The 71,838-nt window shown below is 49.7% G+C and overlaps 1 pseudogene; it reads left to right on the top strand.

Moving 5' to 3' along the window:
• The first annotated feature begins 20,769 nt into the window (after positions 1 to 20,769).
• On the top strand, positions 20,770 to 66,781 carry LOC131477949 (paired box protein Pax-7-like; annotated as a pseudogene).
• Positions 66,782 to 71,838: the final 5,057 nt, after the last annotated feature.

Here is a 71,838-nt window from a genome sequence, read left to right as displayed (position 1 = left end):
TCTGTATTTCCTTCTCTGTGTGTATCTGCCTTTCCAATAAAAAATATTATAAAATAAAATCTAAAAAATTATTAAATATAAACTTAATGCTGTGTGCTAAACTTAAAACATATCCTATATAACTATAATCTTGTTTTATTCTTTCTAAAAATTCTGAAGCAATAATTATTAAGCAAAACAATTACCATTGCATACATGCACAGTTGTTTGTTAATGTGTGTGTGTATGTGTGTGGTATTTTATATCCCTGAAAAATTCAACCAAAGTGTAAACTCTCCAAAATAGAAGTTTCTATTGGAATATTATTCAAGAAGTGAATAATATTCACTTTTGAGTGAATATTATTGACCTTTGAGTCAGTACAATTCCCTCTTTCTTTGTGGCATGAGCCGTTTCAATTATTTTGGTGAAACAAATAAAGATGAGCAGAAATTTTAAATATGTGCGGATGCTTTGCTTTTTCCTTGACTTCTCCCATTTTTATGATCCCATGTCTCAAGGAACGGTTGTTCCTAGATTACTATTTAGCAGATCTGAACCAATCTGGAGCCAAACTCCACTAGACCAGAGGGAAAAGCAGAGCTTTGCAACACAGTTAGCAAAGTCTGAGCTGATATGACATCGATGAGTGTGAAAATAGGTGCAGGAATAAAATTTGGGGGAACTGCTTCTTCCATGTGCTTCTTCTGCCTTCTGAGCATGCAAAATAGATTCAGGATATGTTTTATTATTATTATTATAATTATTATTATTATTTTATTTTTATTTTTATTAGAAAGCCGGATATACAGAGAGGAAGAGAGACAGAGAGGAAGATCTTCCATCCGATGTTTCACTCCCCAAGTGAGCCACGACGGGCTGGAACGCACTGATCCAATGCCGGGACCAGGAACCTCTGCCAGGTCTCCCACATGGGTACAGGGTCCCAATGCATTGGGCCGTCCTTGACTGCTTTCCCAGGCCACAAGCAGGGAGCTGGATGGGAAGTGGAGCTGCCGGGATTAGAACCGGCGCCCATATAGGATCCCGGGGCTTTCAAGGCGAGGACTTTAGCCACTAGACCACGCCGCCGGGCCCCAGGATATGTTTTATCAGATGGATTATTTTGGTTAATGAAACTAATATAACATTAAGAAACATTTAGGTCAGTTGGAATATCTCATCATCCCTGCAGAACTATGCTTGTTCTCCATCGTGCACCATCAAGATATAATTGCTGTTTGTCTGGACTTAATGCTGACCCTTATGCTCTAAGCATTCCGCTCTGCCATCATCCAGTCAGGTAGGAGACACCTTGTCATCCATGATACATCTCCTCAGTGGCCCATCATTGCCTCTCAGGCAAACATTTAATAACTGTTAGAAAGAAAACTGTGTTTCTTCTTACTGCTCTGTGCCCATCAGCAACCAGACATCCAAGGCAGGTTTCTGTCTTTCTGTTTGTGACTCATCATTAATGGCCTTACAATTTGCTGTGTTGTATTCTTTTTATAGCGGTCATTTTTCTTTCTCACTCTGCTGTGTTCAGCTTAAATTACAAGAATCCCTCAGTCTTTGGGCAAAGACATTCATTCCTGACAGTAAGAGAGATAGATGGTTTGTGTAAGACACTGTCCCTCTCTAGGCCACAATGCAGTTTATTGCTGCGGTGGACATAGATCCCTTTTCCTTGCAGAGGTTTAATTGTTGGTGATAAAAAGCCACAGAAGAACAATGATGCTACTGATTCTGAAGATGATTGTCATATACTAAATAGTAGGACTGCCAATGAAACTGCTGAATGTTCTTGACAATAAGATGCTGGACTCTCTGCCATTGTCCATGCCTAATATCAGGAAACACTTAAATAGCAGGATGATGTATTTATGGTTGATTGTAAAAAAAAAAACTGTACTGTTGTAATGACAGGGGAAAAATAAAAGGGATGGGGATCTGGGGAAGGAGAAAGAGAAATCTAAGAGCCAACGGGACTGTATCATGGAATAATAAAATAAATAAATTTTTTTAAAGGGAGTATATAGTTATGGATGATTTGAGTAAATCCTTTTAGTTTCTTCAGTCGCTGTTAGGTGCATTTCCTAGAATAGGAGTCCATTCCCTTTTCTTTTATTTTTAGGTTTATTTATTTTTATTGCAAAGTCAGATATACAGATAGGAGGAGAGACAGAGAGGAAGATCTTCCTTCCGATGGTTCACTCCCCAAGTGGCCACAATGGCAGTGCTAAGCCAATCTGAAGCCAGGAGCCAGGAGCCAGGAACCTCTTCCGGGTCTCCCAGGTGGCTGCAGGGACCCAAAGCTTTGGGCCGTCCTCGAGTGCTTTCCCAGGCCACAAGCAGTGAGGTGGATGGGAAACAGAGCTGCCAGGATTTGAACTGGCGCCCATTTGGGAGCCCAACATGTGCAAGGTGAGGACTTTAGCTGCTAGGCCACCATGCCGAGCCCTGAAGAAGTACATTTTCTAACTAACAAAACCTGTCACATGTACAGCCATGTTCCTGTATGTCATCTTGGTAACAGGAATTCCCAAGCTTAACTTTGTGGTAGCCACTTCAAGCAGGACAGAAAAGTAGTTTAGGACTGTGACTATTTAAGTGGTAAGTCAAATTGCTGACAACTTTGGATCAAAAGAGCATTGCTGATTTAATACGTACTTTTATGATATGCCATACAATATAATACGGTGAAAGAGTCAACAAAAGAATTCACTTAACAAAACTATATGACCCATTTGCCTCCTCAATTTTTGAGACAGAGCAGTTAAGTCATTTCCAAACCAGCAATGAGACACTTTCAACGATTAAGTAAACAAGGTAATAACCATCCTCAGGATTTAATCTCATCATAGGTTCTGCTAAAAATTCTGGTTTTCGAGAGAATACCAGGAATATGAATGTCTTAAGAGTGCTCACAGAGAAGACAGCAATGGGAAGAGCCTCGTCCTGAAACACCAATAGTTCTGTTCACTGAAAACATGATGCATCTTCAAAGAGCTCATGGAAGTGCATAGTTTCAAACAAATATGCATAGTTCTTTGTGCCAAAATAAGTACATATTTTGTTTACATTTTTTTCTCACAAACTTTTTGAAATAGCAATATATCCCTTGAACTGCTAGTAGGTATACATTGTTTTTCAGGTGGAGCTAAATCTTGATTTTCTGAGATAGACATCGGCTACGTTGATTTTGATGAGCACTTGTGATGTCTGAATCCCAGATCGGAGTGTCTGGTTGGACCCCTGGGTCCTCTGCTTCCCACCCAGCTCCCTGCGAAGGCGTTCTCTGGGAGACGGCAGGTGGTGCTCCAAATACTTGGGAGCCTGCCATCATGTTGGGACACCTACACTAGGCTGCAGGCTGCCCTTTGGCCTGTCCCACTTCTGGCTGTTGTGAGATTTTGAGGAGTGAACCTCTCTGTATGTCTGTCTGTTTGTTCCTCTGCCTTTCAAATTAAATGAAAACACAAATTAAAAAAAAACTGACACAAAATTGCTTTCCTTAGTAATGAAATTACAACATATTTAATGAAATAGAGAATGGCTGCTGATGACCTTTTTGGAAAGCTTTAAAATACTAATAACTGCTGTTTGATTTATTACATGGATCACTTAGTTTTATACATTTATATAGGAAATAGCATGAAGAGCTAGTTATTGAATTTCTCATAATTGATCATTACTGTCACTGGAATTTGCATGTGAGTTAATGGAGAGGTTTGCTCTTCTAAGAAAAATCCAGGGTCTGTTCTATAAAGAAGAGTGAAGGAGTCTGCTATGAGTCTATACTGCCACAATAAAGGACTGTGTGTTAAACATACTGGTGGACAGGATAGAAATAGGTGTATTGAAGGTTGGATTTTATAAGCTATCTGAGTTTATCTCAGTGGCTGCAGATGCAGGAAACATTTGGCTGCTGTGGTTTGTTCACACAGCATCCTTTCAGGTAAAGACAACTATCTTTTCTCTCCATGACCCATAGAATGAGCTACAGCTTCCTGATGGAGTCAGGGGTGAGAAGAGAATTCCTGTGCAGTTTGTACCTGCAGTGAACCAGTAGGTGGCACTGAGTCTACAGACCTGGGATAAACCCAAGCTGCCCGCCACTGACAGCTTCTGGGCAGGGTGTGAAGGCGCACCTCTTGCATGGGCTCCTCTAGTATAAATTTGTCACTCATGTTTGATCCTCCACTATACCTCACATCAGCTGCTGTTTCTATTATGCCATGCGTTTTTGTCACCTCTGACCCTTGCTGGTTGCTTCAGTGTCAGACATTTTTGCATAGCAGATGGCAGGGTTTGAGTAGACTGTGAAGTACAAAGCATGCAGACGCAGCCTGTGAGTACTGTTCTTACTATGACATTCTTTGATGGCTGTTGACTCTTCTTCAACATGAAACACATCTGCAGTAATGAACTCCTCGGTACAGACACTGGGAGAAGAAAATAGACCATATCTCATCTCTACTGCTAAAGAAAGCTAGTGTTAGCTAAAACTGAAAATTCTTCAAATATTCCTCCTGTCAATAAAAATTAAATTTGTTATAGATACCCATGAATAATTAGGAATAGAATATAAATTCACGATGCTGAAAGATGCCGTTAATATGTTTTCATCATGAACTGGTAGAGTGGAAAAACATTTAATCAAATATTGAATATTGAATGGGATCTTATTTTTTCTAATAAGTGCTATAATGGTATGTTAAATGAGACTCGTAAATTTGTAATCTCATTGTGTGGATTAGATATCACATGAAAAAAATTAATCATTTATCTGTATCTCTCAAGACTTTGTCAAACACGATTCCACAGAATTGTCTAGTTAGCCACGCACTTCACACTAATCTCTATTGTCAGTATGTCTTATCTGACTGCCTTGCTAGAGTCTGATGGCTTCTGGAGTCTTTGTAACTGCTACCTTTCATACACTGAACTCACCCACGTCAGTCTCCCATGGTTCTGCATGTTGGGCAGTGATACTACAATTAATAGCTATACTAATGCAAATGTATGTCAGAAATTTTTGGATAAATTCTTGTTTTTTTTTTTTCATTTGGAATCTATGCTTAGCACACTACAGGGCATATCTAAGCTATAGTATCCTAAATATCTTTACTGCAATAAAAATAGCTTGCATATGGGCACCAGCTCCATAGTTCAACAAGCTAATCCTTCACCTTCAAGTGTCAGCATCACATAGGGGCACCTCGGTGTCCCAGCTGCTTCACTCCAAATCCAGCTCTTTTCCTGTGGCCTGGAAAAGCAGTAGACAATGTCTGTAGTCCTCCACACCCACATGAGAGACCCAAAAGAGGCTCCTGGGTCCCGGGTCCTGGCTTTGGCGGGGCACAGCTGCAGCCGTTTGACTAATGGCGAAATGAAACAGGGAATGGAAGATCATTTTCTGTTTCTGCTTCTCTGTAAATCTGTCTTTCCAACAAAAATCAATGATTCTTTAAAACATGCTTTCATAAAGTTTTTTTTGGCTATCTTGGCTTATCATCTAGCCATGAGTCATGTTTTTGATAGTCATTTTGGGTTTGATCTTCGACTCTAAGGCTTTTTGAGGCACTTCACACCCTTTATGATGCCAGAACACTGCATAACAATTGGAGAAGCTTTGAAATAAATCAAGGTTTTATTTCCTGTCTGTGTACAGATTTAGATTTGTCTGCTTTCTTTAATTCTGTTTTGTGAGTTTGAAAAAAGTTACAATAAAACTAGACAACGCTATAAGTTGTTTTTTTCTACTAGATAGAGCAAAAGGTTAAACTTGTGTTTGACATCGTAAACCACAGAAAACCTTTGTCCAGAAATTTGTTGGGACTTCTACTTTTTGTTGTATATATTAATTGCTAAGTCAACCCTACCCACTCCATCAACCACCTTTTGATCAAATGAAATTGAGGAAAATGAATAAACAACAAAAAAGAAAAAATATATTTATATACTCCTGCAAGAATTAACAAATAACATTCTGGTTCAATAAAAAGAACAAAATTGAAAAATGAAACTCTGTGCAGGAAAGAGATCCATGATATAAAATTATATTTCATGTTTTGCATACCAGGTAATTCAAAAAGTGTATGGAAAATGCAATAACGGTTAATATGGTCCAAACAAAGATTGAATTACATGTACAGGCAGTCTTCAAAAAATCAAAGAAAATAAATATCACGAAAAAAACTATGCTTACGTTTCAAAAGTGTTTGTTAAAAATATATGTAATTCATTTATTGTTCAATGATTTTTCTCTTCTAAAAATATTCAAGAGAGAGAAAGAGAGATTCAGAAAGAAAACATAGTTCTCATTGCTGTTTCTTCCTCTGAAATGTCCATAGCATTCAGGACTCAGCCTGGTTGAATGTGAGAGGTAACTCATCCAGGGTTCCCACATGAGGATTGGGACCCAGCTGTTTGAACATCACCTGCTGCCTCCCAGAACCTGCACAGGCAGGTTGCTGGAATCAAAAGCCAAATACTTCATCGGCATCTTAACTACTAGAACAAATGCCTGCCAGTCTGAACTTTAAGTACTCTGGATAGCTGAGGGTGTAGATGGTCCCTAACAGTACTCAGAATTAACTCAACAACCAACTCTTGTTGCCCAAAACCTGTTCCGAAGATACTAAAGACTGCTTGTCAATGTCTAAAGTCAGCTATGACCTGCCCTTGAACAAATTTCTTTTAAAAAATGGTAAATATATCTATCAATTCTCATTAGTAAGTTACAGAATCCATCTCCCCATTGCCACAAAACAAGAAACATGGGTAAGTGGCTTGAAAGACTGAGCTGGCTAATTGTACTAAATAACAGCATGTCTCTAAAATTACACTGAATCAGCTTTCTGTATCAGTAAAGGGCATAGATTTTGTAGTTATAAATTGTTTAATAAGCCAAATTCTGCAACTACCTGGAGGTGTTATAATTCTGGATCAATGATCACTTCTGAACTTTAGTTTACTTTGATGTAATAAATGAGATGGTCACAACTTTCCGTGGTGTTCTCTGCCCATATTCCCTGAGGAGCACCTGTCTTTTTCTCCTCAAAGTTCTCTCCAGTGCTTTCTCTAAGTGAGTGTAGGCTACCCCTGGGAACACCTGCCATCCCACACTTTTCAAAACTCACTCCCGGGAAGTGATGTATTGCTGCCTCCTCATCTCCTCCCCATACTATCAGAGAGGCCCTTTATACCTTCATATCAGGCCACTGGCATATTATTCGTACCGGCTCCTTCATCGTTTCTATTCCTTTACTGATGTTTTAAAGAGTCAGGTCACAGGCTACTTCTTTTACCTATCCTGGCAGAATTTTAAGTAATTTTTATGTTTATAAGAACAGCTCTCCAGCAGCCTGACTTCTCACCCCTTAAGCCCTTGTCTTACTTCAAGCAACAACTTGACAAATCCTTCAGGATGCTTTTAATTAATTGTTCTTTAGCTCAGCCAGCCACCCCCCCCCCGAAAAAAAAGGCCAATTCTTGGGCAAACAGAATGAAAGTCACTGGTTTTTTGCCAAACTATTATGTGATAAATGCACAATAATATTCCAGAAGTAAAAATAATACATATCAAGAGATTTTCCTCAATCACAATTGTTCTGTATAAGAAAGGTTCTACAATAGAAGGGCAAGATCAAGGAATGTGTGCACAGAACACACTGGACTGTGAAACAAAATTTATGTTTCTGAGCTAAAAACATTTTTTGAGGATTTATATAGATTAACTTTGTCCCTGGAATTTCTTATGCAATGAAACTCTATAGACGGTCCTGCTGTTGAACCAAAGATGCACACACCTCTTGTAAGTTTCTCTAAACAGACTGAGTAAAACTCTAAAATGCTGTTAAAATACACGCAAGGGTAAGATGTCTGACATGGTTAACCCAGCTTGGGTCAACATTTCAGGCTGAGTTGGAGTCCTGACTCTACTCTTGATTTCACCATTTTATTGTTGCAGATTCTGGAAGACAGCAGTGGCTGCCCACTACCACCCAGATAGCTCTGCATTTAGTTGTGGGCTCTCAGCTTGGCCTGTTCTGTCCTGGCAGTTATGTATATTTTAAGAGTGATCCAGTCACAAGGAATGTTCTCTCTCTGTCTCTCTCTTTTTTTCTTTCTTTCAAGTGTCTCTGTTTTTGTTAGTTTATTTATTTATTTTAATATATAGATAGGATGTATAAGGAATTACAGAGAGGGGAAGAGGATATATCTACCTTTCAAATATGTACGACAGGTTGGGCTAGCTGAGACCAACAGCCAGCAACCCAGAAATCTGGGCTTCCCACCAGAGTGGCAGCCCCCAAGGTAGCTGAGACATCATCTTCTGCCTTCCAGGTATGAGTAAAGGAAATGACTTTAGAAGCAAAATCACTGAACTATAGGATATAAGTATCCCAAAACAGGGTCTTAACCACTGCATCAAATGCCTGTCCTTACCTCTCCAAATATAAATAAGTGAAACTTGAAAAAAACAAAAACACACACACATAGTACGTATATAGTAGTAAATAAAATCCAATATTTCTTTTGTTTGTGTAAATTTAATGTCTTTTGTTTTAGCAGTTTTTAAAAAATAATTATTCATGTATTTGAAATTGTAACAGTGAGGAGAATCTTCCATCTGTTGATTCACTCCCCAAATAACCATTAAGTTTCTTCCAGGTCTCCCACTTGGGGGCAGCTGCCCTCTCAAGCTAATTAGCAGGGAGCTGAATTGGAAGTGAGGAAGCCAGGATTCAAATCATGTGGGATGCTGACATCATAGGTAGAAGACTTTACTTACTACACCAAACCACTGGCTCATATTTAGCTTTGTTACACCACTTACACAATGCATGCTGTGTAGTAATTTGCATGTGTTTAATGAGACCCATCACATAGAGCTGTTAGAAGGGTATAAATGCAACCATAAACATGGAATGCTGCCAAATTTGAATTCCAAGCAAGCCAGATAGTGGAAGCTGTCTCTTGGGGTTGAATGAGTCAAGCGAATTTCCAAACGTCACCGTTCACACACAGTTGCACAAAAGCCTAATATTTTCAGAGGCTAACTTCAAAGTACACCTGAATTCAACTCCTTTTCCTTACTTACACTACAGTTGTCTTCATATGGGGAAGAACCTTTAGCTCTCACCCCCTCACTCCAGAAACATCTTGGTAGATTTCTCTTCTTAATCCCTAAAGCTCAGTCTTCTAGACAATAACCCTAGTGATCCATTTATCAATGTAAATCAGATAATATCATCCCACAAACCAGACATGCTTCACCAAACTAAAGAAAGAGGTGAAAATCTGTCATGACTCATGAATGTTTCTACATGATCATGCCCGTGGCACCTCTCCATCCCTAATCTTGGCCACTTATCACACCTGACATTTTATCTGATGTGTAACAAAATGTGTGTGTGTGTGTGTGATATCTTAGTTTATTGTCTCTTTTCTAATAAAATGCAAAAATCCAAGCAGGAGTTTTTGTCTGTTTTGTACATTGTTATAAGTCAATGACTCCAAACAGGAAATACTCAAAACCTAATTGATGGATGAATGAATGAGTTCCCAAGGGACATTTCCCAGGCACAGCTGGATCAGACGTGGAGCAACCAGGATGTGAACCAATGCCCATAAGAATGCTGATGCCTCAGGTGGAGGATTAGCTTGCTATACCACCTTGCTGGCCACTACAAAGATCACTTCAATGCCTCTAAGACCCTAATCTACTGACCTCTCTCTCTTATTGCAGATCTTGCATCCTATAATCCATATTCAGTTTAAAGATCTAGCACTGCATCCATTTGTACCATCTTACAAAATATTTGTGCTCTCCTTATACTCTCAGAAAATCTATAAGGCTTAAATTATTAATATCTTATATCTATAATCAAGCATTGATGTGTTGCAAGAAACATCTGGAAACATTATTTAATTTGGTTTCTCTATTTAGGTTGGAACTATTCTCATAAAATGTTGTCTGGCTGGTTCCAGCATACTTACCCCACTTCACTTTTTCCCATGCCCACTATACCCAGCCTGCGTTAAGACATCTTTCTTTTTCTTGAAAAGAATGTCCATTTTAGCCTTAGCACCTTTGCCCTTGTCATTTCCTTTATCAGTCTCCTTTTTTTAAAGACTTATCATTTCATTTTAATTTCTATTTTCTTTTTAATATTGTTTACATAGTTGAAAGGAATGCATGTCCATATAGAGCTCTGATTGGGGTGGGAAGGTTCAGGCATGGAAGAAGATGGATGAGACTAAAGTTTAAGCATTTGTTTTTTATCCTTCTGTGTCTGGAAGGGAGGAGAGGAACGGGGCCACTCCTGGTTGTCAAGCTACATCAGCAGCTGGGACAGAGAATAGTCTTGTTGTTGTTGTTTTCTGATGCCTTAAAAACCCTGATGTGTGCAAGAGTGTCTCAAGGGTGTTACTTGAGTGCTTTTGATCATTCTGAGAAGTTATTGCTTCAGGGCTGAGAAAATCTTTCCAAGGTCTACTTGTTGACATAGTCCACCGTAGTATATCCACAGATACAGAAATATGCTACAAAACTTGTCCGGAAGAATTGTTCAACCTGTTCCATTTTCCAACTTCTGTAGAGCAGACAATGTACCCCTGCCTCCCTAGATGAGCTGACCATATTTGAAAGTCAGAGTTACAGCAGAAGAGAGGGGAAGAAACAGAAAGAGATCTTCCATCCAGTGCTTCAGGCGCCAAATGACCACTACTGGGATCAGAAGCCATGATCTGGGAGCTTCTCCTAGGTTTCCTATACGGACATAGAATTCCAAGCACTGGAGACATCTTTTGTTGCTTTTCTAGGCACATCGGCCTAGAGTGAGCTGGATTGGAAGTACAGTAGCTGAAACCTGAACCTGCACCTGTATGGGATGCCAGTACTACAGGTGACGCTCTCACCCATTGCAGCACAGTGCCAGCCCTGTGCTTTCCTCATATTCCAACCTGGCTTGTTTCTTCTTTTCACTCAGATATTAACTCAAGTATTAATTCCTTAGAGTATTCCCTGATCTTCTGACGTTTTTCAGCATTGAAGCCTTTTTAAGAGAACCAAATGGCAGATTCATTATTTGCTTTTTCTATGTAATTTGAAGTTAAATAACTGGATTACAGTATAAACTTTTGCCCACAATGTAAACAGAACCTTGCTCAGATACCTGAAATTCCTGCTTTGAAAATGACATTGGTTATCATTGCCATTTCTTGCCTTATCAGGGAAACAAGATTAAATCTTCTCAGCATGATCTTAATCAAAGGATACATACAAGTTCACATAATTGATGCAACTTGGCTTCCAAATGGCCGCATTCAAGAGATATTAATGAAAAATGACACAAGCTTCCACTTCCTGGAGATCAACATTAAACAAGTGTAAATTAGATGTCTCGTTGTCCTTTTTTTCCAAACAACTTAGTTCCAGTTGTTTGAAAGATGATCATTGATCACCTAAAAAACCATGGTGAATTCATAAATTAGTTTCAGTCTGGTATTACTTTGTATACAAACAGAACAACTTGTAAACCTTAGGCATTACTGTTTGTTCAGAGTATGAAATAGCTTAAGTATCTGCTAAATTATCAATGGTTGTGTACTGACCAAAGATAGCAGTCTTCATCCTGAAAACCTGTCAGTGTGCAATTTTGCATTAAAAGGGACTCTGCAGCTATTGAGGTGGGAAGATGATCCTCATTAACTGCATGGGTTCAATGTACTCACAAAGTTTCTTACAAGAACTGTGCAGAGACAGAGGACCAAGCATTGTAGAAGTAAGACATGCTTTTTGATGATGGAGGAAGAGGCCACCAGCCAAAAGAAAACTTATTTGACCTGTACGATTAAGAAAAGATAAGCAAACGGATCTTGCTTGAAGAGATGAGCCCTGAAGCAGACATTTTCATGTTTGTTCAATCAAGTCTGAGTTTAGATTTATATGTTCTGGAATTTTAACAGAAGAAATTCTTGCTTTTTAAGCTGAAAAAAAAATGTGTGGCACTTTATACAATTGCATTAGAGAATTGATATAACCGTCTAGTATATAACTTCAAAGTGGGGCTGAATTTTCAACAATGATAACAGTTTTAAAGATATTTTTAATAATAATTGAAACAGCAAATATTTCTCATTATTATAATACCTGGATGGTAGATACTATGCCAAGGATTTCACATCCCCATCTCATGCAATCCTCATTACAACTTCATGCATAAGCAGTACTTAAAATCCCCACTTCTTACAGGAGAAGCCTAAATTAGAGAGGTCTAATAGCTCAGATTTTGGTAAACTCAGATACTGTTCTGCAATAATTATTACAGAAAGGAAAAAATAAGCCAGAATGTGTTGAACATAACTTTAATTTGCACAAGGTGGGGCATTTTTAAAGGAGAATGGGGAAATGAGGAAAGGATGAGAAGAAGCTTAGTGTATCAGGGAAGTGAAAAATTACAAAAGGTTAGTTTGAGCAAATTCAGTTAGGTCAGCTATATATAGTAGCTGGAAATTTTTAAGTTAAATTCTGTATTTCTACAGATACTGAGAAATTGAGATAGTACCCCATGATATTGATATGAGCCTAATGTGAGAGCCTAGTGGCTGAATCCTTGCCTTTAATGCACAAGATCCCATATGGGTGCTGGTTCATGTCCTGGTTGCTCCACTTCCCATCTAGCTCCTTGCTTGTGGCCTGGAAAAGCAGTAGAGGATGACCCAAATCCTTGGGACCCTGCACCTGTGTGAGAGACCTGCAAGAAGCTCCTGGCTTCAGATAGGCTCAGCTTCAACCATGGCAGCAACTTGGGGAGTGAACTATCGGATGGAAGATCTTCCTCTCTGTCTCTCCTTTTCTCTGTGAATTTAACTTTAGAGTCAAAATAAATAAACCTTAAAAACATGTGAGTATACTTCAAAAAGTGTATTGATAGTATGGTATGGGGAAAAAAGCAAAGTATGCATGGATTTCAGTCTTTCTTTGCACCAGAATAAGCTCATCTCTTTTACTCCATTTTCCATGAACATTCTGAAGCAGCCTTGTAAATTCCTTCATTAACCTTGAGTTTTCTTAGGCAGGCAAAGTAAAAAAAGATGAGCTTGGAGACACTGAAAATTATAGTAGTGTTTGATCAAATCTTGCAGACGAAGATGGAGGCCGACTCAAGAACAGGGAGTTCAAAGAAGCCTATTTTTCAGTTGAGGAGATAATCTTTGTCATTAAATATTTGCCACTAAAAAGGCTTTCATTTTTCGGTGATTGTATGTGACACATGCGTGTTTATGTGATAAGAAGTTAGAATTCAATGACTGTTCAATCTCCCAGATGAACACAGGGATATACAGATGCTAGCTGTCAAACTTCCTGCTTGGGACAGAGGTAAGGATTGCTTCTTCCCATGAAATAAATGCATAACCAGGTCAGAGAGAAGCTGTGCCATCTGTCAGGATTTCCCACCCGGAAAAGGCCTTGGAAACCCCACTTCCTATGTGAACTGTCACTCACTGAAACTGGAGTATTATAATATTCTTTTTTTCCCTCCTTTTTCATTTTATTATTTTTTAATCTTGCTTATTTATTATTTTTATTATTTTATGATGCAGTTCCATAGGCTGCTGGGATTTTCCTTATCCCCTCCCCGATTACCTACCCCCCACGAGTTCCGCTCTATCATTATTGTAGTATAGTTCTTCATACACAGTCATATGTCCATCACTTCAGGCATGAACAATGGCAGAGAGTCCAGCATCCTATTGTCAAGATATAGTGAACAGTTTCAATGTAAGTCCATCTTTGTCTGGAAGTAGAGATGCATACAACATTGTATCCTCACATCTGGATATGTTAGCCTCCATTTCACAGTTATTGTACATCCCCTTAAATGAAAAGTCACAATACAAATCAACAATCTGAAGAAAAATAGAAATTTACAATGCCATGAAGCTAAATAACATGTTACTGAATGACTAATGTGTCACTGAAGAAATGAAAAAGAAAATCAAGAACCTTCTTGAAGAAAATGATGCTACTGTATGATGTATGAGTTATTGAAGAATTTAATCAGAAGAAACTGCTTTGAAGAGATGAAACTAACAAATACAAAAAAAATCAAAATCCATGAGACATAGCTTCTGCTGATTTTTGTTGGTGAAATGTGTCTCTCCTGGACAAAAAATAGATGAGTTTTGTTTTTTAATCAGTTTATTAATCTATGACATTTGCTTGAGCATAAGCCATTTACATTCAGGATTAATATATATGGGTGGTATTTTGGTCCTGTCATTTTAGGAATGGGTTGTTCATTGATTTGGTGTTCTGTTGTCATTTTACTGGGATGTTCTTCATATTTGCCTTTGGTTTTGGTTTTGTTGGGTACTATTCCTCTTCTATGTCAAGAGAACATCTTGAGGTATCATTTGTAGGGCAGGTTTGGAAGAGGCAAATTCTTTTAACTTTACTGTGGAAGAATTTTATTTCATTTTCAAAGACAAAGGAAAGATTTGTTGGATATGTTATCCTGGGCTGACAATTTTTTTTCTTTTAGAATCTGGAATATGTCACTCCATTCTCTTCTTGCCTGTAGAGTTTCCTGTGAGAGATCTCCTGTGAGTTTAATCGTCATTCCTTTATATGTCAATTGATTTTTTCATGTGCACATTTAAGGATCTTTTCCTTACATTCGATTGAAGAGAGTTGGATGATCGTGTGTCATGGTAAAGATGACTTTTGATCAGTCTGTTGGGAGTTCTGTGCCCCTCCTGGATGTTGTTTTCCAACTCTTTCTCTAGATTAGGAAAATTTCCTCTTATTGTTTCATTAAATATATTTGTAAAACCAGTTTCTCTTTCTGCACCTTCTGAGACTCCAATAACTCTTATGTTAGGCCTCTTATTAGTGTCTTTCAATTCTTGAATACTTTCTTTGGCCTGATCCAGCTCTGCTTCCAGCTTTGTGTTTGCATCCCCCTGATGACAGGAAATATCTTCTAATTCTGAGATTCTTTCTTCTGCTTGCTTAATTCTGTTTTGGAGACTCTCCACTGTACTTTTAATTTGCTCTACTGTGTTCTTATTTTCTGATATACCAGCCTTGATTTGCTTTGTTGCTGTTATTTCCTATTTAAGATATTCCTTAAATTCTTTGAACTCTTGTGTGAGCTTCTTATTGTGGATTAGAAGCTTTATAATGAGTTTTCTGAAGTCTGCGTCCCCCATATTCTCGGTGTCTTCCTCTGTTAACTCTGAGGTTGGCACAGGGTTTTGCTCCTTTCTAGGGGAGTCTTCAGTAATATTCATTGTGCCTTTATGTCTTTTTTTGCTCTTGCTCATTGTACTTCTAGTTATCAGATTCTTCTCCTTGGAGCAGGTTTCTAAGCTGTGTCACCCACAGTTTGATTTTACTTATTGCCATTGGCACACAGTTCTCTGCTTGCAGCCAATTGTGCCACTCCATCCAGTGAGTTCCAGGTCTGAGTTTTTATGTTAGATTTCCACCATGGGCTCTGTAAGGCCCAACTCCTGGCTCACCACTCTCCACCTCCTGTGCTATCGTGCTGGGGTTACACTGTTGTCTGTACAACCTTTCTCCCACTTCTGCTTGGAGTAGGTCCCAGGATTAGGGAGACACCAGGTGTCCTATATAGCTAGGTTGTTTGTGGCTCTGATCTTGCCAGAACCTGTTGGACATTAGGTCTGGGTGCCACACGGACCTATTTTGATCCATATGATGCCACAGTTGGTATTATTTTTTTCTGTGGGAACAGTGAGTTCCGCAAGCTCAGCACATGTGCAGTTCACTATTGTCCCCTGCAGTCCTAAAACTTTTTCTACAGAGTACAAAATGGTGCCTGACATGTCCCTGCTAGAGTTCTTGAGCTGCTGGCCATTAGGTCTAGGGTTACCAAGACCTGTCTTGGGTGGAATCTGTAGAATGCCACATTCCTGCAGTTCACTGAGTCAGAAAAGTATTCACTTCCAGCTCGGTGTATGCTCAGTCCTTTCCCTTGCCTTTGCCTCCTTACTCAAAATGGTGCTCAATTCAGCTCTAGGGGTCTGATTGGGCTGTGAAATCCACCCTGTTCTTGCACTACTCATCTGGGATCTGCTGCTCTGTCTATGCTCCTGGTCAAATCAAACAGACCAGCAGGACGGACAGTTCTTTGGGTTCACCTCCCAAGCTCCCAGTGCAAGTGCCTTCCCACCTGGTTGCTGGTGGAGTTCAGATCGCCATTTGCTGAATGCCACTGGAATATCAGTCGCTGCAGCACCATACTGTTGTGTCCACTGCTTTCCTGTGTTTGTCAGTCTCCAGGTACCCCTCTGCTGTTGTTCTGTCCTCTCCTATTTCCTAGAATGTGCCATCTCTGCTTCATCCTGATTAAATGTTTCTCCGTCCATTTAAATGTGTCCTTACCCTATTCCTGAAAATGGAGTATTATAATATTCTTAATGTGACCACCAATCTTCCCAGATCAGTTCAGTGAAATAGTGCTATCAATTTCACTAATTATAAATGGCATTTCATCCTCTGCTGCTTTCTTTCACCAGGGCCAGAAAAACAGCTCTAGGTGTGGATAACGTGTGACCAGTTGTTCTTCTGTCTAAAATATGTTCTATTTGCTTTATACCACAGAGGTAAAAAAAGTGGGGATTTTTGTAGTAGAACTTTTCCTGATGTTAAATACCATACAAAATTGCTCTAAATTAGAATTTGTTGTTTAAAGAAAACATGACATTTCTTTCAGTGCAGCTTCATTAATTTTATTCACTTTTACTCTGTTTAACGTCTTTCGAACACGAGCTATTCTATTCTATCTAAGCACTTGCTTACAAGGTACTCCATCCTAACAGAGTTGTGGGAAGTACAGCACCCCTCCTTTCAAATAAATGGAAACATGCTGGTACATTCTTTGATCAAATCAAAGGTTAGTTAACTTCCAAGAACTGTTGCACTAATTGGTGACACTCCACTTTACTATTTTCCAGATGTGTATATTGGAGGAGTAAACAGATTTTAAATGACTGAGTAATATCTAGATACATGCAACTACAAAAAGACTTCCAAATATATTTAATTAAATTGACCTTAAGATATCCTGTAATGTTTATTTCAACAAATATCTCATTCTGTGATCACTTCTGTAATATTTGTATGAGTTGAAGCATCTTTTAGGTGCAATCAGCATCCAAACATCATTAAACTTTACTGTTTGTGTATCATTAGTGTCTATAAAATGTATTACATTGGGTTAAATGATAGCAAAGAGGAATAATTCATTTATGTGGTTTCTGTCTCACATTGCCAATTACCAGTACACTGTGTGAATTATTTATTATCTCATGTTAGTTTCACAAAAAAAAAAATTTAACACTTTGGTATGTGTCAAAATCTGATGAGTAGTTTATATATTTTCTGCATTTTTAGGCAAAAATATTTGGAGAATGCCAAAAGTTTTATCAGTTAGATACCAAGCAAAACAGAGATCAAAGGAGACAATCATCCCCAAAGGGAGAATATTGAAACTATTTCACACAATAATATTTCAACGCAAATGTTGAAGTTTCCCTAATTCCATATGTAGTTAAGATAATAAAATTTAGGTATTTCCTAAGTATGTTTGAGGAAAACATTTATTTCACTTTGCTGCATGTAGTAATTCGCATGGACTTCAGGATTTTGTAACGGGCAAGGAAACCATCTGAATGGCAAGTAGAGATGACATTCCTTTACACCTTCAACCTCTCATGTCTTAGAAGAAGTGGGACTGTTTTCTCCTGTCAAAATACATCTCACCTATTTTTTCACCCTTACACATTCTCCATTTCTGTACCTGTCACATAGTTATAAATGTGGATATGACTGCTTAGGCCAGTGTTGTGGGGCAGTGAGGTAAACTGCCACTTCAGTAACAACACCCAGTAACAGAAGGCCAGCCTGAATCTCACCTGCTCTTTTTCCTCTTTGCTCCACACTAATGCCCTGAGAAGGTAGCACAAGATGATCCCTGCTACCTGTATGAAAGACCTTGAGAGAGTTCCCACCTTCTGGCTTCAACCCGGTCCAAGTCACAAGAGCTTCCATAGCTCCTGGCAAGGTGATGTACTGTGTACACAGCTGCTCACGTTGCCAACTCTGACAAGCAGAGATCTCCTGAGCCACTTGCTAAGCTGCCATCTTGGTTCCCACTCAAAACTATTAGTACTAATTAACCTCTATAACTGAAATATGTCTGAGATGCTCAGTTACAATTTTTTTGTTTTATTCAAATTTAAGTTAAACTATCTTACTAGAGTCCAAATTGATGTTATTGAGTGAACCAGATACCACAAAATATTTTGAGTTCTTGAAAGTCCAAGAAGTCATTAAAATCCAATTTTATGGAGAAAATCAACTCAGAATTCACTTTACACACTTATATATGCAGCACATGAATTATTAATATGCATTAACAAAAATATATAGAAGCTAATTAGCATTCTGACAGTATTTGCTTGCTTTAGAAAATACATGTTAACCAAACTCTTGGTTTCCAAAGTATAGTCCTAGTGAAAATAACATTCACATCAATTTCTCATAATATCACATCTGCTCAGAAAGAAGTAAAGTTACCTTGTATTTGTTACTTTCAGCAACAGACACTGCTGCAATTATCTTTGTCAGTCCAGACTAGATGAATAAATGAGAAATAAATGAAAAGTCTCACAAATCTACTTCTACATGGGACAGCCCTTTTCCAGACTTTTTCTTTAATAGAGAAAATATAAATTAAAGATTATAAGAAGTTGGAGCTAGCCTGTCCCCATCTGCTGTGCTGGCCTCTGGTCCTGCCCACCATAGCCCACTTCTTTTTTTAAGGCCCCACAGGCTCACGGTCTCTGTTCTCATCAGGTGATCGAGGCTAGCAATAATTGCTAGGAAATGAAGCCGTAGGATGAGTCAGACGTGGCTTGCAGTCCCAGACATGCTGGCGAGGGGCCCCGGGATGCCAGATGTGCCCACTGCGATTCGCTCACAGAGACTGGTGAGGGCGGGAGGGGGCAGGCAGCTGGCAGTCCTGGCTGAGAACGGACAGAGGAAGAGTCAGATCTGACCCCAGATCCCTGTCTTCAGAGAAGAGACAGGCAATGGTGAGGGTTCTCTTATCGTCGGTTCCTAGTGGCATGGCACAGCATCACGTGAGCATAGCCTGGCAGTGGCCAGTACATTGCACAAGTGGCTTCCCAGTGGGTAAGCTATCAGGACAGAGGAAAAGGGACCTGGGGCAGGGGGATGTTGGACGAGATTAGATGCCATTCCAGGTGCCTGACATCCCAAACTCCTGGTTGGGATTGTGGACTCAGCAGTGACCCATCATGCCCTTCTACAGACCTTGTGTTGCTTTGTCCCTGCTTCCCTTCACTCCACATATAAGAGGCTCCATTCATTTCTGCTGTGAGTGGATGGGGGTGGGGGCAGGATCAGCAAAGGGCTTTCCCTAGGGGAGGGGCTGAGGCCTATTTATGTATGCAGTGCTGAAGTTGGGAGGAACTTGACTGGGTTGGTGACTTGGTGGGTCAGGAGAGCATAGGGGGATGCTAACAGAGATCCTTGGGGTGTGTGACTCAGTGTTCCCCTCTACCAAGTATACACTTTACCTTTGAGGCTGTGAGCACAGCCTGCCCCACAGACCCATAGCAGGGGCTCCATGGATGAAGGTGTGAATAGATGAATAAATAAATGAAAAGCAAAATCTAAGGGCTTCTGGAATTCCAAAGATCCAAAAGGAAAGAGAGGGGATTAAGGCAGTCAGGGAAAGCAGTGCGTTCTGTGGTCTGCTCACACTTCTGTCCCTTGACGGTCCTCTTCCCTCTCCTGCCAGCCCCTCCCACTGCTCCCCCAGTTCCTTTGGGGGATGTTGAAGGTGCAGCCTGAGAGCTCTGCCTGAGGAACTCATTACAGACACTGTCTGTGGGGTGGGAGTCGTGCTGGAGGCATGGGATGGTGGGGGAAGGCAGCTCAGCACCCAGGGGTGTTACCTATCGAACATCTGGCTCAGGCTGGGCTGTAGCCTCCACAGCCTGCCCCTTGGGCTGGAGCTTGCTCCTATCCTGAAAGTCCCCTCCCAGGGTGGGGCAGTGAGCTGGCGGCAGCCTTCTGGTCTTTGTGTGTACAGCTGGGGTGTGGTGGCCAGGGCCCTGACCGTGGTCATCTTGGGGAGGTCTCCTCCAGCCACTCATGGACCCTGGATTGTGGAAATGCAAACCCAAATGCTTCACAGCACGAGTAGGGAAACAAAGGCCCAAGGAGGGGCATGGCCTCTCTGGAGTCACCTGCTGCAGAGCGCAGAGCCAGGCCTGGCAGCTCAGCTTCCAGAGGGCCAGCTGCGGGCACACACCTGTGTTTCATCCTTGCTTTCTTCGGCTTGTGAAATATTTCCCGCAAAATGCAAGGACTGTGACTTAGATGAGCATCATGGGAGAAAACTGCTGTGCAAGCGTGTGTCATAGGAAGACATGAGCCTTGCCGCGGTGGAGGTTGGCCTGTTACCCTGGGAGGAGGGAGGGAGGTCCCACAAAAAGGCGTGAGTTGGTTGCCCCAAAGGAGGGATCCATCTTTCCGGTTTTTTCTTAAATAATTTGTTGTCAAATTCAGGCTTGAGTTAAAACACAACGGTACTCTATCTGGGAGAACACGATTCTATGAATTCTGACAGAATCGCCCTTGCTTCTCTATGAAAGTGCCCGACCTGTGTCAGAGTCATGCAGCATCCTTGCATGTTGAAGGGAGTAACCGAAATGCTTGGCCGCACAGAGCAGCCCCCTGCTGCCAGGGGTGACGATTTGTTTTTGGCCTCCAGGCTGGGAAACAGCACCGGAGTGAACATATGTATGTCTTCCTCAGCCCAGGAAGGGCCCAGAAGTGGGTACCACTGTGCCCCTCACAAGGCCCCCTGCCCTCTCTCCCTCCCTCTCCCTGGCTGTAGGGAACCGGCTGGATGAGGGCTCAGACGTGGAGTCGGAACGACCTCCCGCTGAAGCGGAAGCAGTGTCGGAGCCGGACCACGTTCACGGCTGAGCAGCTGGAGGAGCTAGAGAAGGCCTTCGAGCGGACCTACTACCCGGACATCTACACCCGTGAGGAGCTGGCGCAGAGGACCAAGCTGACTGAGGCGCGCATCCAGGTGAGGGGTGCCGGAGTGGGGGTGTTTCCTGCTGCAGGTACATTTCCCAGGACAGGGTAGGTGAGTTCAGGGGGCGACCCCTGGAGGGGATGCTTGCTACAGGTGATCAGGGGCCACACGGACAGGCAATGTCAGTGCCTGATGAAGAGTTCCCGGATGGCAAATGTTGGCCAACTGCAAAGGTGGACAGTCCGAGGAGAGCGGCAGGGAAGGGAAGGCAGAGGGAAGAGGGGTCTAGGAAGGGTGTGAGTCTCGTCTCCAGCTTCTGATGAGATCAGGGGAAGTGTTCTGATTGCCCGGGCTTCCTTAGGTAGGTAATGAGGTTCCCATCACCAGAAATATGCAAGCCTCCCAGGAAGGTACATCCTGGGAGTTTGAGGAGTCAGAAAAGCAGGGGCAGACTCAAGACCTAGACGTACCCCTGCCCTGTGTGTGGCTCCGCACCAGCAGGGCTATGGGAGGGGCATAGGTGGGGAGAGCAGAGCTTTCTGGGGGCAGGGACGCCCCTCTCCCCCAATCTGGGCTTCTCCCCTCCCCCTGGGCTGAGCCCTCAGATTCCTGGAAGTGCCTGGTTGTGCTCTGGGACTAAGTCTGTGCAGGTAGGAGGGATGGGGGTAGCCCAGCCAGTGGAAGGGGCTGAGGCTGGGGAGGGTGGAGGGAGAGCCAATGGCATGTGATGAATGACTCTCGGGGAACCTGCTCTTGGCTCATCTTCTTGGTGGACAGGGCAGCAAGGCAGAGAGGCACCACTCCATGCTGCTCTCTGGGGGAGCTGCCATGCCAGGGAAATCGTGTTCCCTGGGCACCTGATGGATGCCGCCTGTTAGCACTCGGGCTTTGCACCGATAGCCTGTCAGAGCCTCAGACCACATGGCCAGGACAGCTCAGGAATGTCCCTGGGCTACAGGTGGGCAGAGCTGGATGTGGTCATCTCCAAAAGGTCAGCATTGACTCAGAACCCAGAAGCCCTGGGAAGAAAGGGACAGTGAGCCCTCTAGGAGCCGACCCCCCCATTCTCACTTCCCCTCCCCCACTCCCAGCCTGGAGGCCCTTGGCCACCTTTGAGGGAGAACCCAAGTCAGGTGTAGAGGGCAGGAGGGGGGGCGGGAGGGGAAGACAGGCGTTAGCAGCCAAAATCTCCCCATCCCAGGGTGATATCCTAGCCTGCCCGTGCCCCCATCCTCCCCTGGTCCCCGTGCAGCTGTTCTGGGCACATTCCTGGGCTCTGTCTCATTCCCATGTCTGGCAGCTGCAGCTGGCTTCCCACCACCTTGAAGCCTGGCCGCTCCTTGTAAAATGCCCTGCTGTCAGGCCGCTGCTTTTATTGGCCCTGGGGGCCCAGAAGCAGGTGTCACTAGAGGTCCTGACAGGGAGAGGTTCTGGGAATGGAAGAGCAGCCACGCTGAGGGCCAAGGCTGACCCTCTGCACTGTAGAGGACCCCATCCCCTGTCCCCACCTCCACCCCTGCATCTGCTCTCAGAGCCACATACTCTTTCTCCCCACCCACCTCAGGCCAGGGCAGGGGCTGCTCGCTGAACCACAGAGCTTTCTCAACAGAGAAGTCAAGGAATGAACAAAGGCTGGTCAAGCACAAAAGCCAGAGACACACCTGATGGAGAGTTCAAGACAGAGCCTGCAGGTCCCTGCCTCTGATCAGCGTGTCATGGGAACCCAATCAGCTTCCTTTTCTGAGACTTAGCATCCTGTCTGTAACTAGGTGGCCACCAAGACCCCATAAGTGTACAACATCCTTCCTTGCTGGCTGTCAGGGGTGCCCGTGAGGTGGCGAGTTCCCAGTCACAGGAGTGTTCAAGTCAGGGCAGTTCCAATGGCCCAGGGGCCTGGAAAGTAGGTTCCTGCTGCAGGTGACAGATGGAGCAGGAACCTGGGAGGTGTACTTCCCACCCCAGCATGCCTGGGTCTTTAGTTCTGGGATTTGGCAGTCCTGTGTGTCAGCATGTGCCTGCTGGCGGCTCCTGGGAGGTGGAGGGGTGAGTGGATGATGCGGAGTTGGCCAGGCACCTCGGTGTGGACTCCAGCCTCACCGCTAGCCCTCTCTGCCTGTCTTCATCTTCAGAGTGGCGAGGATCACAGCAGTGTCTACCGCTCTTGTGAGGAGGAAGTGCTTAAATGCAAACACACACACATACACAGGTCAGGGGATTCTGGCCCAAGGAGGGACTGGTCTCTGGGCTGTTACTATGGAAACCCAGCCTGCTCTTGGTGGCTCTGGGCCTGTTCCTTGGGTGCCCATTCATTGGGGTCTCACGGTGTGCCAGAAGCTTGCTGGGGGCACTGGGCACAGCATGCCACCACTGCTGCCATCGAGGAGAGGGCATTCCAGCAGACGTGGAAGCAGGTGGACATGTCCCAGGCCTGCTGCCTGCCCCTGCTTCCCTCCAGCTCCACTCCCCTCCCCTTGCAGCCTGCTGGGCAGTTCATGGGCCTGTGATTCCCTCACAGACCCTTCCTCCACCTTTTTTTAGATTTTTTTAATTTCAAGGACAGTTACATAGAAAGGGAGAGAAAGATTGTGTGTCCGCTGGTTCACTCCCCAAATGGCTGCCATGGCTAGAGTTGAGCAGATGGGAAGCCAGGAGCCAGAAGCCTCTTTCAGGTCTTCCACATGAGTGTGGGGGTCCAAAGACTCGAGCCATCCTCTACTGCTTCCCCGGGCTATAATCAGGGGGCTGGATCTGAAGTGCTGAAACAGGCAGTGCCCATGTGGAATTCTGGCACTGCAAGCAGAGGCTTAGCTTACAATGCCATGGCAACGTCCCTTTTCCCTTTTTAAAGCCCCCCATTTTCCCAGGGGCTGGAGGATGATCCCAGCCTTGTGTGTGTCTTCCTTGGAGGGGAATGGATTCCTCGGCCGTGAGTGCCGTGGTTCTGAGCCTGTTGAGTATCTTCCAGAAACCACTGTTGCAGGTCTGAGGGGTCCTGGGGTCTCCCCATTCGTCACTCAGCACCCAGAGTTGGGCAGCTGGGCTGCAGCTTGGATGCCAGTTCAGCCCCGACTCGGAACCTGCTCTTAACTTCTTTATTGTCTCTGGATAGAGCTCCCACTTGGCAAGTGCCAGGGAACTCGCTGGTGAGAGTCTTGAGCCAGCCCCAGGGAACTTGCGCCCAGCCCGCCACTCTTCAGCCACTCTTACCGTGCCTTGGTGGGGAGAGAGAGCTGAGAGGCGCCAAGGAAAGTAGCTTCCTGGGGACATGGTCTGATGTGGTCATATTGGGACAAGACCCACATCTCTCTGCTCTTCTGTGCTACGTCAGAGGACCAGGGGACATCCCCAACTTTGTAAGCAGTCGGTGCATGCTGAGCCCTGTGTCCGAGCTGAGTGTTAGGATTGGGATCCCACTTGGAAACCCAGCCCTGGCTTTCCACTAATTCCTGCTTGACCAGGGATTCTAGCAGGATTCTAGGGCCTGTGTGCCTCTCCGGGGGCCTCGGCTTCCCCATCTGTAAATGGGCTGCTTGTAAGAGGTGCCAAAAACGTATCTTAGGGTAGGAGGAGTTAGAGGCTGGATTGAAACCCAGGAAGTTAGCTCCAACGTCCCTGCTCTCCACTGACATGTTGTATTTGGTGAAAGAGGGAAGCGATGGAGAAATAGGATGTGGAAGAAGAGATGGGAGAACTGGCAGCCAAGGGCAGACCTCCTCCTTCAGGAAGTCCTCCTGGATTCTGAGAGGTGCTGTTGGAATCCCCTCCTCATGGTCTCTTGCATAACACTGCTGAGCTCACGGCACTTCTCCAGCAGCTGTGTGCACTGTGCTCGGGCAAAGGACAGCCCAGCAGCTGAGAGCCACTCAGTGCTGTTCTCAGTGTCTTTCTTAGCATAAAATGCCAGCAAGATTCTGAGATGAGAAGGAGAGAGGCCAAGAAGAAGAAAGGGAAGGGAAGATGAGAAGGAGGAGGAAGGCTGCTTCTTTGCAAAGAGCAAAGAGGGGCCACGGACAAGAATACCTGATGGGCACAAACTTAAGATTTGTTTATTTGAAAGATGGTGCTACAAGCACACGTACACACAGTCATCCATCTGCTGGTTCACTTCCCAAGTGGCCAAAATGACCGTGGCTGAGCCAGTTGAAGCCAGAAACCAGGAGCTTCTTGCAGGTCTGCCATGTGAGTGCGGGGGCTCAAGCACTTGGGCCATCCTCTGCTGCTTTCCTAGGCGCATGAGCAGGGAGCCAGCCAGCTTGGAAATGGAGCAGCCAGGACTCGAACCAGCACCCATACAGGATGCTGGCATTCTAGGCAGTAGCTTGCTGTACCACAGCATCAGTTCCACATCCCAGTGTTATCTGTATTGTTACATTTAACAAAATCAGTGCATTCCACAATAAATATACAAAAGTCCTTGGATAAATACATTTAAAAAGGTGTTTATTTTGGTGCATTTAGAAGTCTGTGCACGGGGTTTTCATAACAGGCAAATGTTTTGCTACAAGTCTTTTGAAGACCCCTGCACTGGCAGGCCATCCTTACAAAGAAAGACATCTGGGAAAAACAGGCGGGGGCCTGCGCTGCAGCACTGTGCACTAAGCTACCCCTTGTAGTATCCCATGTGGACACCTGTTGGAGTCCTGGCTGCTCTGTTTTTGATCCAGCTCTGTGCTAGTCTTGGAAAGCAGCGGAAGATGGCCCAAGTGCTCATGGGAGGAAACACAAAATAGGAACCCTCCTGGGAGAAGGCAGGGGATGTGCCTGGTTCTAAGTGAGGCGCACAGATTTGGGAACCAAGCAGGGGATTCATTTCAGCTGAGCCCCCGAAGCCCTGACCCAGGAGACCTGCACATCTGGGTGAAGGGCAGGAGAAAGGCCTGCCTGGTTCAGGCTTGAACCTCAGCTGTCTGTCCCAGACCAGCTATGTGGCTATGGGCAGGCTCTTTAGTCTCGGTTGGCCTTGGTTTCTCCATCTGTACAATAGGACTCAGGAAGAGGAATTTCCGAGGGTGGAGATGGACCGACAGGTGCATGGTTGCCCATGCAGGGAGGAGAGAGATTCAGAGAGGTTGGGTTGCTTTCCTGCTGCTGCTTCATAATCCCTGGGTGTGTGTTTCCTGTAGGCTGGGTCCTGGGCTCCACCTGTGTGTCTTGAGTTGCAAGGCAGGTGAGTTCTGGGTGTGCCACTTGCTTTTCTCCCCGGGGGATTCCTGGAGGAGGTGGGGGAATGATACTTTGGGGTGTGGTCAGCCACGCTATGGGAAGAGCTCTGGACACCGAGGCCCACAGATGTCACTGGACCAGCGATTTGCCCTGTCCAGGGCCAAACCCCTGCTCTCTCTGGGTCTCGGGTTCTTCGCCTCTAGAGTGGGACTAATAGGAAGAACTCCTCACTGGGTGAAGACAAAGGGAATGGCGTCCACTAGAGCAAGTGCCTGTGCTGCACAAGGCTGTGGCAGGGGAGGAGGCGGGGCCTGGCGCACTCATCCTGCTGGGTTCCAGCTTTCCACTGGGAGCCAAGCTGAGGGTCCGGTCCTGTCTGATCTCAACCCAACCCAACCACCCAGGTCTGGTTCAGCAACCGCCGTGCCTGTTGGCATAAGCAGGCAGGTGCCAACCAACTGGCTGCTTTCAACCAGCTTCTGCCAGGAGGCTTCCCACCCACCGGCATGCCCATGCTGCCACCCTACCAGCTGCCGGACTCCACCTATCCCACCTCCAGCATCTCCCAGGGTGAGTGCACTGCCCCTCCCAAGCCCATGACGGTTTCTCTGCTTTCAAGTGGACAGACAAAAAGATGCAACCTTACCCTTGAACTTCACGGCTCTGCCCACAGACCACAGCCCCTCCCCTGGGACCAGTAGGCAACCTCCATGCACCTGTCTGTCCCCAACTTCCCACACTGTAGAATGCCCAGGGTATCTCTGGGAATTGTATTGAAATATTGCTGGTGGAGAAGTGATCTGGACCTCCTCAGCGCGCCATGCGGCTGGAGTGGGGGAGGAGCTAGGAGGATCCGGGCGGAGGCCTGAGCGTCTCAACCCTCGGACAGCCATGCTGCCCGGGGTGCTCGGGTGCCCCGCCACCAGTCCAGCCTAGCACAGCCAGGCTTACCACCACGTACGTATGTACATGGGGTGAGTGGCTCACGGGCAGCCAGTGCGCCATTTGGCTCCAGGCTGCTCCTGCTGGCCGCCCGGCCAGGAAATTCTGGAATTTGATTTCTTTGATATGCTACATGAGTCACTCCATGCTGAACCCACAGTTCTCTGAGAATGTGTATTAGTCCTTAAGATACTCAATGGCAGTAAATCTTCCTCTGAAGAACCTGTAGTCACTTTATAGTGCAGATTACCAACACCAGTCCCTTCAAAAGCAAAATTCCTGGCTTGTCCAGCAGGATACCCCATTACCTGATAGAAGGATGAATCAGCAGAGGGGTCAAAGAAGGCAAGACTATGACATTGTCTGGCATTTGAGAACCATACTTGGGGCTAGAATGTGTCAGGTATGTGTGGACCAATCCCTGTGCAAACTCTGACCTCACTGGATGGTTTAGAAGGGCTGGTGGAGTCTATGCAGGAGGCATGACAGTCTATGGGGCCCGCTGGGCTGACCCAGAGCAACCTCTGGCATACTTAATACTGGCTGGGAACAGGCCTGGTTGTGGAGCTTGGGGGAGGCCTTGGCTGGGTGGAGATTACCACTAAGGGGTGCAGGAACTGGAAAGGGGCTGAGTTGGGTTATAGTTGTAATCCCTTGGCACAAACATGGATTCGGACTTGATGCACCATGCCAGGTTAGACCGCAGCATAGTTTGGTGCTCTGGTGGACCAGGGTAGATGTGGGACGGACTCGGCTAGGTTTCAATCCCAACTGAGCCATATATGAGCTATATGTGGGTATGGACGAGCCGTTGCTGGGCTGAAACTCTCAACAGCAGGAACCAGAATGGGTTGAAGAACAGTGCTGGCCAAAGGACCTGCTGGTATGCGTGAAGCCTGACACCAGGAACGGGTCTGATGGAGGAATCTGAACAGTTCCTCTGATGGGACACTGACCCTACAAATAAATGCAGGAAGCATGGAGGTAAACAACCCAGAAGAGGCTTTGGAAAGTGACCCACTGGCATACATCTGGCTCGGGTTGGGGGCAGACCAGGCTGAGTCAGTTCACGTCATCCACTGGCAAATCCGAGTGCTGGAACTGTGTGGGGGTCTGGCCAGGTTCGGTTGCGATAAAAACAGTACAAAACACGAAATGCCAAGGTGAAATGGCCTGTGCCAATAGGGAATGCAGCACCCAACCAGCACACCTCCCACTGGTTTAGGTGAGGGACGAGTGTGTGATGGGCAGAGCCGGGAAGGGCTGCAATACTCATTGGTTCCAATGGAGGTCCGGGCTGAGAATAGAACCAACCCAGGGGTTACAACCACCAGCTGATTGGAGTGATGGACTGTGGCGGGCACTGTGCTTACTAGTACATGTAGGAGCCTGGACTGGGAACACCTCAAAGTTTCTTTGGGGATTCACTTGAACAAAATAGAGGAGTCAAAACATTAACCAAGAAAAGATAGAAGATGGAGTAGATCAATCAACCACCTCAGCTATATGTTTGCAGCGAAAAACTGGACAAGGGGAAACTCTAAGATGGACTATGTCAATCAGTGGACTCTGCACCAGTCTCATCGTACCTGGATTGTTGCGGATGATATGTTGGAGCTTCTAACTGATCAGGGTGACGCTCTGATGGCTCTGCCTTCAAACCTGAGAGGGCCTCCCTAAGAGGCCATTGAACTTGACTGGACAGTGGGATTCTGGACTCTGTATGGTGTGAGCTTTTAGTTAGGGAATCTCAACGGAACTTGAACTGTGGTTATGCATCAAGGTAAAGGAACTCACCATGGGGAAGGGTTTGAGGTGAAGAGGGAAGAATCCCAGTACCTATGAAATTGTGTCATGTAATACAATGTAATTAATGAATAAATAAATGGAAAAAAAAGAAATATTGCTGGTGTGCGTTTGAGGATGGAGCTCGGGGGGCGGGCTCAGGATTCAGCACTCTGCCAGGCTGTGGGTCCATGGACTATGCTGTGAGTATTGAAGATCGCAGCAGCTGGTCAGAGGGTGGAGAGCAGCCCAAGGATGCAAGGAGGCCATCAGAATGTCCTTCAAGATCACTGGCGCTGCATGGAGTCACAGCTTTTGGTGTAAATAAATGCATTTGTGGATTTGAATAGAAGAGACAAACAGATCTGCTAGTTTACTCCCCAAGTCACGCAAGAGTCGGTGCGGGGCCAGGCTGAAGCCAGGACTCAGGGACTTTTAGCAGGATCTTGCCTGTGAGTGGCAGGGGCTCACGTACTTGGATCATCCTTTGCTGCTTTCCTAAGCAAATTAGCAGGGAGCTGGGCTGGAAGCGGAGCAGCTGGGATTTAAATCATCACCACCCTATGAAATGCCCTTGGTGTAAACACTGACTTAGCCCACTGCATAGCTATGCCCTCCTGATGATTTTTAAATGAGAGAGTGGTGTGTGTGTGTGTGTGTGTGTGTGTGTGTGTGTGTGTGTGTGTGTGTGGTGAGAGGATATGGAATAATTATTTTAGATTAAATTGGTCTCTAATTGGTGCCCAATAAAAGTTTACAAAAAGGCTTTAATAATGTTCTGCAAGTTTTGCTGCTCTAATGAAGCAGAACTGCTAGGAACAGAAACAGCTGTGCAAACTCTGGTCCTGTCTGTTCCAGGTGTGGCTTCTGGATGAGCTACTGGGTGCTAAGCATTGAGGCAATGAGCGGGTACACAGTGACGGCGTGGCTGCCAGGCAGGACCAGGCAGTCCCTAGTTCCCGGTTGCCAGTGGGCCGCTCCCATCCCACATGCCTGGCAGAGAAGGCTTGTGGCTTGCCTGTGCCGGCCCATGTAGAAAGCCCCATGCTCAAGATTTCTCTTGGGTGTCTCCACAGACGGGGGCAGCACAGTGCACTGGCCCCAGCCCCTCCCACCATCCACCATGCACCAGGGTGGGTTGGCTGCAGCTGCGGCAGCTGCTGACACCAGCTCAGCATATGGAGCCCGCCACAGCTTCTCCAGCTACTCTGACAGCTTCATGAACCTGGCGGCGACCTCCAACCACATGAATCCAGTCAGCAACAGCCTGTCTCCCCAGGTAGGTGGCTGCCCTTCCACCCTGGGTCACCTTGCCAGACACCGTTGCCAGCCTGGCCAGCCCTATTACACACAGGTGCCTGTCAGAATTCTCTGGTCCCTGTGGAACCATTGATTCTTGGTACCTTTTTAAAAAGATGTCTTTATATATTTGAAAGGCAGAGTGACAGGAGAGGGAGAAATAGATTTTCCACCTGCTGGTTCACTTCCCAAATGATACAACAGTTAGGGCTGGGCAAAGGCCAAAACCAGCAGCCAGGGACTTCTCAGGGTCTCCTATGTGAGTAGCACATGGACCATCTTCTGTTGCCTCCCTGGATCAGAAGTGGAGAGACCGACTTGAACCTGTACTCTGAAATGTGATGCTGATGTCCCAAACAAAGGTTTAACATGCTGAGCTGTGATGCTGGCTCCTGGCTCTTGATACCTGGGAGAGGTTTGGGTGGGATGTGGGGATGCCCCCTTCGTCTTCAGTTTTTTGCACCCATGATCCTTTGCCTTGAGTTTGTCTTCCTCAAGCTGCCAAGTGGAAGCTTGTGTATCAGTATTTCTCACCATGCAGAGAGAGAGAGAGAGAGAGATTATATTGGAAACTTGCACTTGGCATGATGGCACCCCATTTAGAAAGCTGGCTAGCGCCCACCTCCGACTGTAAGGTCTGTACACACCAGGCATTTTCAGATGGGTGGTGGTGCCACACATCATTTCCTGTCTGACGCCAACTATGTTTAAAGATTCGTTCTCCAGCCGAGTCCTTTCTGTGCCCCATCTGCTGCATTTCCGGAGGGGACCGATCCATGGTGAAGGCAGGGCCCGGGTCTGTTGGTGGAGCCCAGTCCCAAAGGGAATCAGCTGGGATTCACTCTGATTGGATCTTCGCAAGTCTGTTCCCTGGATGTGATTGGCTGAGTTGCTTACTGCCTCCTGGTGTTTCTTGAAGCCTCAGGACCTGCCTGCAGGATTCAGCAGGGTGGTTCTGGGGCTTGGGGGGGTCTGTCTGGTACATTTGGGGAGCAGACCCAGGAATGGATTTGAGGAGATGATGATCTCATTCATGTGACGCCAGCAGGGTCTGTAATATCCAGTGTTGGGGGAGGGTGAGAAATCAATTGTGAGGTTGCCTCATCTGCCAACTCCACATGTGTGCAGTTGGGAGTGTGCTACCTGCCACGCCACCTGCTCTGTACTGCAGGCCTTGTTGTAAGAGGTGAGCCCTTTGGGGTGGGTGCAATCCCAGCTCCGCTGTGCAGGGCCTCGGCTTGTTGCCTGCTAAACACCTCTTAACCAGGAATGTTTGCATCATTGAATGAACTCAAAGTCAAGCAAAAGCTCTCTCGTCCTGCTGCACAACATAGTTAATCTAGGAAACTCACTGCCTAGCTATAAGAAAGTCCAGTGGGAGCCACAAGCTACACCCTGTGGGCCACATCTACCCAGTGGCCTGCTTTGTTGATAAAGTTCTATTGGTGCACAGCTAGGTCTATTCACAAGGGGTGCTTTGGTGCTGTCACACCAAGCTTGGTTCCCAAAGAGACCTTTTGTGCACAAAATCTGAAATAGTTACAGGCTGATCCTTAGAAGAAAAAAGTGCCAATGCTGTTGCAAAATGTTGTGTGATTGGCTGAGTTGCTCACTGCCTTCTGGTACTTTCTGGTACTTTCTTGGGCCAGCTCTTCACTGCCAGGGTGAGCCCATGTGGCAGAGGGCTTACTGCATCTCTGTCCCTGGTGGGAAGACCTAGAGCACATTCCTTCCACTCTGTGCTTCGGTCTCTTGTCCCTGGAAGGTGACTCATTGGAATGTGACTCAGCCCCCCCACACCAGAGGGAGAGCCTTAGAAGCCCTTAGCTTGGGCAAGGAGGGGGCACCTGATGGCAATGCCCCCTGGGATCCCTGTGACAGCCTCATGCCACTGGCTGGCCTTGCCAGGTCACCCCCACTCTTACTAGGATCCCACAGGCCAGAACGTTTTCTCAAGGGCACCGACTGACTGGGTTGCTTTGGGTTTAAGGTTATGGCTTCCGTCTCATGTGTCCAAGAATCAGACAAGCTGACTTTTGAGGGGACACAGTCCGGGCCTGGCTTTGTGGTATGGAGCAAGTGCTAGTGACAGCCTCACAGAGCCGAGTCCCTTTGGGCAGCTGTCTCCCTCAATGGACCAGGCGCTGGTCCACACTGGCCAGGCCGGAGCGAGCTATCCAGGGTGCGGATGCCTTGCTCCCAGCCTGTCCCCTTGTGGTCTGCAGTTTATTCCCCAAAACAAGATTTTTAATCCCTGGGCAGAGGAAAGATTAGATTAGAGGTCTCAGGCTTCCTGAATGGGGTTTAGGAATGGGATTAAAGGAGGAAGAGGAGGGAAAAACACGCATGGGTGTGAGCAGGTGGATTGAGGTGGGAGAAGGCACCCTGATCTTGGGGTTTGAAGGCTTTGGAGTGGGGTGTTGTGTTTGGTTTGCTGTGTCTGGGAATCCTTGGGACTGACTTTCATGCATTGCCATGCCCAGCATTTCCCTAACCCCAGATACTTCCCCCTTCCCCATCGGGGACCAGGGGCTGGCAGCACATGATGAACTGGGGACCCTGAAGATTTGCCACCACAGGTGTGACTGGGGCAAGGGAAGCTGGAGGTGAGCAACTGCCTTGCCTCTCCACATCCTCTCTTCCCTACAGCAGGGTCTCCCAGAGCCTCTGTGAGTGACTGACAGGAAGAGGATGGCCTTTGCACTTGGGGTACGTCCCTTTCCCAGGATTCCAAGCGGCCCACACTGTCACAGGAGAGCTTGGACCTTGAAACCTGAGGGAGATTTTGTTCTTGTAAAAGCCAAGAGGGGCTGCAGCTGGGGGTATGAAGCTGGGGCTCTCGGAGCACCTGGCAAGACCCAACAGTGGCTTACAAATGCACCTGGGGAAGCATGCTCCTCCCAAGGGTGGCCTCAGGTCCTTGTCTCAAACCAGCGTGGGGAATAGAGACCGCTCAGCCTCTGGGGTCCATGGAGAGACTGCCCAACAAGACTTGTCGGAAAAGCATGTAGTCCCTTAGCTCTGAGCCTGTGCCCTGAGTACCTTGTGCCAGGCTGTGTCCCAGGTGCTTGGCGTGAAGTCCATGGACATCAGACAAAACCTCCCTTGCTAGTGGCACTCACGGGATAGACAGTCAACACGGTCACAAAGCAGTCTACCCAGTGTGTGCTGAATGCCGACGTCAACAAGGGAGAGTCCTCTGGCGTCCAGACCTGGTTCTGAGCATTTTGTAGTTGGTCATCTATCTGCATACAGGGTCACAAATGAGGCCCAGTCCTGCCACAGATCTGACCTTTCACCTCAGTGGAGGGAGGAGCCCATTCCGTCACTTTCGGGGAGAGACCAGGGGTATGATTGAGTCACAGGGTAGAGCTCGGTCGTTCCCCCCGTAATCCTCACAGCCCCCACACTGCAGCCTTCTGAGACCAGGGACCCAGTGCTGCATCCGTGGAGAAGCCCTGTCCATGCACTGGTTTCCCCTGCAGAGAGCAAGGCAAGGCAGCTTGCCCATGTTGGCACCTGGCCTGTTCCGGACCCCTGCCCTGTACACTCGCCTCTGCTTTTGGTTGAGGCTTACTGCTTGCTTGGCAAATGATTCTTGCAAGGCAACTCAGGGCAGCTGAGGACAAAGGATGCCCTATGTAACATGGATATTTCGAGTACCATGGTTCCAGCAGACTGACCGCTGCATACCAATCCCTGTCCAGGAATGGCAAGCAGGACACTCTCTGAGTGGGGTGGGGCGATGGCAGATGTGTCCAGGATGTGTCAGATGTGTCTGATGGCAGAGATACTGTCCTGTCTTGGAGAGTTCCCAGGGGCAGTTTCAGCGCACCCATGGGTGCAGGATCTTACGTCAGCACCTGCTTGTTGCAGGCATTCAGGCCCACAATAGTTCTGCACCCGGGGAAGCCCAATGAGGCCGTGGGACTTGCTGAAGGCCACAGAGTTCATGAGTGGCAGGGATGGGACGCCACCAGCTGGGAGCCACACGGTCTCTGAACCCGCGGCAGGGTAAGAGGGGCCCTAAGTGATGCCCTCACATGCTGGGCACCACGGAGTCCCTATGTGCCTCCTCCTCTCCTCTCTTCTCCTTTGTTCCCGCCCCATTAAGGGATGCCACTGCTTCCGTAATAAGCATTTAAAGTGAGTATTGCTGGACCAGGGACGAGGAAGGAGGAGAGAGTGAGAGATTTGTAGGCAGGAAGATGGGGAGGGGGATCGGGGGGTGTTAAATAGCCCAGAATTTTTAAAAAAACTGATGCAAATCATTGGTAGGAGAGAAAATTATGTGCAATTACGTTGTGATATTGGAAGGTTTTTGCCTAGCCCAGGCAACAAGATCTCATTAACAAGCAGAAAATAAGATTGAAATGGTGTGTAAAAGAGCTGAAAAATGAATTTGAATGCTGCGTTTGTCCACAATTACCCCCCCTTCACACATATTTTATTGCATTTTTTTTATTATTTTTAATCTCTGCATTCCTCAAAACAGATTGGGGACATCCTGGCATTACCGGGGCATCGGGAGGAGGTGCAAGGGATTTCCTGCCCCCTGAAACGAGACCCCTTGTGCACACATCCTCCAAGACTGGGTTGTGGAAGGATCAGAATTCATTTCTCCGGCTTAGCAGGTTGTAGGAACACAGGGCTTTCACCCTGACCCACGCTCCCCTGCGCCCTGCCCGGTCTTACTTGTTCCTCCCTCCCTGGGTGACTTTCCTTGGCTGCCTGCTTGCTTCCTGCTGCCTTCTTGGGGTCTCCTTTAAGCCCTTCCTTCATCCAGAGGCCTGACTCTCAGGCTTTGCTCTGGAAGCGAGCCCGGAGCAAGAGAACCTGTGAGACACCTAGCAGCCAGCAGCATAGAGTCCGGATTCCGGTTCGGCCATGTTGACTGCTTTGCTGTGTGACCCTGGACACTTGCTTAGCCTCTCTGGGCTTCCTTTCCCTTGTCTGAAAATGAGGGTGGTACTCCCTCCTTCTCAGGAGGAGCTACGAGTACCTAGGGAATGTCTGAGTCAAGTGCTTGGGATGCAGTTGGTGCATAATGAATGTACATTCTTTCTATGCCCTCCTCCATCTTGGCCCTGGCCCCTAACTCTGACTCACTTCTCTTCTCCTCTCTGTGGCCCTCTTTGCGCTACTGGGAAATGTCCCAGTTGGTCTCCTGTCCTGGGGCCATGCAGGCCTCTGCTGCCCGCAGGTCGAGGAAGAGGAGATGTCTTGGTGCAGGTGGAAGCATAGGAGGAGGATCTCCTCACTGTCCCCACCCTTGGGCTGGACGAGGTGGACATGACTCAGGCTTGAAGGTCATGGCTCTGAGTGACTTTTTCCCAGGGTCAGGAGGAAGCTCACTAAGTCCACGCCCCATACACCCACGCTATCCATTCTCACCATGGCTGGTGGGGTGAGGGTGGGGTGAGGTCAGGGCACGTTGGTGGAAGAGGCCAGGTCTGCGTGACTGAGTTTCCTTGGAGCCACGGCTAGGCAGCTGTTCTCTGTGTCTGCCTTCCCCAGCCACTTTCACTCTGCCCTGGAAGAGTCCAGCTGCAGAGCCCGCCTTCCTCCCCCACTCCAGCCCTGAACATGGTGCACATCAGAGGATGCGCCTGCCCGGTTCACTCTGGTCTCCAAATCCCTGTCCTTTTGCTCCTGGCCAGGCAGCCCCAGGCCACAGCTGAGCTGCCCTTGGCAGTGGTGACTCCGGGAGGTGGCTTTCATCCTGGGCCCTGGGCATCCTCGAGCCCACCCAGGACAGGGCCTGCCAAGATGCTGCCCTGGAGGCCACACCGCCTTTGTCCACGCTTCACCTCCCTCGGTGGGAAAGGCTGAGCTATTTTCCCCGGCGGTCCCCAGCAAGCAGAACCACCTGCTGGTGTCCCTCAAGGCTCCAGCTGCAGCCTGCGGGAGAGGCCCAGCCCCTGTGAAAGCGGAGCCCTGTTTATGTCTCTGGCTTCCTCACTCCCATTTCCTGGGGGCGGTGCAGAGAGAAACAGCTCTTCCTGGGCAGCATGGCTGGGCTGGGAGCGGGAATTTTCCAGGCCCTGCCCACATCGGGATGTGGGGGTGATACTGGGTGCCTTTGGTCACTGCAGGAGAAAGAAGAGGGCAAGGCTGGCCTTTCCTACTTCCTTATAGGGCCGGGGGCGGGGAGTGGAGGTCTGAGTCCCCCTCCCAGTGCCTGAGCAGGAGATGGGGGTCCAGTGTCTGCCTCTGGACCACCAGGACCTCTGCATCCATTCACCGCACACCTGGGTAAGGTGTCACAGGAACTCATCTCTGATCTGCCCCTTTGCCTGGGCAGTGAAGGCCCAGTTATACAGGCAGGGAGAAGAGCCTGCTTGGCATGGCATGGGACAAGTCTGGAGGTTTCCAAGTCTTAACCACTCTCGGCGTGTGATGACTGATCCTGGTGACATGTAACTCAGGATCTGGCACGTAGTAGGCCAGCAGCAGCTGTCAATAAGCTCCAGGGTACACAGCAGCTCTGTTGAATCCCAGCTGTGTCTTGTCCCGAGAGGATTCAGGCCATCCATGGGTTGTTCAGTTTGCACTTGACTGTCAGCACGTGGGAGCCCCTTTAAATTCACTTAGGAACACAGCACACAGGGCAGCTGGAAAACATGCATGGCTGTTTGAGCTCTTGCAAAGTGTATTTTGGGGAAACAGACATTGCCTCACCAAAAGATCTGTTGTAGAAACTACTATGAAGAGTAGAAGGAAGTGCAGAGGGTGTGTGGAGGAGCGGAGGTGTGGCCAGGGAGGACTTCCTGGAGGAGGGGTCCTGAAGGGGAGTCAGAAGCCAGGGATGCTATGGATGCCAGAGCAGTCGCTGGTAGAGAGGCATCACAGCAGGACAATCTTGTGGTCGAGGGCTGTAATTCTCCTCAGTCACTTACAGCTGTGTGATCACAAGCAAGCGACGCAACTTGTGGACCTGTTTCTTCATCAGTGGGGTCCTGTTGCATTGACCTTGCACGCAGTGCTGTGAGAAGTAGATGAGGCTGAGGAATGCCCAGGACGAGGCCTGGCATACAGCAGGAGCTTAACCCTGTGCCCATTCCCCACCCCCTGCTTCTCCGAGCCCGAACAAAAGCTGGGTCATTGAAACCTTGCTGGGTTTCACTGTTTTTCTGAACCTGGAGGTCAGGGCTAGTCCCTGGGGTGGGAAACCAGGAGACCTGAGCTCCCTGGGGCACTGCCTGTCCCTGCTCTGTGCTGTCTCAGTAGCTGCCTGCCTGTGTGGGGGCTCAGTCTCCCATCTGTGCAGTACAGAGGTGGCCTGGGAGCAGAGCGCCACTGGTCCCAGTTGCTCACAGTCTGTGGGGCCTGTGCCAACACAGGAGCCCCAGCCTCTTGGCTGCTGCATGGGCAGGGCCCAGGCCTCTCAGGCCCTTGTCCTGCTGCACCCCATCCCCTCCCTCCTGGGGACCCCTCCCTGGCAGGCCTGGGGCTTAATGGTGGCAAAGCTGCCTGGCTCGCTGGGAAAGAATTCAAATCTCGGATTTGTTCTTTCTGATTAGCACGAGGGCTCCAAATGAAACAGGCCCTGCAGATAGAGGGAAAGCAAATGAGGGAGATTAGCAATTAATACTGTGGGCAGACTCGGAGCTACACGGGCCCATCCCTGGGGTCCCTGATTGGGCAGGGGGAGGGGAGGCTGCTGGGATGGCCAAGCAGGTGGATCTAGGAGGCCAGGCAAGACCCCAGGTAGGAACATCATGGATGAGTTGCAGGCTCTGTCTCCAGCAGCCCTCTGCACCTGCTACTCCCTTGGCCTGGGGTACTTCCTCCCCACTGGCCATTGTCTTGAACCCAGTCCTACTTGGGTCCATTTCCTGGACCCCTCTCCCTCCCCTCTCATGGTGAGTTAGCTAAGCTTTCCCCTGTATATTTGGTCATATTTTCTATCAAAAGTACCTGTCAAATACCACTAAGTAATGATAATAATAACGAGGTTCAGTCTCCTTGAGCCCAGGACGCTGCCTGGATTAGTTCCCTCACTCTCCAAACATTCGTTGGGGAGGAATTATTTCTGTCTCTCCATGAAGGGGTGAGGGCAGAAGCACTGGCTAGTTTACATAATCCATCCTGGGTGAGTGGCTGACAGGCTGTAGGGCCTAGACTTGAGCCCGGCTTGTCTGGCTCAGGAGACCATACTGTCAGACAGTGTATGCTCCACTTCCCAGTGCTGGAGAAATCTCCAAGGGCCAGGAACTTGACCTTTAAGTTTGACCATATGAAGCTGGGGTGTAAGGTCATGGAGTGGGTGGTGGTGGGAGTGGTTTCTAGCACGGTCCCTCCCCACCTGTGTGACTCCAAACAAGAGTTCCCCTGTCTCAGGCACCTTCCACTGCCCCACCCCGCCGCATAAAGCCAAGCTGATGGCAGCTGCTAGCACACAGAGCTGGACCGGGCAGTGGGTGTGTTTGTTTGGATGCAGAGTGTGTGCACACACATACAAGCACGTGAAGCAGCCCAGGCACCAAGAGAGGCAGCTCCTTGCAGACAGCGATGCCATGAGGCTCAGGCAGGGACTGGGATGGGCCCAAGGCCATGGTGAGGTGGTGCAGGACCAGGGCCGGGGCCTCCTGAGGCAGCGTCCTCCAGCCCCATTCCCCTCAGCCTGGTGTCTGGCCTGCAACCTTGAGCATCTGTAGCGTCCCTTCCTGTTTCCCTCTGCAGGTTCTAGCCCTGCTCCACCTGAATCCCCGTGGTGGTGCTTCTCCCTCAGGGTCCTCTCCCAGGTGTGCCCCCACCCCTCTGTCAGCAGGCACAGGTGTGTGAGTCACCCGCGGGGGGGGGGGGGTGTGGGCTCTGCCCAGGCCATTGGCAGCTGCTGAGATGAGTCCCCTGGGAGATCTGGGCTGGTCTCCCTCGGGGCATGGTTGGGGACCTTTCCTGGGGACAGGCCTCAGTGCCAGCGTCCATTTCATTCTTGCCAAAACTTTCCCTGGGGCTCACTGATGGGTCTGTTTTGTACCCTGCCCCTTCCTTCTTGTTTCTCTTCCTCTTGCTCTTCCCCTGGACCCACCCTCTCCTACACCTTCACTCCTATACAACCCCCCACCCAGTTCCCTACTCTCAGTCTTATCCTCACTTCCTGCCTGCTCTCTGCAAGCCCTTCTGTCTCCTCCTCCTTCTTCTCCTTTCCCCTTTTCCCTCCTTGGCGCCCAGCTCTCCCACTTGGCCCCGCGTGTGTTGCTAGGCTGCTGCGGGCGCCGGGCTGGGGCCAGGGCCGGGGCCAGGCAGGGAGTGTGGGGGAGGCTTCGTGTTCCCCATCCCGGCGCTCCACCGCCACAGCTGCTGACGCCGAGTCTTTGATCCGTGGCCCTAGGCCGCCTGACAGTGGAAAATGCAGGGAGACAAAACCACTCAGTTAAAGTGATTCCCAACAACTGTCTCCCTGAGATAAGGATGCGCTTGGCTCGCCGGCAGCTTAATTCCCTCGGCCCGGGCCGGGCGTCCCCACGCTGGGCTAGGCCACAGCTGGGGTTGCCTTGCTAGTGCAGGGGCTTGTCCCCACTCCCCGTGCTTTCCATATACCCCTCGGGCCCGGAACCTTCTCACCCCACCCTGCCCTCTCAGCTTCTGGTTCCTTCTTCCAAGACCCTCAAGCCTAGGCAGCCACATCCCCTGTTCTCCCCCCTCTCCCGCTTCGGCCCCTCCCCCCCCCGGGGGGCTGTCAGGTCTCAACTTCTCAGATCTGTTTCCCTCTGTACACAAGGCAAGGGCCAGGTGCCTGTGGATCTAGCCTGGCGCCTAGAAGGGCTATCTCGCCACTGTGGGCATGTCTTGGTACCTCCCAGCATCCATTCTGTTCCCTGGGCAGGTACACTGAGGGCACCAGGTGATCTCTACCTGGCCCTTGGTCTCAAGAACCTTGCAGTATGTTTGACCATGGCTATGTACCCTGAGTTGGGCGATTTATGCAGAGGAGAGGCTATCTCCTGGAAGGGTGTGTGGCCCCCAGTCCCTGGTCACCAAGGTTGGGTGGGGTCCCTGGCGGCTTTCCCCCTGACCCCTCCATCCTTGATAAGCTGGGGTTTAGTGTGACACTGGGTGGCTGGCAGACCTGTATATGCAAAGTGATCCCAAAAGGAAGTTCAACTCAACCTCTGAGCTCTGGGTGTGCTGTTGGGGACAGAGTCAGTGGGTGTGTTGGGGAGACTAGCATGGGCAGTGCAGCCCATGATGAGGCAGGGCTGGCCACAGCCACAACTGGCACAAAAGGGACAACCCTGACAGTCAGGGAATGCCTCTGGTGGTGGCACCAGGCCGGAGGCTGCTGGAAGCACACTGCTGGTCGCCCCATCCAGGTTCCAGGAGTGTGCATTCTTCACAGGGCAGGGCAGTCAGAGCTCGCACTTCCCAAACCTTGCGTCAGAATGATCCGGAATGCCTATTGGCCTCAGTTCCCAGGCTGCACCCTGATGAGGGGTGTGTGTGCTTCAAAGCCTGGTGTGGTGGAAGCACTGTGTTAGCCAGTTCTGAGCTGGTCACCCCCCCCCCGTCCACGCCAGGGGAAAGCTGGAGGCCCTCTGGACCGCCCCCTTTCCCGCCTCAGCTTTTTGATGCCCTGGGATCCTGGTGTACCCCACTGGCACCAGACCTGTTCTTTAGAAAGCAAGCTCTAAACTGGGCAAGATCTGTTTTTGGTGACCAGGGACCTCCCCAGCAGTTGCGAAGCCAGATATTCCTGCAGAAATGATGCCTGCTTCGTGTCCCACGCTTCCACAGCTCTGAAGATGGAGGGGGGTGGGCAGCAAGACCTTGCTGAGGGAGGGGTGGCTGTGGCAATGGCCTGGCTGCATAAAGAGCGGATGGACACCATTTTCTGGCCTCAGCCCCTGCTGTGTGTGCATGGAGCCCCAGGAGTAGGTTCAAACAGCATGAGTCAGGCAGCCAGCACGGATGGATAGGGACTGGGGAGGAGTGTCTGTGACCCCAGGGGGGAGTCGCTCCTGGCTCTGCTCTTGTTCCTGTCCCCCTGTGCCACTGAATGCCACTGTGGGGCCAGCAGAGAATGTGCGGACTTGAAGCGTGGCGCCCTGGGGACTGCCGGGTAGAGCTGGCCCTAAGCCTGATAAATGCGAACCTCTCACCAGACCCTGGCTGTCTGACCTGCGGCATCAGAAGATGACAGTCCCATGAGGACCTTGACTCTTTGTGACCCATGTCACAAAGAGGACGTGTCCAGGCTGAAATTGAGACATGTAGCCTGGAGCAGAAACGCCTGAGCACTCCCATTCCCTCAGAAGCTCCCTCTCCATCTTGGTTGGAGATCATCCCCCCCTACCCCCTGTCCCTGGCAAGCCTTCCTGAGTCCCTGGTGTGCTGACCCTGAGTCCAGACCCTCTCTTGGACTCTGGGGTGAAGCAGCTTTTTCTCTTGGTGGGTGGAAAGGGGACATCCTCTTCTCTGACCCCAGAAAGCGGGCCTGTGTCCACAGCCATCAGCTGGGAACCCTGTGGTTGGTGAAGGCAGCATCGTTACTCCTACTCACTGTTTCACCCCCACTTGGAGACCTTCTGCAGGCTCAGAGAAATAGCACTCAGGATGAGCAGCCAGGGGTAGCAGCCAGGATCTCGGGCCCTTGCCCTCTTTCAGGCTAGACCCTGGCGTTGCGGGTCAGCTCTATGCTTTCCGGAGATCCCCGTGTGTGTGTGTGTGTGTGTGTGTGTGCGCGCGCCATTTTGAAAGCACCAACTGAGGTGCAGCTCTCATGCCCTATCTGCCCCCTCCCACATGTCCCCATGAGTTCGTTGCTGTGACTCCGGGGGGGGGGATTAGACAGCAGGAGATGGAGACAGGAAGGGGTCCCAGAGACCAGGAGGCAGGGGAGCCAGGGAACCCGGCCAGGGGCTCCCCAGCCAGGCTCTTTCCAATGCTGATGAGCAGATGGGTGAGATAGGGGTCCAGCGCCCTGACATCGAGGCTCAGCCCTGCCCTGGGCCGAAGAACAGAGAAATCAGGGAACAGAAAACCAGAAAGGACCAAGGACAGAAACAGGAACAGGGTGATAACAAGGAGAGATACAGTCGGCGAGGAGGGTGGGCAGAGGCTCCCAGGAGTATAGGCTGGAGAGGGAGACCCTGAGCTGCTGGGTAGGTGCGACAAGGGAATGTGAGGCCCCACACAGGGAGGCCAGCCCTGTCTCTGCAGCCAGAGGACCCAGATTGAAAGATTCCAGCTCTGTGGGGGTCCCGGCTGTGTGGCCCCAGTCATCTGGCAGGCCCCCTTCTCTCCACATCCCCTTCGGCCTCTTCTCCCCGGAGTCCTTGTGTCTCTGGTAGGGCCCTTTCCCCAGGCACAGGGGTTGAACCTCCGCTGCCCTGCCCCCGAGTGTGTTGGTGGTTGGTCCCAGAGCCTGGGGTGAGAAGTCCTGTCCTTTAGCCAAGTGTTTCCGTTTAGTCCCGGATGTCACCCCTGTGATTAATGTCCCCAGTTCCCTGCCCTCCCACTTCCGGGACCCACCCTTCCTCCCGGAGCCAGGGCTGCCATGTGAGTGGGTGGTGGCAGGGCAGCACAGGGATGGGTGCAGGATCCCCTCCTGGCCTGTCTTCTCCCCTGTAGACCCCCTCCTCTGGCCACTGGAAGCTGAGAGCAGAGCTGTTTCAAAGCAGGGTTGGAGGCTGAGACTGAGCATCCTGGTAGCTCCTGCATTCCGGCCCTATCATGGTGTTGGTGACCCTGTGATAGTGACAGCCCAGTCTTGGGTGTCCTGGGGCAGAGCAGGGAGGCTTCGGGGGTGTCCCAGGAGCCCCTAGAGCTGTGATGAGGGCATTGCTAAAGACATGCCTTGGGTTCGAACTTGGGTTCTGCAGTGAGACCAGAGCACAATCAAGCTGAGGGGCCTGGCTGGACGCCTGAGACCATGGTTGGAGTTAGATCTGTCACATGGAATTGGAGAGTATTAAATGCTCTCTGGGTGTTCCTCTATGAGATGCAGTGGACAGCAGTACCCACTTGCCATGTGTTCATGGGCTGCATGGCTTGGAACAGCAGCGGGCATGGAGCTGGCCTTGAAGAAACTCGGGTAGGGGACTGCAGACAGCTTGCATCTGGAAGCGTGGCCGGCTCTAGGACCCTCCAGTGAGGCTGGGGCTGTGTGTATGGGACAGGGATAGGTAAACTGTCAGCACTGCGTTCTTTGCTGTTGCCGGCGCCAGCCCCAGCAAAAAGCCGCTGTCTCCTCCCGCATCTTTCCTGGGCACAGGAGGATGGAAACACGACAGCATCTCCACGTGGCGTCCTCAGCCTCTTGTTTGTTTGGTGCATTGGCGCCGTGGGCATGGTTTTGTTAATTTTGTTGCTGCCTTTATCAAGTGGGGAATTCACAGGTGCTTTATCCTCGATAAGTGGATTAGTCGGTGAGCTAAACAAGAAGGTGTGGAACGCGGGGGCTGCTCCAGAGAAGATATTTGTTTCGCAAAGAATGGCACCCGTGTTCTCTGCCCCGTGCGGGCCAGGCAGGCGGGGCGGCTGCTGAGGGGCTTCACAGGATTTCAAGGAGCTGGAGGAACCCACCCTCAGGGCAGCCCATGGGCAGCAGCCTTCCCAACCCCTGGGGCTGAGCCCTTGGGTCCTCCAGGATGGGACTGGGACCCTGTGTCAAGCCTGGCTGCAGTACACAGGTCCTTTTGATGGTATCACCTCCCTCACCCAGCTGCCTCTGCTTTATCCCTTCCCTCTTTTCCTTCCTTTTTGTTGCCTTTCTCCCTCTATCCCCCACCCCACTGGGGCGCCTTTTCACTTTGGGGAATTCATGGTCTGGTTGAACATAACCCAGTGATTTCATAGACCCCCATACAAGGCAGTGAGAGGTGAGAAACGACATCTCCATCTGTCACCTTCGATGGGATGCTCTCTAAGGCATGGCCGGCAGGTGCACCTTAACGCTTCTCAAAACTTCTTCAAAGCCCCCCTGGTAATGGTTGAGCCTAGAGGTGGGATGAACACTGGCTCCTGCATTTCCTTCGAGGTGCGTATAGATCTTGCATTCCTTGCCATGGTGGAGCCATCTCTGCTGGCCAATCATAATAGGATGAATTTGTGCCTTGCTTAATCTGCAACTTTGCAGGCCCCAAACTGGTTGCTAAGAATGCAGAGGAAAGCTGAGATAACCAGGGCATCCTGAGTCTGTGAGATGAGAAGGTGAAGCAGCGATGGAAACAGCAGGCTGAAGACTTGGGTCTCAAGGAGAGTTGCTGTTTGGAAAGCAAGGCTGGAAGGAGCCACAGGGTGCCCGGGGAGAGATGAGGGTAGACACATGGCTTTCAGAAGCTTTGCTCTGCAGAACCCAAGGTGGAGCAAGGTGCACAGGGAAGGAGGGGAGGGGAGGGCTGGGAGGATGCTTGGTCCGGATTGGCATAACTGGGGGGAGGAACCACATAGTTTCCTTTCCCTTCTGTTTAAACTAGGAGCACTAAGGATCTTGAGGTCCCTGCCCTGTGCTGCAGTGGGAACCTGGAGGGGAGGGGAGCAGTGGAGTAGAGACCCCGAGCAGGAGAGAGAAAAATGGAACAGAGCTGCCCAGGTCCCCAGCTGGTCCTTAGCCGCGCCTGTCCTCCCCAAGCTGCCTCCAGCTGAGTGTGATTTTGCTATTTATTTACATGTAATTATTGCTATGAGGTGCAGATATTAACGCTGTCAAGAGCAATTTGCTCTGACATTTTTCACTCGCTCAGCACCCCCGCCACTCTCGACAGGGCCCGGGGCTCTCCCGGATCAGAGGCAACTGATGCTGATGGTGGAGGACCATTGTCAGAAAGTTGGGGTCCACAGTGCCAACCCTAGGGGTGATCCCAGCAAGGCTGTGGCTCAAGGAGTGGGAATACAGTTCAAAGCCTGTCCGCTCCATTCCCTGGTCTCCTCTCCAGGAGGCACAGCATGGCACCTGGTCGCTGAGGTGCTTGGGTGGAGCCAGTCAAGCTGCTTAGGCCTCCTGTACAGGGTGGGCAGCACCTGAGCCAGCCCCACACTCAGGGAGACAGGTTTGGATGGATGCCTCTGAGTCCCAGCCCATCACTTAGTGCTGCTGCAGATAGAGCACATTCTGCAGCTTCCTAAAGCCTCAGCTTCCCAAGCTGTGCAATGGAACATTTTTCATCATAACCATATTCTTTGACTCCAAGCCAGTTTGGTGCTGGTACTTTCTTGAGTTTTTGTCAGAAGGTGTGGGTTGAAGTTTTTGCTCAGCTTCCTGTCACCCGGTCAGCACCAGGTACGGAGGCCCAGAGCATTCCAGTTTCAGAAATATGGGCACATGTGTCCTTGAACCGTGTCCTTCAGACATGGTGTTGGTGCTGCCTGCACACAGCAGGCTCTGATTCTCACTCCATGCAAGCATCCCAGGTGCCAGGGGCCATTTCATGCCTATAGAAACTGAGGCCCGGGCAGGCATTTGTTCATGTCACTGGCTGATTGTGCAGAGTGGGCAGGCAGCGTCTAGGCATCACGGCCAGGAGGCCCTAACGCATTGTGATCAGTGCCGGCTTATGTGCCCAGGTATTAACGAGGCCTCGCTACCACCACTCAGCTCCTGCCATGGGTAATCTGCATCCCCATCTCAGACAATTACCAGCAGAGACCCCCCCATCCCCACCCCCACCCCGGGTAGGGGGGCTTTGAGCCCTGGCCTCCCAGTCCTCCTTCCTTCCAACCTGGGCTGGGGCCAGAGTCAGGAAGTCCCCCTCCCCTTCCTTCCCGAGGCTCAGCCAATTAGGCCCCTGACACCTGGAGCCGCTGACAAACTGTTTTTGTCACTTGCTCTCTGTCTTTCATTAGGACTGCATAGGAGGGGGAGAGGGAGAAGGCGCGGGAGACGGGCTCTTTCATGCTTAGTAAGGCAAGATACATTAATTACAAAACGGCCATTTGCCGCGTGAAAGTGTGCTAATTAAATTTATGCAATCATTATCTTTAAATAGTCATATCTTTCCCGGCGATTGGCCCCTGCCTTCCCCAGCCCCGCCACTGCTCTAATCGCTCTAATCCCTGGCCAGCGTTTATCGCACCATCAGAGATGGGCTCTGAATCCCCCCTGCGTCCCACCAGCTCCAGCACCCGTCAGGGGTCCGGAATCCTTGGATCCATCCTGGCATGGTCATCTTAAGGCTGCAGCCAACCTCAGAATCTCCCCCGGGGGGTGGGGGAGCTCAGATGTTTCTAGATGTTTCTGGATATTCAAAGATTGATGCCTTAGAGACCAAACATTGGAAGCATTCTGTCCACCCGCCTTCCCCACCTGCAGACAGCCTTTAACCTAAAGGCACGGAGGCCCCAGGGGTGGGGGGCTCCTTGAAGTCCATTGGGTTGCAGAATTGGGGAGGGGTTATGAGCAGGCAAGGCCCTGTGTGCCCGCTATTCAGATAGATTCACTCATCTATGTATTTGCTTACTCATTCATCCATTTTTTTTTTCACACGTTCATGAATCTGCTCACTTAGAATGTTTGTCAGGCACCTGCTAGTTGTCAGGCATGGGGTATAAAGTGAGGATCTGCCCCCAGGCAGTTCCTGGGGTGGTATGTGTGTGTGTGCGCGCACGCAAGTTTGTCTTGGCAGGCAGTGACACAGCATCAGGCCCAATCTGTATGAGCCAGAGGCTGGGCTGCGCCGTTCTCCTGGACCAGCTGCAAGTGCAGGGATGGGATGTGTCTGCACTCAGCTTAGCCAGGTCTTTCCCTCCACCCACCAGGAGGCTCACACCCAGACCTCTGGTGCACACCCACACATGGTCCATCCTTGCCCCTTCACCCACACAGAGCTTGCCCCTGGAGTCTCCTCCTGAGAGGAAGATGGGGAACCCTATGCTGGTTGGAGATGGTGGTTGGGGACCTGAGCTGAGGGCCTGGACCCATCCCTGCAGAGTGCCACCTGGGAGAACATGTATGGGACATGTGTGCCCCATGCGTGTGCTGTGCTTAGTCCCCTACACACATTCAGTCATCCACAGACTGACACATGCACACACAGATCACCCACACCTAGGCAGCGCTCAGCAGTGGTGTGCCTAACCCTTCCTAGGCATGCACAGAACTCCCCTCCACAGATACCCATATAGCACACCCACGTGCCCATGCATACATACACCATGTTCCTTACACATGTGAAGAGTTAATGCACACACACACAGTGAGTTACTGAATGAACTGTCCGTGGTAAATGAAGACCACTACTGGATGCAGCGGTGACTCTGGATGAACCCCTAAACCTCAGTTCCCTCATTCAAATACCGGGGTGACTGGTTCCTGGAGTGGTGGTGAGGCCTAGGGCCGCGGTCTGTCAACTTTCAGGGGACAGCAGCAGCCAGGCTGGAGCTGGTTTGGCGGGAGTGGTAAAAAAGGAAGGGAGTGGCTGAGTCACCTTTGAGTGCAGCCGCTGAGATCCGCAGTCGACCCTCAGACCTCAGGACCCGCAGACGCTGTGGCCGTGAGGACCACCAGTGATCAGGACCCGCTGGCACCTGCCCACCCTAGGCGCCAGGACCCGCCAGGACCTGCACCCGCTGCAGACATCAGGACCTGAAGTCATCAGGACCCGCTGGCATGCGCCCACCCTAGTCGCCAAGCCCCACCAGGACCTGCACCCGCCTGCACCCGCCGCAGTTTCCAGGTCCCATCGGGACCCGCCAGGACCTGCACCTTCCTGCAATCGCCAGGAGACGCACCCGCAGCGAGGGTTCCCACCAGAGGAAGAGGCAGACTGCAAGTACCTGAGGTTTGAGTGAGTTGGGTGGGGACAGTGGTGGGTTGGAGGCTCCGGGAGTTGGCCCCCCAGGGGCATGCACAGAGCCTGAACACCCTTGGTGCTCATCTCCCCGCCCCTCCCCCCCGAGACTCCAGCGTCTAGGGACACAGGGCGAGTGCCTTGAAACTGCCAAAACTGTGTCTGGGAGGTGATGCACAGCGGGCCTCTGCGCTGAGGAGAAAGGCAAAAGGCACACTGAATACTCCACCATGCCTTTGCGGTCTGGCACACAGCTGCGCGGTGCTATCCCACAGGAAACCGAGCACGCCTCTGGGCTGGACAGTCCTGTGCTAGCTCTGGGGTGGGCAGGCTTGAGCAGGAGGCGCTTTCAGAGAGCACCCGGAACACCCCACGCCCTATAGTCCCGTGCTTGGGAGACACACCAGGAGGGCACTGCGGACCCGCGTGCAGGAGGTGTTCCCAGAGAGCACCTGGAACCTCCACGCCCTGCAGTCCCTGGCACTGCGGACACACCAAGAAAGCACCCCGAATCCTCCGAACCCTGTGATCCCACGCACACAGAGGGCGCGCACAGAGAGTGCCTTCACTCCCCCACACCCTGTGGTAGCATACCTGTAGGGGACGAGCTGAGAGTGCGCTTTGAATCCGCTGGGCCCTGGAAGTGGCGCCCTGAGGTCCAGTGTTCTGGAGACGCACCAAAAGTGCCTTGAAAATTCCCACACCCTGCTACTCCATGCCTGCAGACTCCGATCTCTACAGGATAGTGCTTGGAGACCCCTCAGCACGCTGGTGCCTAGGTCTCTCAAAAAAGAAACACTAACACAATGGGAAGAAATACCAGAAAAGGTAATGATCCAGATGAGAGAGCCAACACCCCACCAATAAAGGATCAAAAGCCAATGTCTATTTCGGAGATGCGAGATGAAGACATAGAAGATCTACCAGATAAGGAATTCAAAAAAATAATGTTAAAATATGTCAGAGACAATGAGAAGAATTGGGAGGACTTCAAGGAATTCAAGAACCACATAGTCACAGAAATACAATAAATGAAAAGTAAAATCCTTGACTTAGAGCACAAAATTGAGAGCCTAACCAACAGAACAAATACAGCAGAAGAGAGGATCTCTGAAATGGAAGACACACAAAATGAACATACCCAGTTCATTAAACAGCTGGAGACAAGTCTGAACAAAGCCAATAAGACCATACAAGAAATGAAACACAACCTCAGAAAATCGAATATTAGGATTATTAGCCTTCCTGAAGGAGCGGAAAAAGAGTCAGGAATGCAAATGGTGCTCGAAGAAATTATACAGGAAAACTTTCAAAACACTTGGAACATGAACCCAGCCCAAATCCAGGACGGTCAGAGGACTCCCAGCAGATATGACCCAAAGCGATCTTCACCCAGACATATGGTGCTCAAGTTCCACTCCAACGAAGACAAAGAAAGAATCCTGAGACAAGTACGAAGCAGAGAAAAGATCACATACCGGGGAAAACCAATCAGGATCACTGCTGACTTCTCTGAAGAGACCTTACAAGCAAGAAGAGAATGGACAAAGATCTTCCAAATCCTGAATCAGAACAACTGTCAACCAAGAATATTGTACCCAGCAAAGATCTCATTCATATTTGAGAAAGAAATCAGATACTTTCATAGCAAAGAGAAATTAGAAGAATATGCCAGCACAAAACCAGCTCTACAAAATCTCCTTAGAAATGCACTAAATCCAGAAAAAAAAAGGAGGTGAATCATAAGCAAAAATGGCAAACACGAAGGTCTCCCCACTAAAGTCCACACAAGGAAGGGCAATTACACAGATATCAACACCCACAAAAACAAGTATGGCAGGGCAAAATCACAACCTCTCAATTTTAACTCTTAACACAAATGGCCTGAACTCACCAATCAAAAGGCATAGATTAACAGAATGGATTATCAAACAGCACCCAACTATCTGTTGCCTACAAGAGACATATCTAACCAGAAGAGATTCGAAGAAGCTGAAAGTGAAAGGTTGGAAACAGATATTTCATGCCAATGGATGAGAAAAAAAGGCTGGGGTAGCTGTCTTAATTTCAGATGATGTGGACTTCAATCTGACACACATCAAAAAGGACAGGGAAGGACATTATATATTGGTGAAGGGACTGATCCATCGGGAAGTAATTACCATTGTGAACATATATGCACCAAATTCAAACGCACCTAGCTACGTGAAGCAATTACTCACGGACTTAAGGGGAGACATAGATATGCACACAATAATAGTGGGTGATCTTAACACCCCACTAACAACAATAGACAGATCAACAAAACAAAAACTCAACAAAGAAACAACAGAGCTCGTACAAACAATAGAACAACTGGACTTGGTTGACATCTATAGAATTTTTTATCCTAAGGCCACAGATTATACATTTTTTACAGCAGTGCATGGCACCTTCTCCAGGATCGACCACATGATAGGACACAAAGCAAATATAAATAACTTCAAAAAGATAGGAATCATACCATGTACCCTCTCAGACCACCACAGAATGAAACTGGAAATCAGCAATTCAAAATGCCCCAGGAAATACAGAAACTCTTGGAGGCTGAAAAATATGCTGTTAAACGAACAATGGATCAGAGAAGAAATTAAAGATGAGATCAAAAAATTTATGGAAACCAATGAAAACTCTGAAACAACATTCCAAAATTTGTGGGACACTGCCAAAGCAGTGCTACGGGGTAAACTCATCGCAATTGGAGCTCATGTCAAGGCCCAAGAGAGGCGCCAAATACAGGAACTAAACACACACCTCCAGGAATTGGAAAAACAACAGCAGAAGAGCCCCACACACAATAGGAAACAAGAAATCATCAAAACAAGGGAGGAAATTAATCAGATAGAAATTAAAAAAATGATACACAAAATCAATGAATCAAAAAGCTGGTTTTTTGAGAAGATAAACAAGATAGACACCCCACTGGCCCGACTGACAAAGAAAAAACAAGAGAAGGCAAGAATTAACAGCATCAAAGATGAAAAAGGCAACATAACAACAGACACCGCATCCATTAAGGACAATTAGAAATTACTACAAAGCACTATACTCCAACAAATCAGAAGATCACCAAGAAATGGAAAAGTTCTTAGACTCACACAACCTGCCAAAACTTAGCCCAGAGGCAACAAACGACCTGAACAAGCCCATAACTGAAGCAGAGGTTGAATCAGTGATTAAAGACTTCCCAACAAAGAAAAGCCCAGGCCCAGACGGCTTCACTACAGAATTCTACAAAACATTCTGAACAGAACTGACCCCAATCCTCTACAAACTCTTCAAAACAATAGAAAAAGAGGCAACCCTTCCAAACTCATTCTATGAAGCCAACATTACCTTAATCCCAAAACCGGGCAGAGAACTAACAGAGAAGGAAAACTACAGACCTATCTCTTTGATGAACATTGATGCTAAGATTCTCAACAAAATCCTAGCCAACAGAATTCAAAAACACATCAGACAGATCGTTCATCCAGATCAAGTAGGATTCATCCCTGGAATGTGGGGATGGTTCAACATTCGGAAATCCATCAATGTGATACACCACATCCAAAAACTGAAAAACAAGAATCACATGATAGTATCAATAGACGCAGAAAAAGCTTTCGACAAAATCCAACACCACTTCCTACTAAAGACCCTAACCAAGGTAGGCATAGATAGAAAAATCCACAACGTAATTAAAGCCATATATGAAAAACCCAACGCCAGCATCATACTGAATGGAGAAAAACTGGAACCCTTCCCACTGAGATCTGGAACAAGACAGGGATGTCCACTTTCTCCACTGCTATTCAACATAGTCCTAGAGGTACTCGCTGAGGCCATAAGACAAGAAAAAGAAATCAGAGGAATCCAAATGGGAAACAAAGAAATCAAGCTCTCACTATATGCAGATGATATGATTCTTTATGTAGAAGAGCCAAGAGACTCAATACAGAGACTGCTAGAACTTGTACGAGAGTTTGGTAGAGTGGCAGGGTACAAAATTAATGAACAAAAATCAACAGCCATAGTGTATGCGAACAGCCCCAAGATGGAAAAAGACTTAACCAGCAAGATACCATTCAAAATAACAGAGAAAAGTATGAAATATCTGGGAATAAATCTAACCAAAAATGTAGGAGACTTATTTGAAGAAAACTACAAACTACTTAAAAAAGAAATGAACAAGACCTCAAAAGATGGAGTAACATCCCATGCTCCTGGATAGATAAAATCAATATCATTAAAATGTCTATACTGCCAAAAGCAATATATACATTCAATGCAATCCCAATCAAATTGCCCAAAACATTCTTCATGGAAGTGGAAACAATGATCCAAAGGTTCATTTGGAAACACAAAAAACCACGGATAGCTAGAACCATCCTGAAGAATAGGAAGTTAGCAGGGGGAATCACAGTTCCGGACCTCTGGACATACTATAGGGCAGTGGTTATCAAAACAGCGTGGTACTGGCACAAAGATAGAGAGGAAGATCAATGGAGCAGAATAGAAACGCCAGAAGGAAACCCACACAGATACAGCCAAATAATCTTTGACAAAAAGACAAGTGACAATCCAGGCAAATGGGAAGGTCTGTTCAATAAATGCTGTTGGGACAACTGGTTAATAGCCTGCAGAAACAAAAACATAGATCCACATCTCTCACCATACACTAAGATCAGATCTAAATGGATAACAGAACTAAACCTACATCCAGAAACCTTCAAACTTTTGGAAGAAAATGTTGGAAACACACTGGAACACTTAGGGGTAGGCCCTCACTTCCTAAAAAAGACTCCAAAAGCAGTAGAAATTGAGACCAAAATAAACAATTGGGACCTCATCAAACTAAGAAGCTTCTGTACAGCTAGAGAAACAATCAACAAAGTAAAAAGGCAACCCACAGAATGGGAGAAGATCTTTGCACATGACATAGGTGATAGAGGGCTGATCTCCAGAATATACAAAGAGCTACAAAACAACCAAAATGTCAAAACAAACAAGCCACTCAAGAAATGGGCACGGGAAATGGGCAAACACTTCACAAAGGAACAAACCCAAATGGCAAATAAACATATGAAAAAATGCTCAAGTTCCCTGGCAATAAGGGAAATCCAAATTAAAACATCAATGAGGTACCACCTAACGCCAGTAAGACTTGGCCCACATGAATAAAAGCACCAACAACACTTGCTGGCGAGGTTGCGGGGAAAAGGGAACCCTACTCCACTGCTGGTGGGGCTGCAGGCTGGTACAGCCTCTATGGAAATCAGTATGGAGAATATTCAAACAACTCAAAATCAACATACTGTATGATCCAGCAATAGCACTCCTAGGAATATATCCAGAACAATTGTTTTATGAGAAACCAACATGCACTCCTATGTTCATAGCAGCACAATCAGTAATTGCAAAAACATGGAAGCAACCAAAATGCCCATCAACAGAGGATTGGATAAGAAAGCTATGGTTCATCTACTCCATGGAATACTACTCAGCTATTAAAAAAAACAAAATGCAGTTCTTTGTGGCCAAATGGGCCAAACTGGAAAGCATAATGCTAAGGGAAATGAGCCAATCTCAAAAGGTTAAATACCACATGTTTGCCTTAATTTAAGATGATATGATGTTATGTATAACATGTTATGTTATGAATGTTATATGTTGTGTATAAACTAAAATTGAAATGTAAGTGAGGTGGTCACAGAAGTTGGCTAGGAACTCGCATTTACTTTTAACATATTGGTTACTCATTACTATGTCAATTCATTCCATAATGATGTAAATTTTTGCTGATGGTATGTTGGAGATTTCAATTGAGTAGGATGATACTCTGCTGCTTCAGACCAGAGAGGGTATACCTAAGAAGCCGTTGAACTTGACTGGACAATAAGATGCTGGACTCTATGTTTGGTATACGCTTGCAATGGGGGAATCTCAACTGAACTTGAGTTGTGGTTATGCAACAAGGTGGAGGAATCCACGATGGTGGGAGGGTATGGGGAGGGGTGGGGAGAACCCAAGTACCTATGAAACTGTGTCACATAATACAATGTAATTAATGAATTAAAAATAATAAATAATTAAAAAAAAAGGAAGGGAGTTGGAGCTTGCTGGCCAGACTGACTGGTGCAAGCAGTGTAGGGGTAGAGGGTTGTGGGGAGGGTTGGGGGTGAGCGAAGCTGGCAGGTGAGGGGCTGGGGACTGGAGCCCTGCAGGAAATCTTTTTTTTATTAATTATTATGCATTATGTGACAGTTTCATAGGCTCTGGGAATCCCCCTACCCTTCCCTCTCCCCTCCCCGCCCCAGTGGATTCCTCCACCTTGATGCAGTATTACAGTTCAAATTCAATCAAGATTCTTTCCTTGCAAACATATACCAAGCACAGAGTCCAGCTACTTATTGTCCAGATGGGTTGAGCAGCTTCCTGTGGAGACCATTTCTGGTCCGAAGTTAGAGCTGGTAGAATATCATCCCAGTCAATTAAGAGTCCCAATATAACATCAACAGCAATTTGCAATATTATGGAATTGACATGGATTTCAGTAACCAGTATGTTAAAAAAAAACAAAAAACGAAAAAACCAAAACAATAAAAAAAAAAAAAACAAGTCCTAACCACAACCTATGATTAGCTCATTGACATTTCAATTTTAGTTTATATACAGGACCGGCTGCTATATACCTTAAAATGGCTATAAGGTACCATCTTGTTTGGAAGCTCCCAGTCAGCACCTGAAGCCCATTACTGCTGTCCACAGCGGGCAGGCAGAGGGGAGGGGGCCCAGATCCTCTTAGTGGAGAATTGAGAGGCAGGGAGTGGTGGTGGCCGCTGCCTGGCTGTGAGATTTCTCCACTTGCACTAATCCCAGCATGGAGCTAGGATAGGCGGTGGGACTGGTGTGTGTGTGTGTGTGTGTGTGTGTGTGTGTGTGTGTGTGTGTGTAAAGGAGGGTGTGGAGAGTGTATTGGGGCTGCAGGAGGGTAGACTAGGCAGGCAGGTAAGTTATGGCACTGTGAGGCTGTCATGTCTGTGCCTGCGTGTGGAGGCGTGGGTCCTGGTGGCACATGGGGATGGGGAGGGGTGCTCTGCAGCTCGGCAGGTGCTGTCTTTGCTGTGTGCTCCTGCCAGCTCGTGTACGTGTCTCTGTGCCTGTCATGGCTCTTACAGGTGTGCATACTCATGGTGTGAGCATGACAACAGTGACGATTTGAAAACAGAGATTCTGAAAATTGTCTGCAGTTGGAATCTCTGGGGAGTCTTTTCCCCCCTGGGGGTCTTAAGTCAGCTCTGGCAAGTGGGTGTCGAGAACCAGGACCAACACAGACAGCAGACAGGTCCTAGCTCTTTGTAATGACGCAGTAAGAATCATTCAGGGTGGGGTCCTGGGCACCGTGATGGACTCTAGGCCCAGGCCTATAGGGGCTGGGTGGTGACCCAGGCCATCTTGGCTGACTCCCATGCTTGGAGACTACCCCTCTCCCAAAGATCAAGGGAATGGATAAGCTATACCTGCCACCTGCAGGCAAGAGCATCCTTGGACCCCCAGCTGGGGCCTGGGGCAGGAGGGCATTGTGGGTTTATACTGCCCTCAGTCTGTTGTCACTAACTCAGTGTCTGACTGTTCCCACAAGTTGTCTCCCCAATTTCACATGTGTATCAGGTATGCTTACATATTTGTGCCTGTCTCTGTGTGTAGGTGTGTGCATAGTGAGTTTCAAGCATAGTTGGGGTGCAGATGTAAGGGTGATAGGGACCCTCGATGGGGGTATCAAGACAACACTGCCTGCTCACCTGGCAGGAGGCATGATGCATGTGTTGCACTTGGCTCAGGCTGCTCTGTGCCCACGTGACATGGAGCGGGGACGTTCTTGGCCCTTGGGCTAGGAGAGGTCCCAGACTTACCAGCAGGACCTGCATTCCTGGTGGCTCCCTTTGTAGAGTTGGGAGCAAGTTGGGAGTAATGTGGGCTTATGTTCCGGGTAGTTCTTCATTCAGAAGCATTGGGTGCCAACTCCTCCTGGGGAAAGAGGAAGAGAGAGATGGTCCCTGACTCAAGGAGACCCCAGAGCTTGTTCACCAGGGACCAGGCCAGGACCTTGAGCCCCTTCGCCTCTCCCCCTCCTCCATCCCTCTAAATCGGGTGGGCAGGGGAGGGGAGACGTGGCATTGATCGGGAACAAATGTGGCACCGACACTGTGTTAACATTCTATGCGCATCTGCTCATTTAGCCCTTATAGTAAGGTTATAGGTGGCTACAGCGAGAATCATTCCCATCATGCAGATGAGAAAACTGAGGCACAGGGATTCCAGTAATTGTTCAGGGTCCCAGCTGGTCAATGGCAGAACGCAGATGCCAACACGAGACATCCCCACTCCCCATCTGTACTGCATGGCCCAGTGTCCTCTGCTGTGTCTTTTTGAACCTCAGAGTAAACATTTCTCGACTCCCCCCACCACTAGGCAGTGTCGGGATGGGAGCCCGACCTGCAGCTGATCCTGACATCCCTGATCTCATTATTTCAGGCCCTGTTCCCAGAGAGGTCCCGCCATCCTGACTTCATGGCCTCCAGCCCCTGCACCCCCGCTCCCCCATCCCACTCTGCATCCCGCTGCGGCCCCCGCCCACCTGGCCCCTGCCACAGAGCCCTGGTGATGGTGATCGCCCCTTCTAATTGCTGCCGTGCTCCCAGAGCTGCACTCGGTTATCACAGAGGAAGCAGATCCCGCAGCTCAGCCGACTCGGTCCCAGGCCCTCAGGGCCAGCTCAGGAACGGAGGAAATTCATTACATTTCTCGATCCCCTTCTTTTAAAGTAGGGGAGTGCGCAGGCAAGCAGGGGCTGTGCAAGGGGGGTTCCACCCCTGAAACCTGCTAGCCTCTCCCCAGGGGCGGGCGGAAGGGAGGGTGGGGCCCACGCTCCTCAATGATTTAGTCTGGTTGAGGCTGGGACTGATTTGGGGCAGAGTGGGAGGAAGGGGTTGGGGGCTGGGTGAGGGGGTGGGTGGACGAAAGGAGAGGAAGGGATGGCTATCAGTCAGCTTGACAGACAGGCCTGAGATTTGCCTTCAGATAAAACCTTACAGATGTGAAGGTTGGTATTGATTTTGAGTTAGTAACCGTAACGTAGCAAGAAGTAATACATTAGTGAGAGCAAGGTCACGGGGAACACGGCAGACCCACCCGGGGAGAGGTCGGAGCATTCTTGAGGGGGGTGGCTGACCACAACAGACCAGGACTTCCTCAAGTTCAAAAGTTTGCGGGCCCCAGACCTCAACTGGGCCCCTCCCCGTGGCCAAAAGCTTCTTGCATCTGCAGGCAGAGAGACCCCGAGAAGGGCTGGATGTGGGCGCCTCGCTGGGGCCTGCGGGGCTGGGCCAGCCTTTGGCAGCCTGTGGTGGGGTGGGGTGGGGCTCTGGGAAGCCTGGGTGACCTCATCCCACCTGTGTGATGCCAGATGAGCCTGTGCCTCAGTCTCTGGTGGTGGCTGTCCCGGTTGCTGGTACCACCCTGACTGGAGACCGGAGGGTGGGGAGAAAGCCAGCTGCTGTGTCCTCAGGCCTCCAGGGACTTGAATGCCTTTTGGCCTAGGTCACACATCTTCATTCATGCCGACCCAGATGTGGAGCTGATTGGGTGTTCCAGGACAAAGCCCATGGAACAAATCCCATTCTAGGAGGTGCTCCCTGGGCTTGAGCTCTTCAGGAACTGGCCTGTGGTGGCCAGGACCAAGGTCTCCAGAGCTTGAACAGAGGACTGTGGGAGGCCTGCAGCACCCAGGATTTTGGTCTGAACCTTGACCTTCTGCTTCCCCTCTCAGGGCCTTTGCACTTGCTGATTGGCCTGCCTGGAAACTTGTGGCTGGTTCTTTGTAGTCCTGCTGAACGTCTCCTCTCCCTTGCCCAACTCCCCCTCCAACACCCCATTCCACATCCCCTTACTTTTCCTCCCTAGCATTTTTCAGGATCAGAAATGGCCATTTATTTGTAGAGCTTCCTGCTCTAGGAGGATGTGCAATTGGGCTCGCTCATTGCTGTATCCTCTGTGACCAGTTCAATGGTGCATCAAACCTGCTCACAAACACCTGTTTCATGAATATGCATGAAGGAGGCAGAGCTTTCTTAAGCTCACTGTCCGTGGCAGACACAGCACAGGTCGTGAGGCTGCAGCTGTGGCTGAAACCCAGCTCCACGCTGCCATTAGAGAACTCAAGGTCCGGCCCTGTCCTTGGCCTGGTGCAAGTGACCCTCCGTGCAGTGTTTGTTGAATGAGTATGCATGAGAGTGCAGGAGGCAGCATGTGGCTTGGTGCAGCTCAGATGCAGTGCAGAGGAGGGAGGTGGAGCTGGAGGTAGGAGGCCAGAGGTTGGGGTAGGAGGCCGAGGGCAGACTACATCAAATCCTCGAGGAAGGTTCTGAAGAGCCCTGGGTAAGTCCTGGGGGATGGGGTCAGGTTGGATGTCAGTTCCATAATGGTCCTTGTCTTTCAGACTGGGTGCTGGTCTGGGCACTGCTTGCAGCCTGTCTCAGAGCTAACTCCTGCATCCTCTTCCTTATTCCTCTCCCTTTCTCGCTTGTAAGTTTGACATTTTGGCAATGAGCAGGTGGGAAAAATGGAGCAAGGGCTCGAGTCCCTTGCCCCGTGATCCTGAGGGCTAGGAAATGGGACCCCTGTGTTCTCCCCAGGCTCTCAGGGCCCAGGTCTCCGATGAGTGGATGGTGGAGTCTGAGTTTATGGGAGATGAAGTGTTGCTTGAGTGTTGATTTATCACTTTAGGTAGGAAGGAAGGTCTAGCCTGGGAACCTGTCTCCTAAGCCCCAGGGTGATATTAGATCACTGAGATGCCTCTGGGATCCTCCCTTCCCCTTCCTGTTCATACCACCCCTCCTACCAGCCCCCAGCAGCCTCCTGGGCTGAGGACCTCCAATGCAGATGGTAGAAAGAGCCCAGTGCCATCTGAACCTCACGCATGGCTGTCCCCTCACCGAACTGCCACCTCGCCATGTTGAAGACCTTGACAGCATATGTGGGGCTCAGGTCCCCAAGATACTAGGAATATCCACAGAGAGGAAGTGGAGGAGCTGTCCCCAGAGAATCCATGTCGGCCAGGCCAGGCCTCTGGAGAACGTGGACAGGGAACTCTGGGCAGTGGAAGCATCATTGCTGGATGGCCATGGCCAGCTGTCTTCCCCACACCCCTCCCGCATAGCTCACCAGCTGCTGCCACCTGCAGGTGCTTTTTCTGAACCCACAGCATGGACAGAGAGCACCCCCTGGGTCTCGCCTACCAGATGTGGATCTGCTCAGCTCCTCCACTGAGGGCAGACAGTGTGCTTGCGTCTTCCTGAAGTCCCTGGGACTCTGGGTCTGAGGCTGAGGACATGGTCACCCTGTGTGCGTGCTTGTTAAATGAGGAAGTGAATGCCTCCCTGTCCCAGCGCCTGGTTTTCAAGATGAATTGCTCAAGACTAGCCTTGGCCTGGCAGCCAGATTGCCACTACTGATGGCATGGTCCTGTTGGCTGTGGCTACGTCTGATGGCCACTGACATCAGGACTGATAGCATAGTGGGAGGTGGGTGAACAACCTTGGCTTTGTGTTGGTGCTTGTAGGAAGCTGCCCATCTGGAGACGCTGAGAGCAGGGCTAGCCTAGTACAGGAAAGGGGTAGAGCCAGGAAGATCCAGAATCCTACTCTAATATGTGTGTTGGAGGAGGGTGACACCCCAGTCTGGTGGAGGAGGCATAGTTCTCTGACTTAGGAGAGCTCCCAAACTGAGGGCAAAGGTACCATTACTTATGCAGGTCATGCATGCAGGCAATGCATTTGTTTGTTCATTCATTCAGGATGCACCTTTGGGCCAGTTTCTGGGGAATAAGGGAGTAAATTGGGTCTGGCACCTGAGGGCAACCAGTGGAGGGGGTGCCCCACGGGTCAGGACTTGGGCAGGAGAAATGCTGAAGACCAGTGACTGCCTCATGCGTAGGATTTACAGAACAGATAAACTGAGGCCTCCCCATACTGCAGGGACCTGGAGGGAAGAAGCAGGCCCAGTCCTGCTTCAGGGCTGCCTGACCCTGTCCACAGGCTCGTCCTTGTGACACTGACCCTCTGTCCCCTGCAGGTCATGAGCATCCTCAGCAACCCTGGCGCCATGGCCCCCACAGCCGCAGGCCGACTTCTCCCTCTCCCCACTGCAGTGGTCTGGACTCGGCCACCTCCATCTCGGCCAGCTGCAGCCAGCGTGCCGACTCCATCAAGCCTGGAGACAGCCTGCCCACCTCCCAGTCCTACTGCCCGCCCACCTACAGCACGACCGGCTACAGCGTGGACCCCGTGGCTGGCTACCAGTACGGCCAGTATGGCCAGAGTGAGTGCCTACAGCCCCGAGTGTACCACTCCCCTCCCTCATTCCAAGGGCTCCTGCTTACTTCTAGAGAGAGCAGTCTGGTGTTAGGGTGTGGGCACCTGTTTTGCAGATGGGGGAGTTCAAATCCAGATAGGAGACAGACTTAGCCCAAGATGACACTGAGCTGAGCATCCAAGTCCCTTTTCTCAGCCAGGTCCCTTTTCTTTTCCTTTGGATTCCCGTGGAAACATCACTTCGCATTTTCCTGTGACCACATGTCAAAATGTAAGAAGAAACAAGTGGTATTACTTTTACTAACATGTCATATTTAATCCCATATAGCCAGAAAGTGATCACTTCAATATGAAATCATGAATGAGTTACTTCACCCACTGCTCTTTGTGCTGGCTGGGTGAATGGAATGAATGAATGAATGTGTTTGACAAGCAGTGTGTGTTTTACACTTACAGCCCATTGGAATTCAGACTCTAAATTTCAACATTGACACACCCAAGTTTTTCCAAAATAGAATTCTGAGTTTCCCAACCACAAAATGGCTAAATTGAAGAGCAGCTTTAAAATTCAAATTAGAACAACCTAAACAAACATTCGGAGTTTGGTTGGTGGTGTTCGCCAGTTCAGCTTTGCTGGGTGGTTCTGAGTACTGAGCTCTGTGCTTAACTGCCTGAGCCTGCGATCTCCCCAGACCCTACAATGGCCTCACTCGCTCATTCCAGCTGCTGTCCACTTGGCAGCAGCCTGGAGGCCAGGCCCACAGCCCCTTAGACCAAAGGCTGGAGGAAGGGCAGCAAGATGGGCCTGCAATGGGGGAGCAGGAGCCAGAGGGCACCCTCCTGCCCCACCTCCTCATGAGGCCTCACCTGCTGGTGTCAAACTAATCTGAAGGGCACACGGGGAGTGGGAAGAGGCCTCCAAGCCTGGGGGATCCTCTCCTCCAGCCGCAGCCCTGGCCTGACCTCTCCGACCTCTGCTTCCTGTACCCCTCTCCAGCTCTTCCTCACATGACCTTGGCCTCCATGGCTAAATGAGAGCCAGCTGTGTGGGCCTGCACTGTCCAGCTGCGTGTGTGTGTGGACCCTCCCTGTGCTTGGGCATGCTTGCTCGTGTGCAGAGAGGTGTCTGTTATGGATGTATGGTGACTTGTGTCTGCGCACACCATGTGCATGTAGTGTGTCTGAGCAACTAGCATGTGTGTTGGCAAACATCTTTGCAGAGAGGTGAGCATGTATGTGGGGGATGTGGCAGTCCTGTGTAGAAATATGCATATAGACTATTGATACATGAACATAGCTCACCTAGGTTGTCTGTATGGAATTTTATATGAATGTGTGTGTGCACACTTGTGGCAGTGGAGTATGTTAAAATGTTTTCAGGTGTATGCTTGTGGATGCGTGGATGCATGTATTTGGCATAGGTGTGCATGTGTAGCTGTGTATAACAAGTGTATGTACATGTGTGTAAATGTGTGTTTAGGCATGCACATTGCTGGCAGTGACTGCAATGTGTATGTGTGTGTGGATGGTCAGGTGCACTGTGGGCAGTGATTCAGGGGTACAGCCCGAGCAGCAGGGGTGTGAGGGTCGGGGGGAAGCACGGGCTTGCATGCATGTCTGAAAGCAGGGCGCATGAGAGTGTGTCCTAGGGCCCCGGGCGACCCCCTGACCCCGCCCATGTGTCCAGACTGCAGCGGGACACACATGCTCTTGATCAAGACTGAGAGCGGTTCCAGCGGCAGCAGGCCTGGGGCAGGCGTTAGTCACACCCGGAGCCCCGTGCCTTGATCCAGCGGCGCCTGCCCAATTCGGAGATAAAATTAACCCCAAAGTCAGCAAGGGCCGGTGGGGCAGGGTATCAAACAGGGAAGGGGCCCAGGAGGTGAGAAAGGAGTGTTTGTTCCCATTAGCTGGAGGAGTAGGGCACAAGTTCCTGGGCCTCAGCTCCCCTCCCCTCCTGTACCTTCCTCCAGCCCTCTTCTTCCTCTCACTCTCCTCCAGCTCCACCCCTGCCCCCCAGCTCCTCCAGAGAGAGCTCCAAGCTGCACTTGGGCTACTTCCTCCAACCCTTCCCAAAGAGATGCAGGCTCCCCCTCTCACCTGCTTACATCTGTCCTGGACTCCAGTTTAGCCCCAGGAGCACTGGCCAAAAGACATGGCCTTCATCGCTGTGATTCTCAAAAACTCTGGGCAGATGCCAAAACTAGAGTGTGGGAGAGTTAGGCAGCTTTCCCAAAGCCCCACAGCCAGGGGTGGTGGGCTTAGAGCCACCCTCACTTGATATTGCAGCCAAAACAGACTGTGTGAGACCCTTACTGAGACACCTGTACTTGCCCACATGTGGGTCTGTGCTCATCGCTTTACCTGCAGTTGGATGCAGGTAAGTCCTCACCCGTGTGTGTGTGTGTGTACGTACAGATGTGTAAGATTCAAACACACAAAACATATGGGTGTGGAAGCAAGGACACCTGCCTCCTGGACACCCACTCTGAGCTTGGCCTGGCAGTGTTTGTGGCTGCTGCCATTGCACGGCAGAGGACGTAGGGGCCCCACAGAGCAGTCACGTGCCTGAGGACACACAGCAGCACAAATCAATGAGTTCACAGCCACACCTGCAGCCCCGGTCCACACAGGGCCACAGACCGAGAAAATACATGAGCCAGGCTCTGGCCAAAGGGTCCTCCCCTTTTCTCTGGGCCCCCTGGTTCCCTAGAACTACTTCACCCCTTCTTTTCCTGCCCCGGCCATTGTCTGTCCATCTGTCTGTCACTGCCTGCCCCTGGGAGGGGCGGGGGGCCAGGGACGGGGCACCCGGCAGATTAGTATGGCCCTGGTGTTCCCAGAGGTCGGGGCTGTGCTAATGATGGGGCTGATGCGACGCAGAAGTGTGAAGAGAATGTTAATAGATCTGACAAGTCTAATAAGAGTTTGTGTCTGGAAGAGTCCCCCTCAGGGGCCGCGGACTGACAAGGCGCTGACGGCCGAGGTTTGTTTACTGTTTGGCATCACCGCCATATCTCCTGCCACCTCCCGCGTAATCTAATTTGAGATGTTTAGAACCCGGACACGGGTGCGAGGCAGAGAAGGGGACACGCAGGGACACAGGGACAGGGACGGCCACTGGTGGTGGTTGTGATAAGAGATGTCACAGCCTTGTCCCTTCCAGGCCCTCAGTCACCTCGTCCTTTCCAAGGTGGGGAGAGGTAAGCCCTGACCATGGTGTGACCTTGGTGTTGGCAGGGTCACCAGCCAAGGTAGGCTTCCTGGTGTTTTCTTAGGTACCTGGACAGGGTGAAGACAAGCTCCTACTATGCGCTGGGCCATGGCAGGTGTCTGGGAGAGGCACGAGAGGGGACACACCGAGTGATGCGAGGCGCAAGCAGCATCCATACAGCCCCTCCTTGCAGCAGTGCTGGGCAGGATTCTGGACTGGCTTTCTTCGGGGCCTCAGTTTCCATTCGTGCGCAGTGAGCACCCTCAGGCCTGAAGCCCATGGCTGTTGGAAGAGTCAAATGGGATTGGCTCAGCCTGGCACTCAGCGAGTGCTCATCCCTCATGCACATTTTCCCCAAAACCGGGCCTTTCAGCCCCACCCGCAAGCACAGCCCGTGGAGGACTTAGGGAGGAGGCACACAACAGCCTCTCGTGATGAGGATAGGATCTCCGACCTTGCCTGGAGAGTAAATGGCCCCCATTGAGAGTTGAGGTACAGAGACCTTTGTGCAGCCTCGGTGTCATGCATAATCCAGGTGCTGTTCCATGCAGGCTGCAGGTCTGGGTAGCAGCTAGCAGTAGAGTGTCAGACACAGGGCAGCTTCCAGGAAATGGGCCTGTCAGTGCTTCTGGCCTCAAGGACTGCCGTGTATATTAAGGGAAAGAAGAGCCAGAAGGACTTAGGAACTCTGTAAACGCTAGCACCTGCTCTTCCCATTCTGGTTCCTCGATCCAAGAGGGAGGCCTCTGGGCAGGTGGACTCTGGTGCCCAGGTGGGTCTGTCTGTAGGTGGCAGAGATGGGAATGCATCATGCCCTCGCTCCAGGATAAAGGACAGGCCTCAGGCAAGACAAGGCCAGCTGCAGCTATCTCTGCGGTGTCAGCTGGAGATCTGGTGGCTGCAGAGGGAGGACGGTGGCTCCTGGGCCTTAGCTAGGGCTTCCCTTCCCTCTCCTCCCCTGCCCAGGAGCCTGGAAAGCTCAGACATTCCAGAGCAACCCCAGGACATTGGCACATCATGGCAGCATCAGGGCAACTGAACCTCTGTGATGGCCATCTCTATTATTGTTGTTATTATTATTTACAGATTTATTTATTTTTATTGGAAAGGCAGATTTATAGAGAAGGAGAGGCAGATTATCTGTGTTCTGGTTCGCTCACCCAAATGGCTGCAAAATACCTGGAACTGAGCCAATCCAAAACCAGGAGCTAGGAGTTTCTTCTGGGTCCCCCATTTGGGTGCAGGATGATAAGGACTTGGGCTATGCTCTAGTGCTTTCCCAGGCCACAAGCAGGGAGCTGAATGGGAAGTAGAGCAGCTGAGACACGAACTGGCCCCCGTATGAGACATCAGCTCTTGAAGGGGGACGATTAGCCAGTTGAGCCACTGTACTGGGCCCTGTGACGGCCATCTTAAAAAGTATTTTCTCACAATAAGACTCCTCACAGCAGCCCTGGGGGAAGCCAGATTAGTTTCTCCCATTTTAGAAATGAAGGAGACAGACTTAAAGGGCAAAAGCTTTTGCCAAAACCACGCAAGCAGGAAGGAGCTGGGATGGCAAGTCTGCATTTGCCACCTTGCGTACTTTTCGCACCTACTGGAGGTCAAATTTTCCCACCAAGCCCACTTCTAGGGTCCCTGTGCCTGCCTTTAAACTCTTTATCCATGAGCCAGACAAAGCGTGGTCACAGGCACAGGCTTGTGGAGCTCCAAGGAGCTCTGCAGCCTCAGTACTATGAGTAGCCCCATTTTACAGACCAGAACCCTGAGGTTTGGAGGGGTAACACTGTGTGCTCCAGATTGCAAACTCAACAGTGGCAGGCCTGGATCATACAGACTACAAGGCCTCTCTGTGGGCCAGGAACCGGCATTGCCCACTTGCCTTTCTTGACTTCATCCTTAGGCTGTGCTTACCACCCAGGGGTGCCACCCATCTGCTCTTGGCAGGAGCCTGCTATGTTGGGGCAGCATGTAAAGCGTGGTCTTCTCTGGACAGGTGATAGGGCAGGTATGGAACCTGGCCTCAGGATTCCTGGCATGGTGGTGTTTCTGCCCATCTCTGCCTCCTGGAGTGTTGGCTTGGCCACAGTGACAGATCCTGGCTTTGGAGTCTACAGCCGTGTGTGTCAGGAGGCCTTGGCCAGGAGCCAGGAAAGGCCTCTGGTCAGGATTGATTGATGCTGCAGCCTCAACAGGCCCAATAAGGACAGCCAAGACAGAAAGCATGTGCACCTGGACCAGTGTCAGACACATGCACATACACGTGTACAGGTGCTTGTCCCTGGCTCAGGCGGCACTCACCTGTATGCAGTGTCAGTGCATGACAGATCTTCCCCCGTCTGTCTACTCAGAAGAGGGCACAGGACTCCTGCATGTATGCGCATGTGCTTGAGCAGGTGCTGCTCTTGTGTGATGTTCATCATGACTACATAGATAATCTTGATCCCACTCCACTTACACAGATATGCACACACAACCCTGTCTGGGTGGCCAGAACTGGGCCTCAATTCGCTGTGTGTCCGTCAGCCTGCTCTTCCTTCTGTATGGAGCACTCAGTTCATTAGAAGGCAGAAGGAGCTTGCCTCGTTACTAGCTGTCCTCAGCAGGACTTGCCAGATGGCCTCCATAGCAGGGCAATGTCAAGGACTGTTTGGAAGAGCAATTTTAATTCCCTTTTCAACAATGGGGATATCCTCTCGTACTTTCCCACAGGGCCCATGAGAGAGCTGAGCAAATAAGTGTTAGGTAAAGCTTTGCTGAATGATTGGACAAGAGTGAAAGAGTTTCATGAAGAGGTGGGTGGGTGGCTGGCTGGCTGGATTGAAGGAAGGATGTATGTGTGGGTAGATGGATTTATGGCTGAATGGATAGACTGGTAGGTGGATGGATGATGGATAAAGGATGGGTAGATGGATGGATGGATGGGTAAATGGATGGGTTGGGTGGGTGAACAGAAGGAAGGAGGTAGGGAGGAGGCGGATGGAACAATTTTCAAAAAGAACCTCCATATCTGAGTTTCTGTCTCTCTCCCCAGCTGCTGTTGACTACCTGACCAAAAACGTGAGCCTGTCCACACAGCGCCTCATGAAGCTGGGGGAGCACTCGGCCGTGCTGAGACTGCTGGCAGTGGAAACTGGCCAGGCCTACTAGGGTCCCTGGGATGACTTGCCCCAGGCTCAGCCCCACCCAGCCTTGCCTGACCCCTGAGCCTCCTGGCCTCTGCTCCCTCCTGCCCCTGGAGCCTCTGGAGCCTCAGGAGGCCTAGAAGGGAGACCCTTTCCTTCTCATTGCCCAGGCCCTGGAGGGGCACAGCTCACATTGCTCACCTGCGTAACGGACCCAGTTCATGACCCCTGGGCTTGTGCGACCCCGTGCTAGCCCCAGAGGGTCCTGCTAACCTTCAGTGCTCCCACAGTCCAATCGACTGTGGCCTCTTGGCCATCTCACCTCAGTGGACTCTGTGGCTTCCCCTGAACAGAACACCTCTGCCCCTCACCCCAAAAAGGATGGCGCCCATGACGAGGGCCTTGAGCCCTTGGGCTCTGGATGCAGGGGTGCCCTGGTGGACATGGAGGTGAAGCCCACAAGGCCACTGTCAGTAGAAAGGGCTGGGAGCTGGCCCCAAGTCAGGTCCGTGGCCCAGCATCAGAAGCAAAGCCCTTCCCTCCCATGGACACTGGACCCTAGTAGAGGGGCCTGGCCCTGGGTTCTTACCATGAAGTGACCAGGGTGACCGTCGGCCTCCACCCAGGGATTGGGTGGGGGTGCTTCAGGACCGTCCCCACACATCTCTGCTTGGGAGGGGTGTTGTAGGAGGGCCACAGCCCAGGGAGAAAGACCAGGAATGGGCTTTATCAGGGAGTAGGACCCTGTGACAGCAGGGCTTGTCAGCCCCAGAGCAGGCATCTGGAAGCAGAGAGCTTTCAGCCTGCAGCTCGGCCTCCAATCTTGTCTACCCCCATGGAGGGCCTGGGCTTGTGGAACCTTTTAGTTTCCTCAGATGGGCTGGGGAGAGGGACATGGCAGTGAGGGGGCTGAAGGCAGTCTCAGAAGGGCCTTTGCTTGGGGGTTTGAGCCAAGGTGTTCGCTTGCAACCTTCAAGTCCGCACCAGGAGCTGAGCTGCACAAAGCCTGCTACAGAGTGCTGAGCCCCTTCTGCACATGCCTATTTTCATGGTGGGAGTTCGAGGGGGGGACCTCCAAGGGGCAGAGACCTTGGGAGTTGAGCTTTGGGCCCAGGCAGGGGTTGCTTGCCCCACAGGAAGGCCCCTGAATCCCTCAGCTGCTGTCCCATGCAGAGTGGCATGACTCAGTGAAGTCAAATGCCCAGCCAAGGAGCTTGTGTCTCATGATGCCCCACAGCTGAACTAGGGCACGTGGCCACTTTGCCAGCCACCACCTTGATACCAAAGGTTCCAGAGTAGAGAGGGGAGGCACCTTCTTTTACCCCTCAAGCTCCCCAGTCGCTCTAAGAGCTGGGTACCCCTGTTAGCCGCTCCCTTGGAATTGCTCACCACTTTCATCTGCTTCTCAAAGGTGTATGCGTCTTCATTGTGGTTGTTACAGTCTTCTGCTCTCGGATCACCTTCACCAAGTGCTGTTGGGGGCTGGGCACTCGGATGGAGGACTCCGTGCTGAATCCACAGACATTGGACCTGATGGTTTGTCGCTACCTGAGCATGCGAGGCCACCTCTCTGCTCAGTCCGTTCTTCTTGTCCTTGTCCAGCACAGAGGGAAGGGCTGCTGCCTCAATGTCTCGTTGAGATCTCCCCCAGGGGGCTGGACTGGCAGGGGACAAAGCCACTTGTCTGCATGGACATCACCTCTGTGATATAGCTCACCTGCTTCTTATCTTCAGAAAGTTCTGGACATGATCACGGTGGCTCAGATCTCCACTTGCGAAGGACCTGTGGAGTCATGGGGGATAGGGGACAGACAGGCACATGTGGCCCGTTAGGTTCAACCTTGGTCTCGGCTAGAGCAACCACTCCAGGAGACTTTAGGTTCTTCCAGCTCTGGACGAGAATGGAGACAGTGATGTCCCTGGGCGACCCAGTTCATGTTACAGCCCTTCCCGAGGACCAAGCACTTCTTCATGCCCATTCCTTGAATGGGCCCATCCTTCCCTGAGAGTCCTGGCTTGGAAAGTGTCTGAGTCCGTGTACGTCCCACATGATTTGGGAGCAGGGGACCTCAGATGGGTGACATCAGAACCACTGAAGCACCAGCCCCCAGCCTGCCTCCCCCTTCCCTGCTCAGCCTCACCCCTAGGAGGTAGCATTCCAATGAGAGGACCAACCCCAAATGTCTGTCCCTTGTGGAGAGATGGAACTGAGACCTGCTTGGGAGTAAGTCAATGCTTTCACCCTACGCCTCTGAGGTTGTCCCAGAACTGAGGAGCCCCTGCCTTCCTGAGGAGGGAGTCCTTGACTAGGACAGGTTGTCCCTAAAACCTTGCATATTAATGTGTGTAGCCAGTTCTGTCCGCTTCAGCCTCGTGTCAGCATTTTGGGGTTTTACTAGAAATGATGACGACGCTGGACCGCAGGCAGTGGGCCTCTGTCTCTTAGGGGTTAGTGTCTATGGCCTGGTAAAGAAAGGCCAGGCCACCCCAGAGACACGCCTTCCATATCCCTGTAGATAGAGTCCATAGCAAATTGAGAGATTTTCCCTTCTACGTGTGGCAAGTAGCTGTCGGTCCTGCCCACGGCGGGGGCGGGGCCTGCCTCGGAGCACATTGTACATTAGTTGGAAATGTGGTGACGTGCTCTTTGTTTATAGGCAGTCGACTTTTTATAAATAAATATATAAATATATATATATCTATATCTATACACACTAAAGAAGCAAGGCGAAGCCCCGGTGTGTGTCTGTCGTGCTGGTGCCTGGGACCATCTGTAGGGATCTGTCTGCATATCGTGTGTTGCCCAGTGTACATTCCAGGCTCCACCAGGTTCTCCGATTTTCATTGCTTTGTGTTTTCATCTGGTATGTTCCCTTTGGCCATGAGTTGTGGTTTCACATCTCTCAGTGCCCTTCTGCACTTCAGTGTACTCCTCTTTTTTTTTTTTTTTTAATTGGAAAGTCAGAAATACAGAGAGGAATAGAGACAGAGACGAAAGATCTTTTATCCGCTGATTCATTCCCCAAGTGGCCACAACGGCCGGTGCTATGCCGATCCGAAGCTGAGAACCAGGAACCTCTTCTGGGTCTCCCACAAGGGTGCAGGGTCCCAAGGCATTGGGCCATCTTCAATTGCTTTCCCAGGCAACAAGCAGGGAGCTGGATGGGAAGTGGGGATGCCAGGATTAGAACCGGCGCCCATATGGGATTCCAGCATGTTCAATGTGAGGACTTTAGCTGCTAAGCTACTGCGCTAGGCCCTAAAAAAACCTTAAGAGCATGTGATAGGACATTTCCCATCTTGACTTTTTCAGTATGCAGCTTAGGAGTCCTGGGTATACTGATGCTGTGCTTCACCAGCTTTCCAGAACTTTCTTACCTAGTCTGTTGACCCACGGGTGCACTGCTCAAATAGCTGCAAAGGCCAGGGCTGGACCGAGCCAAAACCAGGAGCACAGACCTCTATCTGGGTCTCCCACATGGAGAACAGGGGTGCAAATGCTCCAGCCATCTGCTGCTGCTTTCCCGGGCAGGTTAGAGAGTTGAATGTATTGATGCTGCGCTACAACAGCGTCCCAGAACTTTCTCATCTTGTAGAATTAAAACTCCAGGGCAGGGAATGGCCCCTGGGTCCTGGAAGGCTTGAGAATTCACTGGGTCTGGCCCTGTCAACACAATCACAAGTGGGACTCAAAATTCAATCAATCCACCGCAAGCTCATTTGTAAGCAGATAATTTTGCATGGTTGGTGAATGTTGTTACAAATATCCACATGGCACTGGGGACAAAAAAGATTCCCCATCTTTGCCGTAAGCCCAGTAACCATCCGGCTCTCCCTATTTCCCATTCTGCAGCCTCATTCTATCTTCTGCTTTTGTGGACACGTTAGATGTCTCGTGTATGTGGATGAACAGTATCCATCCTTTCGAGAAGTCGTGTTGTGTTTTAGCTTTCATTCGTCTCACACTGGTTTCCGATTTTCCTTGTGAAGGCGTTGAGCCGTTCTTTAGGAGCATGTTGCTCTGTGTCCACGGATCTGGGACTTCCCAGACTGCCTCCTGTGGCTGATTTCTGACGTGCTTAAATCATAACTCAAGGACACCGGTCCTCTTTGTTTTCTTCTTAAAGATCTATTTATTTATTTGAAAGGCAGATTGGGAGCGGGGTGGGAGGGTGAAGAAATCTTCCATCTTCTGGTTCATCCCCCAAATGGCACTAATGCCAGGGCTGATGAGGCTGAAGTCAGACCTCCAGCCAGGTCTTCCACGTGGGTGCAGGGGGGCCCAAACATCTGAGCTGTTGTTGGCTACCTTTCCTAGCACATTAGCAGGGCGCTAGAATGGAAGTGCAGCAACTGAAGTTTTTTTTAAAAGATTTATTTATTTTTATTATAAAGTCAGATATACAGAGAGGAGGAGAGACAGAGAGGAAGATCTTCCATCCGATGTTTCACTCCCCAAGTGAGCCGCAATGGCCGGTGTGCGCCGATCTGAAGCTGGGAACCAGGAACCTCTTCTGGGTCTCCCACGCGGGTGCAGGGTCCCAAAGGTTTGGGCCGTCCTCGACTGCTTTCCCAGGCCACAAGCAGGGAGCTGGATGGGAAGTGGAGCTGGCAGGATTAGAACCGGCGCCCATATGGGATCCCGGGTTGTTCAAGGAGAGAACTTTAGCTGCTAGGCCATGCCGCCAGGCCCCAGCAGCTGGAATTTTAAGGTATGCCAGCATTGGAACGGGCGGTTTAACTGGCTATGCCACACCACTGACCCCTAAACCCGGCTTTATGGCCTAACATAGTGTGTACATAAGAGCCTGCCATGGGCCTTTCAGAAGGCTATGGTGAGCTAGTGTGACCAGCAGGTGTCCATCAGCTTTGTCGTTTTGTTGTGCGGTTCAAATCTTCTCCATCCTTGCCCATGCTTTACTGCAGGTGGGATATTGAAGTTTCCACTTACTGTCAGTTCTCTGCTAATATATCCATTCCTTCCTTCAGTTCTGGTCTGGGTTTTGGGGCTCTCCTGATGGGGCGTGGGATTTTGATGGATTGATTCTTTGTAACATGTCTTTCCTTCCTTCTAGTCCACAT

Source organism: Ochotona princeps, chromosome 2, assembly GCF_030435755.1.
Source record: "Ochotona princeps isolate mOchPri1 chromosome 2, mOchPri1.hap1, whole genome shotgun sequence".
NCBI lineage: Eukaryota > Metazoa > Chordata > Mammalia > Lagomorpha > Ochotonidae > Ochotona > Ochotona princeps.
Note: the sequence above shows the minus strand (reverse complement) of the source record. Positions and strands in the feature narration are given on the sequence as shown.